Source organism: Colletotrichum spaethianum (genome assembly GCF_022836535.1).
Source record: "Colletotrichum spaethianum MAFF 239500 DNA, contig38, whole genome shotgun sequence".
NCBI classification, from domain to species: domain Eukaryota; kingdom Fungi; phylum Ascomycota; class Sordariomycetes; order Glomerellales; family Glomerellaceae; genus Colletotrichum; species Colletotrichum spaethianum.
In genome coordinates, this window is record NW_026054808.1 from 127,573 (window position 1) to 199,365 (window position 71,793).

The following is a 71,793-nucleotide window of genomic DNA, read 5'->3' on the forward strand; positions in this document are numbered from 1 at the left end:
AGTTTTTAGTTCTAGTATACCTTTATATGCTTAAGTAACTTATATATAAAGCATAATTTCCCTTTGAAAACCTAGGCTAAGTACCTGTTATATAAGGGGTATCTTATCTAAGAGTATTTAATATATCTATTAGATTCTTATTTAGATTATCTTGTTTAACTTATATAAAGAATAGACTTGTCTAATTTGTTTAATAAAAAGTGTAGTTAATGTTAGTGTTAAAGTGTATTTTTAATATATTATATATCTTATTTTATCTCCTTATTAATCTAATATAATAAAGATAAAACTCTTCTATATAATTAGCTAAGATATTAAGAAATACTATATAGTATTAGTCTTTAGTAATCTTAAGGTATTAATAAAAACTAATAAAGACCTTTGTTTTATTATATAAAATATTATAAAGCTTACCTATATAATTCCTATTCTTTTTTTATTCCTTTTAAAAGATTAAGATTATAGTTAGCTTATAAAATCTATTTTAGATTATTTGTTGTAGTAATAAGTTATAGATGTTATCTTTTTAATATAAAGGTATTATATAACCTTGGATTTATAAAAAACTCTTAACTTCTTATATAAATCTTATTTTAAGAGGCATATTTCTTAAAGCTAATTATAACTACTTTTATATAACTAATATTTAAGTTATTTATATATTATATAAGGGCTTAATTAGCTTTATTATTAGTTTAGTTATGTTTTAAGATAAAGTTAATTTAGGGTTTAAAATAGGTGTTTAAGTTATTATAATTATATAACTTAATGTAAGTGTTATATAAGTAGAAAGTTATTCTTCTTGCTTATTAAACTTCCTCTTAATCTGTTTAATAAATTTAACTAGCTATTAATTTATATTTCTTATTAATAGTAATTAAAATCCTTTTAGCTTAATAAGTTATATAAACTTTGCTTTAAATATATATAGACCTTTTTTTATTAGAAAATAGATTACTTATTAAAATCTTTATATAGTAATATTATTAAGTTTTCCTTTAATTATTTAAAATAAAGTATTTCTATATTAATATATATAATATATATAGTTATCTCTTTTTTAGATAGTGCTTATATAATATTAACTAGATTTCCTTAGCGTCTAGGATTTATAGTCTTCTTTTATATATATAATAAAACTTTACTCTTTATACTTATTTCTTTATATATTAATAAGTATTTATTAATATTATTATATTAGCTTTAATGATTATTTTCTAGATCCTCTTAGGAAGCTATATTATGTTTAGTAGTTGTTTTATATTATATAACGTTAAAATTAGTTTATTTAGTATTATAGTATATACTTTATTTTCTATATATAGTACAATAAAGATTCTTATCTAGTTTAGTTTAGTAGATAATAATAGGAATTTATTTTATATAATAATAAAATAAAAGTTATCTTTATCCTATTTACCTAGTTTAGCTTAATAAGTAATAATAGGTAAGATTAAGGCTTCTTAGTACAAGAGACTTTCTAGTATAACCCTTTAGGTATTTCTAACGATTTTTTACTTTATATAAAGTATAAGACTACTTAGTAGCTTAGCTATAAAGCCTAAGTCTTATCTCTTTATTTTTATTAATCTATAATTACATAAAGTAATTATATAAATTACTAAGTAACTATTAATTAGTATTAAATAGATTCTCTTTTTCTAAGAGAACCTGTTTATATAATTATACTTAGGTTAAAAGTTAAAGTAAACTAAAGATATATTTTTTATAATTAATTTTATAATTATAAGACTTGGTTTTTATATACAAGATATATAATCTTATATATCTTTAAGTTAGTTTAGTATAAATATACTTTTAATCCTCTTAATAAATAACTATAACCTAAATATCTAGTCTGTGCCCTCTACTATGATGTGTGTCCCTGAGTTGTGCGTGTTGTACAACCAGCTGGTACTGTTATTCTAACAGTAAATAAATTACTTTTCTATAATTTTATATAAGTCCTTTTTCTCTTTCTTTTTCTCTATTAATAACTATAAGATAGTAATTACTTAAAAGTAATCTAGTTCTAGTACTTAATACACTTTAGTTAAACCTAAAATTAAGTATATAAAAGGCTATATTACTCTATAATATATTATTCTTTTCCCTTTAACAATAACAACATAGCTTACCTACTAAACGTAATATTTAACTACCTTACTAAAAATTAACCTTATATAAAGAAGATAGTATTATACAATATATGATTAACTTAGATTTATAATTGTTTCCTTTATAATTAAGTGTTATTTAAGAAATAGCTAATTAACTCCTTTGTAAACATAACGCATAACGTATTAGGACGAACTAGGCCTTAAACTTTATACAATAACAACCTAAGCTCGAAACGCGTTTTGATTGCAGAATCAACTATTAGAGAGTACTTTATAAAGATCTAAACGCATATTACACGTGGTTTTCTTTTATATAAAACATAATTACAAAGTATAAGATATATAATAACAATATCTATAGCTTTAATAAGACTAGGTTTATAATAAGTAAAATCTTAGCTAAAATAGTTATTATAACCTCTAACTAATATAATAAGCTAAGAGTAGTATAACAAGTAAATTAGGAATAGGTTATAATAATCTAAGGTATTAAGTTATATAGCTATTCTATCCCATTATATATTATCTTTATAAGCAAAGTCTATCTTAACTCCTAGACGTATAATAGCCTTCTTTTACTTAACTAAGTAATTACACTTATAGAAAACAGTAAGATAATAAATGTAAAGGCTTAAAATAAGTAAAACACTTTGATTTAGTAATAATAATAAGGGGTTATTTATAATAGTCACAAGAAAAAGTAGAGAAGAATAAAGGTAAACAGAAAAGGTATATATATATATTAACCGTTAAGGTTTCGTTATACTTCGTTGTTATTAAAAACTGTTTAAGTAGAGGGAATATCTCTTAGTTATATAGAAAGTCTCTTAGATATATAAGTATCTAAGTATATATCTAAGCGTATATCTAAGCACTAAGAGGTACTTATATGTTTCTTATATATATATATATATACTTATATATACCTATAGATAAGCATTAGAAAGGAGTAAGGTTTTACGTTTTCATTTTTCCTTTTATTAGCCTACAAACACAATCACAGGCCTAATCAGACGTGACTAAGCAGGACCCTTCTAAGTATAAAAGAAAGCTCTAGTCAGATACTATCACAAAGATCAAGATCTCATCATCAAGCAAACAAACAAGCTTAATATACTTAGATAAACACAAACAAATTCATCACTTTAATATCTAAATAAGACATATAATAAGTAACTGTTACTTTGTTTCCTTAGGCCTAACTAGACCTCTAAGGTCTAAGAGGGTATCCTCCTCCTCCAGAGATCACAACACACATATACATACCACTTAGCAATAAAAGCAAATCTGAACAGACTACAAAACGTAAAGGATACATTTTTCTAGTTTACTTATAGCCTTAATTAGGCTAAAAAGGACCTAAAAAAAGTAGTATTTTATAGTCTAGGCATTAAAGTAGTCACTTAGGGTAATCAGTCACTCTAAGTACACTCATAATAATACTAGGACCTTAGTGTTTAGTATAGTTTATATATTAACTACCTACTTACTAGCTTTCTTTATTCTATATAGTTTTAATAGTACCTTAAGAGCAAATTAAACAACTAATCTTCTTATTATTTTTATTTTAATTATATAATAAATCTAATATTAGTACCTTAAAAATAGCTTTAACTAATAGAACATATTATTAAAAAAATATAAAAGAAACAATATCTTTAACCTAATTAGACTTAATCCTAGATATAGAAGTAAGCCTAACCTTAAGAAACTATAATAAACAAGACCTAAGAAAAGCAGAATTCTTTAAAAAAACAAAGAAATAAACAACTAGCCATAATAACACAATACAGCCAGACAAACCTTCCACATAAGCAATCCTTTTGTAGGTAAGCACTAAGTAAGCCTAATCAAAAAAAAAAGCCTATAAGACATAAAAGAAAGAAGAAAAATAATAAAATAAGAATAATACCTTCTGCTAAGATCAGTAAACTAAAAAGCTCTCTTAACATAGGTTACAGAATGATCACAACCATAAACCAAGCCCAGAACTTCTCAAGATCTTGTTATTATACAAGCCTCAGTCTAATCAGGTTTAATATTACACTATTAATAAAGACTAAATATCTTAGCATTAATAGATCAGCAGCAATAGAAATTCAACATTCCTTTAGGATTAACCTGGACTTAACAAGTACCCCCTTTAGAAACTTAATCAAGGATATAATAAACTAATACCTTATAAAAACATATAAAATACTACTCCTAAGTCTAATCAGGTTAATAGACTAGGCTAGGCAATAACTCTAAAGAGATTTTACGTATAGTACCCTAAAATTAATTCAAAGTAATCAATACCATTTACACTTCCTACAACTAGCCTACTAGGATATCAGTAATATGTTTAAGCTAACTTTATTAACAACTAACATAAGACAGCTCAGAGGTCTAACTAATCAGGCAACCTTATTCACTAATAAAGCTTTCTAGAGTTACTAAGGCTTTAACAACAATATAAACACTAAGTCTAAGACCAGTCCTAGGATTCCTAACTTCAGAACTACTAAGAGAAGCAAAAGCAAGAACCTAAGCTTAAGCTATTAGTAGTACAAAGGGAGTCCTAATCAGGCTAATAAGAACATAAGCCCTTCCCCTAATCTAACATTAGACTCCCTTACTACAACAAACTTCTAGGCCTAATAACTCTTAATAGTAAACCTATTAACAATAGTCAACATAAGCATAACTAAGGACCAAGGGTCTATTAAGCTTAATTAAAGTAAGATAGATTATCTGCGTTAATTAACTATTAAGATACTATTACTAAACACTAAAGAGGCCTTTACCTTTAATAACTATAATATCACTAATTTCCTTAATAAGTATAAAGCCTTAACTAGGCTTACTAGTTACTTTAACAAAGAGAAAACAAAAGCATTACTATAGTACTTACCTAATAAACACTAAATAACAGTGAAGATTAAGGCTAAAAAGAAGACTTTGTAAGAACTAAGTAAGTTTCTTCTTAATACTTACAAATAACTTAACAAAGAAGTTATCCTTTAACTAAACTACTATATTAAGGACCTTATAAAAAGAGACTTAATCAAGAACAATAACCTAATAGAAACTATAACTTTATTTTAAAAGGTTAAGAGTATAAAAGAAAAAGTAAAAGCTAAAAGGAAGCCTATAATAAGTACCTAAGAGCTAATTAAGCTTTTTACTATATAATTTTCTAAAAACACAATTATAGTAATATCCTTATAAATAAGACTTTCCCCTACTAATCTGTTTAAGAAAAGAAACTTCAACGCCTTTAAAAAAACAATACTTACATAAGTAGAACAGAAGTTAAGATATAAGGGTTATTACAGAGATTCTAATACTTCTGCCTTCTCCTTATTAGCTACAGTTCCCTATTCCTTAAAACAGCCTTCTAGCCCTAATCAGGTTAAAGGTACACTCCCTAAGAAGTCTGTTTTTAAAGACATTAAAGTTATAACTAATCTTACTATAAATAAACTTTCAAAAACAATAATAGCTTTTATACTTACTATAAAAGCTAGTCTTAAAGCCTAAACTATCTTTAACAGTTAACCTATAGTTACATATAGTTATAACGTCTCTATATCTAGTCCTCTATAGCTATATATACTACCAGCTTAACAACTATTCTCCTTTAGTAAGCCAGGTTTTGTTCCAGGCTATCCTGATCAGTGTTAGTATAATATATATAACCAAAAAAGGTATTAAATATACCTATAACTTAAAAAGGACAAAAAGGCTAACCTAATCATGTTAAACCATAACGTCTACAAGTATAAGGTACTTTAAGGATTAAACGTTAAGGTAAACAAAGTTCTTAATATTGTTATTTAAGAAGCCTACAAAAACTACCAGCCTGACCAGGTTATTATCTTTACCTATATAGTAAACAACACCTTGTTCTTAGAAGCTATAAAAGCAGTAAAACGTATAATTAACTAGGGTATTAAACGTCCCTTTTAACCTAAAATATAGTATTACCTACTACTATATACCTAAAACGCCTAGGTAAATCTTGTTAAATATGTCTTAGTATCCCCTAAGATATACGCTGAAGTCTTCCTAACTTAAAAAGCAAAAGTAAACGTAGTTACCAGGTCATTAGACATAATGCTATAACTTATTCTATGCTGCCCTAATTAAACAAAGCCTTATTTAGTATACTAAGGCTTTGTTTTAAAAAATATATATTAAAGAGAGAGCACTTCCAGTACTAGCTCCTAGGCTAAGGAAATAAATATTAATACCTATACTTAGACTTCTTTACTAACACAACCTACCAGTCCAGTATACCCTAATCAGGCCTATTAGACTCCTAAGAGCTCAAGGCCCCCTTTTATTTAAGCTGTACTAGCAGGTAAGTATACTAACTTTACATATAGTTTAGGATATACTTAAGAACCTACCAAAAAGGATTCTATCCTAGATTAACTAGAGATAATAGACCAAGCTATATCTACTTAAACTATTACTAAGAAATTTAAAGGGAATATTATTATCTTTTTTAAAGTTATACTTTAAGTCTAGCCTTAGCTTAACTAAGATATAATAATAATAATATACTAGATACTAAATAGTAATAGGTATTCAGATATTTACCTAAAGGCTTTCTTTAACCTAATTAGAAAAGTAAAACTATATAAAAGATCAAGAGCCTATAAAGCAATTAACAGATACAACAAAGATATCTTAAATCTTATAAACAGAACTACTAAGGTTAGACTTATTAAGACGCTTAACTTAACTACTATTAAGTCTATTATTCTACACTTTATAATACCTTACTTTATAATTAACGTTAAAGTTAGTAGTCTTTACCTTAATTAGAACGGTTTAATTAAAGGTATTATTAATAATAGTTCATAAATCAACATTATCTCAAGATTATATATAAATAAATATACTTTTAAGCTTATAACTATACCACTTAGGATAAATACTTTTAATTCTAATTTAAAGTATATATCCTTTAATAAAGCAGCTATTATACTTATTTAGGTTAAAGGCTATTATTTTCTAACTAGTATGTTTATTACTAACAATAAGAGAATAAATAAACCACTTCTTCTAGAATTACCTTTTAGGTTCTATATGTAAATAAACTATGTCTATAGCCCTAATATAATCACGCTAATACTAACAACAAGGCAAATTTAGCTTTATATCCCAGCTATATTCTTAAAGTTTAGTAATCCTAGGAAATTCCTAGACTATCTACTAGACTAAAACAACTATATAAGAGCTCTTAAAGACCATCTCCCTAATCAAACCAAGCTACATTAAGACCAGGAAAACTAGACTCTAGTAATAATACCAGAACTATTACTAAAAAGCTTAAAATTCCTAGATATAAGCTACAAGAGGATAACAAAGAAGTAATCTAGTTATCTGAAAAAGAATCAGATTATCTAGTGAAAATAGCACTAACTATACTCCTTACCTTAGCTATAAAAGACGTCTATAAGACTATAGTAAAGGTTAGAAGGCATAACAACAAGAGATATTCTTACTACGTTAGAAAGCCTAACCCGCCCTACATTAACACCAATTGTCTTAATCAGGCTTACTATCCTAAGGTTTATTTTAACTAGTTATTAGTAACTATTAAGAAGATTAAAGCAGAAAGAATCAGAAAGCAGATAGTTAAGCACTTTAATATAATCAACAAAAAAAAAAACACCTTTACCCCTAAAGTAACTACACAACCACAAAATAAATCTAACAAAACATTATCCTTAGCCTAATCAAGCTAAGCAGAATACAAAGGTATTCACTATATATAAGAGAAAAGATAAGAAGATATATCTAGTTAACAACTAACTATCTAACAGATTAACCCTTAACAGCAATCCCCTCTAGAAAGTTAAGAACCTAGTTAAAGCCAAAAAAACAATATAACCTAATAAGAAACTATTCTAAGGCCTAACCAGACCTAAGTATTCAAGTATTAAGCTATATTTATACCTTAAGCCAGATAGATTAGCAGCTATTATAGATATACTAAGTTATCTCCTACCCCACAAAAAGGACCTATTCCTCTAAGTCCTTCTAAACCACAAAAATACTCTCACTTAGAACTTCTCTAAAAACAGTACGCTTAACCCAAAAGTTACCCCCCTACAGGTAATCAAGACTATACCTTACAAAGCCTAATAAGAAAAAGGGATTCTAATACCTAAAGCACTTAAATTATAAGCTATAGACATTATCTAGGTACAAATTAATAAAAGTATTCTAAAAAAAGGTTATAAGGCTATATAAAACCCTTAGTTTTTTATAAAAAAGAAGAATAATTCTTTACGCCTAATTAATTTAACTACTTAGATAAATAAGGTTATAATTCGTAATACTTTTACTCCTCTAAGAGCAGAGAATTTCTTAAAAGACTTTAATATATACTAGATTCTCTTACTCTTAGACTTCTTCTCTAGATATAACTAAGTCCCTTTAGCTAAAGAAAGCAGGGATTTAATAACGTTTACTATACCCCTTAGACTTCTATATATATACACCTTACTACAAAATAACACTAATTCTATAGTATAGTTTATAAGAGTTATTACCTAAATACTCTATAACCTTATACTATATTATTACTAGGCTTTTCTTAATAATATCGTTATTAAAGGGCCTATAACTACATATAACAATAAGGAGCTCCCTGATTAAGCTAGTATTTAATACTATATCTATAAACATATTTACTACGTTAACATAGTACTCTTTAATATCAAGTTAGCAGGCTACACAATAGCTAACAAGAAATCACAATAGCTTTAGAGAATAGCTATTATTATTAGCTATATCTATGGTTCTAAAGGTCACTACCCTAATTAGGTAAACATCATCAAGATTAAGGAATAAAAAGAATACAAAGATATTAGTAAAGTCAAGTCCTTTATAGGGATAACTAGGTTCTACAGATTATAGGTTAACAGATACTTAAAGATCACTTTGCCTTTCTAGAAACTCCTTAAAAAGAACACTACGTTTACCTAGGGGCCTAATTAGGTTAACGCTATAAATACCTTTAAGTCTAAACTAACAACTTCTCTTATAATTATTTTATTATCTTATAGCTTAGAAGCTAGGTTAGTAGTTATTAGTATAGATATAAGCTTATAAGGTTAAGGTATAGTACTAAGTTAGATGATTAGTACTTAGAGAGTTGTAGTAAGATATAAAAGTAGTATCTAGAGAGGCACTAAGTTAAAATACAACTCTAGGAAACTAGAATTAAGAGTAGTTTTAATAATATTAAAGAAGCTCTAAAACTATGTTTACAGTATTAGATTTTTGTTAAAAACTAATACATAAGTCCTAGTTACTTAGCTTAACAGAAAGTCTTATAATCTTCTTAGCGCCTTAATCACTAAGTAAATTACTTAAATACATCTTTTTAACTTTAATATTAAGTATATACTAGGGACAAAGAATATAGTAGTAGATATACTATTATAAAAAGCACTAGGGTTATCTAATATTAAGAAATATAAGAGCTTTAATCAGGTTAAAGATTTTATTAACGCTAACCTCTACTTTGTTTAACTACACAAATCATTCAGAGGATCTAAATCTAGCATTTCAAAGACCTTTTACCTACATTAACTCCCTAAAGCATAGCTTTACCTTAATTAGTACTAAACTAACTAAACAAAACAAATCATCTTTTATCTAAAGACACTATTATACCTAGATAAAATATCACTATATACTTTCAGGAAGTTTAAAATAAAGGCCTGGTGTTATTTTGCTTAAGATAACTATTTATACTACTAATTAACAAAGAGATACCTAATCCCTAAACGCCTTATTAACAACCCAAAGATTCAAAAGAACCTAATCAGGAACATACACATTAAATTAAAACACTAAGGACATAATATAATATTCCATTAGCTTTCTATATTTTATATCTAAAAAGATATATACTAAAGGGTACAAGCTTAGCTTACGTTATACCTAGCCTGTCAAAAGGCTTAATTAACCTAGATAAACGACTAGTACATTAGTATAGTCCTAAGGGAATTACTATTTATAAAGATATCTATTAATATCTAGTAGATTAGTTCCTAGGTACTAATCAAGAGATATTATAATATAACAGGTTAGCTTAAAGCAAAGAAAATAAAGACTATTACCTCTAATTAGGTTATTAACTTTATCTAGGAAGACTTTTTCTACTGCCATAGTATCTATAAAGAAATAATTATTAATAGTAAACCAGAAAATAAAAAAACTATAAACTACCTAAATAAAAAGTATAGTATTAGAAAAAAAGTTATATTAGCATATAACTTAAAGGTAAACAAGGTTAATAAATAAGGCTATAAACCTATTACGCATACTATCTTAACCTAGTTAAACGAAAAAAAAAGAGATTAAGGGAAAATTATACCTACTACACTATTTACAGACTAAATAACAGTCTATATACTAATAAGCTACACACCTTTTTTTCTAACTATAAAATATAAAGTAATTATACCTATTAAAGAATTTACCTTAACTTAGAGAGTATTAGACTAAGAACAAGTTTATAACCCTAATTAAGAACTTACTACTAAAATATACTCTTTTAAATAACTCAAAATTAATAAAAAGACTATAACTAAGAATATAGCTTTTACAAGATAAAAATCTACAGATTACTATAACGCACACTATTAACATATAATACAGTTAAAGAAGCTTCAGCTTAGTAATTTAGTTCTTATTTTTAATAAAAAACATATAATTAATAAATCAAAAGCTAAGAAACTTACATACTATTAATAAGGCCCTTTATAAGTCTACTTTATATCTAAAAACTTAGTATTATACCGCTTAAAGACGCTTACAAGTAACCTTATCATAAGGGCTATATACGCTAAGAAATATCTCAAGAGGTATATTAAGAACAATACTAGTTTCTAGGAATCAAAGGATTCTGCATAAACTAAAGCTAAGCTTAAAAACGAAATAACCCTCTTCTTCCTAGCCTAGGACCACCAAGACAAACTTTAAGAAGCAGACATAGCTCCTAGCCTTAATTAAGACAAAAACATTATATAAACACAATTAAGGCTTTAATAGCTATACCTTAAAAAAGAAAACGATATACTTTATAAAGAACTATAGTATTAGAAGTTATTATCTAGACTTATAATTAATATCTAACCTAAAGACTCAGCAAAAGACACATAATATACTAACATAATATAACAAGCCTAATTAGGCCTACTATTATATTCTTTTATTTTCTTTTATTATTATTTATATTATATTATTATTTTTATAACATTTTATATATATTTCCTTTTATAAAAAGTTTATTAATTTAGAACCCTTATTATATTTATTAATAAACTTAGGGATAAGGTTATCTAAGAAAAGAAACGCCTAATTAGACCTAGAAATATCCTAAAATCACCCTAAATCCTAAGCCTAAACCACTAAGTTATTAGACAACCTTATATCCTTAGTCTAAATCCTTATTATTACTCTTTATCTTCTAGTTAATACTATCCTACACCTAGATAAAGCTATCTAAGATACTAAGCGACTTTCTCTTCTTCTTAAAAAGCCCCTTATACTAATCCTTAATAAGTTTTATAAGGTTAGACCAAAAGAACTACATGGAATTAATAGAAAAGATATTATTAGGAATACTTAAAGGGACACTACTACCACTAGCTCTTTGCTCTTTAGTGCCTTTTACTTAACTTATATATCTAAACTCCTAGTAAAAGTCTTTGTTTTAATAATAGTATTAGACTTAAGTCTTATAGTAAAGGTAATTAGAGTATATATTACCGAATTCATTAGGAAGAAAGACGTATTCCTAGAAAAGGACAAAACAGGTAACCTGATTAGGCCTAGCCTAGATAGCCTACCAACCCTTTTCATAGCATTTACAAAGGACAGCATTACAACTACCAAGGCTATAAACAGCTAAGGCAACATTAGCTTATATATAACTAGTAAGCTTCTAAGCCAAAGATCTAAAAGTACCCTAATAACTAGTATAGACAAAAACGTAACGCTTAAATAAGCTAGTCTTAGTATAATCTTAAAGGACTTAAAGGACATTGTTTCTTATAATAGCCTACTAGAAAGCCTAAGTAATTTTCTTATAAGTCTAACTATTCTGAATTTTATTAGTAAACTAGACTTTATAGTAAAGACTATTAATTAAAGACTTAAGTTTTTATTATATTAAAGAAGTTATAATTTGTTTAATTAGAGCTATAAACCTTTAACAAAGAGTAAAAGATAACTTATTATAATATTAATAGAAGTTATAGCTAAGTAATTGTTTTTAGTAAAAGGGTTATAAGTAAAGAACTATAAGTTCTAAGTAGCTTTAGGCTTATACTTAGGAGGTATAGTAATATTTAATTAGGGTTATAGTAAGAAAATTAAGTTAATTTATTAAGTAATTTTAGGTTATAGAAAAGATAAAGCTTAAGAAGTAATATAAAGTTATATAGAGAAAAAAAAGAAGTGATCTAAAGAAAGATTCTTAGCTTCTTTTTTTTATCCTATTAATTATAGCCTACTTCTTCTAATTTACTAATTAAAAGGAAAGAACTAAGAGAAAAGAAGTAATTTACTATTATAAACAAAAAGAAGTTATTCACTTTTATAAACATTAAGCAGATAAACAACTATCTTCTTTACCTTTTTATATTTACCTTTTTACTTTTTCTTTTTAGTAACTTTAAATTACTTCTTCTCTTATAACAAGGTTAAGATATATTAGAAATAAAGCTATAAAATAAGCCTAAGAAACCTACTAATAATAACTTTCACTTTTCCTTCTTCTACTACCACTATTAACTTTAGTTATATAATTTTAAGCTAACTAACAATTAACAACATATTATTCTCTTTTTCTTTTTACTTTCTTACCTTAATTAGACCTATCTACACACATCTACAACTTATTATATCTTTCTTTTAAGCTATTAACGTTATCTAGAACGCTCCTACTAGCTTAAATAAAACTAATAATATATAGGTTTTAAAGTACTACTAAACTCTCTTTAAGGAATACTATATTCAGAATCTTAGTAATAATCTCTCTAATTTAACTAAATAAACCATAAATACTATTAAAATACTACAGAAATCATAGTACATATATCCTAAAGACCTTAAGCTACTTAAAGGGTTTATAGACCTAGCTATTAAAAACCTTATTATTTTACTAAGACCTCTTAACTATCCTGGTCTATCTAATTAGAGCAATAGACTTACTCCTATATAGATTCTAAGTAATAACACGTCTACTATAAGTATAATATATAATTGCTAAGGCAAAGGCTTTTTACAAAATAGTTCTTAAGGAAAGTAAACAAACAATAAGTTAAAAACTTATCTCCTTAGTATCTATAATATAGTTAGACATTTAGTTAAGTAGTCTTAGATAGCCTTTAATAATGTCTAAAGTCTTACAGCATTTACTGCTTAAGATACCAAGGTTAATTACTTTGTTGCTAACAGCCCTCCTTAGAGCTATAATACCTCTACTATAATAGCCAGACCTAATCAGAAGGACCAGATTCAAAAGACAAACTACCTAGCGTTCATTACCCATCACATTAATCATTTTATTATCCTCTTTATTAACCAAGTTACTAGATAATCTTTCTAGTATAACAGTATATAAAGAGACAGAGATATAACCCTTTAGTATACTATTAATATAGACTATCTCTATAAGTTCTATTAAAGCATTAATACTACCCTTAACCTAATTAAGGTAATCTATATAAAAGTAGGTATTATGATTAGCCCTTAACAGCTTAACAAGTAGACTTATAGAATATATATAGCAAAATTCATTAAATACTATATCTAAGATAATATTACTAATATTACAAAGAGTCTAACTTAGACAAAGGTTTAGAACAATAGCAGAAGCAACATTATTAACCATATTAACTATTTCTAGCGTTAATAGGTTACTAAAGAGTTTAATAAACCAAGAAACTATAACAAAAAGGACCTTTATAATAAGCTAAGGCTTATACTAAACAGTTATAACAAGAGACTTTAACAAGAAGCATCTAGTAAGCCTGATCAGACTAAGGAGAACATACCAGAATTCTCTAACACCTTTCCTAGGACTTTTAAGCCTATTAAAAAGACGCCTTCTTCAGTACCTTAAGACAACAATCTCACTAGTCTCTTTGGTTTAATACGCCCCCCCTCAGATACTAGTACGCCACAAGACCAGCCAGGCTTCTCTACCACGCTAACCCTAGAAGGTAACATAGTAAGGCCATCTCCTAAGCCTAATTAGGCTCAGGATATAAATAATAAAAAGGAGGTTAATAATACTAAGTCTAAGGCTACTGCAAAGCCTACGCTTCTACGCTACCCCCTTAACCTTAAGTAATTATCTAATATAACTTCTACTATATATATAAAGGCTAAAGGACAACGAAATACTTATAAGAAAGCCTTATTTAATATATAAGAGTAGCGCTATAAGCTAAAAGAGTATAAGGTTAAGTCTATTACTAACTACACTAGAAATAAATATGTTAGTATATTTAAGAACCCTTATAAGACAATAGTAGTATAATAGTACTCTTAGTAGCTATTTTTATAACCTATAATTACACCTAGATAAAAGGGTTATAAGTAGTATAATTAGGGATAAGAGTAAGATGCTAAGTTTAAGGAGAAGCGTCTTAAGGCTAAGAGAAAAGCAGCTTATAATAAGGCAAGTAGCTTAAGATACTCTTTCTGCTACTACTAGGAGAATATTACAGGTCTAATTAAGGAGAATATAATAAGAAGGATTAGTTTTTACTTTTATATATCATTTACCTTTATACTTTTATACTTTTCTTTTTTTAATATATTATATAAAGAAAAAAACTAGGAGATAATTAGAAAAGGGCAGGGTTTTACGTTTTCATTTTTCCTTTTATTAGCCTGCAAACATAATCACAGGCCTAATTAGACGTGACTAAGCAGGACCCTTCCAAGTATAAAAGGGGGCTCTAGTTAGATACTATCACAGAGATCAGGATCTTATCATTAAGTAGACAGACAAGCTTAATATACTTAGACAAACATAGACAAATTCATCACTTTAATATCTAAACAAGACGTGTAATAAGTAACTATTACTTTGTTTCCTTAGGCCTAACTAGACCTCTAAGGTCTAGGAGGGTATTCTTCTCCTCTAGAGATCACAATATATATATACGTACTACTTAGCAACAAGGGCAAATCCAAACAGACTATAAGACATAAAGGATACATTTTTCTAGTTTACTTATAGCTTTAATTAGGCCAAGAAGGACCTAAAAAGAGTAGTATTTCACGGTCTAGGCGTTAAGGTAGTCACTTAGGGTAATCAGTCACTCCAGGTACACTTATAACAATACTAGGACCTTAGTGTTTAGTGTGGTTTGTGTGTTAACTGCCTACTTGCTAGCTTCCTTTATCCCACGCAGTTTCAGTATAAGCGCTAGTATATATAATATCTAGAAGTATTTACGTTTATATACAGTAGACTACATTAGTTTACAGTAGTTTATATTAGTATAGTTATATATAGTAATATATACTTTTATAAGTTATTTTTCAAGAAGAATCTAGAAAAAATAACTATATATTTATAGGACTTTTAGTTATACAGTTATAAGGAGATTTTTATATAAGAATTATAAGAATTTTACTTTTTAATTCTTAGTGATTTCTATACAAAGAATCGTATAAAGGGTACTTATTACCTCCTTATCCTTAACAGCTACAAAAGCTACTATTCTATTAATTTTAAGCTATACTATAAAGAGCAAAAGATTATTATGCTTTATATACCTACTTACTTATTATATAAGCTCTAGCCTCTTAATATTAAATGCTTTAGTCTCTTAAAACAGGTATACAGCAAAGAAATCAAAGGTCTTATATAAGCATATATTACGCATATTACTAAAGAGAACTTCCTCTTAGCTTTTTATAAAGTATATAATACTATAATAACTATATTAAACATTTAAGTAGGCTTTAAAGTAACTAGCCTTATACTATATAACCCTAATTATATAATTTTATAGCTAGATATTAAGCTTTATATACTAACACTACCTAGTTTATCTACTAGCTTATTATTAGCTTAGGTCCTAAAGACGCTAAATAACCTAATTAAAATTACTTTACAACCTAATTATATTAGTAATCACATTATATAACACCAAAATATCTCTCTAATAATAATTCTTTTAAGTATATAGTAGCTAAAAAAACTTTTAATAATAATAATATATAAACAGACCTTAATATAAAGTAACTTAGCTAAACTTTAAGAAACAAATAGCCGCCTTAGCTGTTGTTGCTATACAAGAGAGAAACAGCTACAACAAAAAAGATTACTTAAAATTAATAAGGCAAAAGATTTAAAGTCTTAAATAGATATAACAAAGCAGTTAAGGGTAAAAACAAGTCAGATTAGTAGTTATACAAGGAGGCCAGAAACACGTGCGCAGCAATATAGCGTCTATAAAGAGCCTGGTTATAATACTTACATATGTTGAAAAGTTAAATTTACCTCTAAAGGAGAGGATTCTGAATAGTTTAAATTAATTTAAGGCGTTGTAGTTAATATCTCTTATATGTTGTTATACAAGTCCTAGAAAAGTGATTTATTGTTATAACCTAACCAGTTAAGGTACTAGCCGGCGTAACTATATAGTACAGAACAGGAAATAATGATGCAAGCGTATTATTACCAAAGCTTTTGCTTTATAGTGTATTTAGTTACCTTAACCTACTTGTAACATTTATTTACCTGTGTAATTCACTTACTTATAGACTACGTTATTCTGTTATATATATAGAAGTTAATTAGCTATTTCTTATATATCTTCTTATTATAAAAGAAACCTTAAATTAATTAAGTTAATAACTTATTTAATAATTACCTTCTTTTTAGTTATATTTATCTTTATTAAATTTAGTTATTCTTTACTTTATATAATACGTTATATATATTAGTTGTAAAAGGTTAATTTAAGGACCTTAATGGTAAAGATAGCTCTTTATATAAGCATTTTTAGGTCTTTTCTAAGTACCTAGATAGCAAGAATAATACGACTTTTAATTAATATAGATTATATATTTATATATAAAGAAAACAAAGTATAAATATTAAAAAGGTAAAAAGAAAGTAGTTATAACGTATATATATAGTAAGTAGCCTATTATAGTAAGTAGCTTACCTCTACTTACCCTCTAGCTATTTATATAAGTCAATCAAGCAGTATTATATAAAATTAATTAAAACTACTTATTATCCTCTTTTTTAAAGGTCTCTTATACTACTTAACATATTTATATATTATGTTTAGTCTTTCTATAATTACTATATTACTAACTATGTAATTTACTTCCCTTTATATAAGCTACCTCTTAACGTATATTTTCGCCTCTAGTATTAATAACCCTCTTCTTTACCTATATTACCTCTACTTTAGCTATATTAATAGACCCTCTAAGACATAGTTAGGTTTTTTTAGCCCTTTAACGTTTACTTAGTATCTTATTTACTATTTAAAGCCTATAACACTTAGCTTTAATAAGAGCTAATTTATATAATAATTTACTAATACCTTTAGCTTATAAGTTAACTACTTTATATAAATAGGTTAATAAGCTATATTAATAACTAGTAATCTTTTTCTTAAGTAATATAAAGCTTTATATAGCGTTATATATTATAATTAGTGTCTTTAGGTCCTAGGAGCCTTAGCTACTTAGGCGTAAGTTAAATAGTGTTAACGTCTTTAGCTTAAAATCTAAGTAAGAAATAACTACTTCTAGGTTAAAAGGAATAAGGTTAGCTTATTTAAAGCTAGCTTATATATTTTCTTTACTTATTAACATAAAAAAGGTTACTTTAAAAGTAGAAAAAAAGTTATTCTTAGTAATATATATAATTTATATTTATATTATTTTTTTAATTTGTTTATTATATAATGCTTTTAATAAACTAAAATAGCTAATATTAAGAGGCTAAAGCTTATATAATAAATAAAGAGGTATATAAAGAGTAATAATACTATATTTCTTATAGTAATTATTAAAGTTAGTAAACTTATAGCTATTATAGCTATTAAGGATTAAAAGCTACTAAATACCTTTTATATAAGACTTTATATACTTTTTAAAATACTATAGCTAATCTAGGCTAATTTTGTTTATAGTTTATTTATTTTTACTAAAGTAGACATACAATTAAGGTAAGAATTAGCTATTAGTATACTATAAGAGGAGATAATGTTTGCTTTTAATAATAACGTTTAAAGGTAGTGCTTAGTTATTTATATATATGCCTTAAATAATAGAAACTTATTTGTAATTACTAGGCTACTTTATATAAGGCCTTTTATAGTAATTAGATGTTATAATAACCTTTATATATAACAGTATTCCTATTAAGAAGCCTATCTTATTAAAATTATAAATATTGTTATTATAGATTTTATACTTTATAATTATATTTTATATAAAAATAAACTAGGCTTATATAATTATAAGATCCTTAGCTAATACCTTCTAATAGTTAATTCTATATTAAAAACACGTCTTTAGTTATAGTTAGCGTTATACAAAGTTCTTTGCCTATTAGGGTTTAACACGTATTATATTACATTTATTAAAAAGGTAATTAGTTATATCTTATATATTATTAAGTTATAATAAAAATCCTTAATTAATTGAGTTAATAACTTATTTAAGAATCACTATTTCTTTTAGCTTAGTTATCTTTATTAATTTTATATAAGTCTTATAGTATAGTAATTATTTAGTGTATTAGTATTAAAGTGTTATTCTTAGGATATTATAAATAAAAGCTATTTTTTATATAGATAGTTTTAGGTCTTTTTTAATAGCTTTAATTATAAAGATAATATAACTTTTATTTAAAAAAGAACTTATTATTATATATAAAGAAATATTAATATAAAGTTAAAGTTTAAGGAGAAAAGAGAAAGTAGGCTACTTACTATAATAGGCTACTTACTATATATATATATTATATAGCTTACTATAATCTATAACTCGCTATATAAGTAAATAATAATATATTAAAGATACTTATATTAAAAAAGTTAACTTTAGTTAATATAAATCTTATAGTTATTTTAAACTTTAACTATTAGTTTATTTTTATTTTTAAGAGTTTTAAAAGTGTAACAGGCTAAGCCCTAAACGTAGCTAGGCTTTGCCTTAGCTAAACGTCTAGCGACCCCTTAGCAATCACCCTGGCATTCTGCTTAGCGTGACCGCCTAATAGCTTAACTATCTACGTAGCGCCCCACTTAATAGTTCTTGTCCTTTTCCTTTCTCTCCTTAGCTTTAAATAACACTTAATTAAGCTACCTACCTGTTAAACTAAACTCTAGGCCTAGCCCTTTACAAAAAGAAGAAGTTACTAATTATACTATTATTATTAACTTTATAGTAAATCCTCAGATTTGTTTTAAAGCTACTTAATAAATAAGGCTATAAAGTAGTAATTCTATTATATTATAAGCGTTTAAGAAAAGGCTAGTTACTTATAAAACAGCTTTTTACTTAGCGATTAAGAATATATTTAACTAAAGGTATTAGATTTAAGATTAAGTTAGGTTTAAATATATACTAATAATAGTATAAAAGTATTAAATAGATTCTCTTTTTCTAAGAGAACCTGTGTTTATAATTATACCTGTGTTAAAAGTTAAGGTAAACTAAAGATGTATTTTCTATGATTATCTTCTTAACTATAAGACTTAGCTTTTATATATAAGATATATAATCTTATATGTCTCTAAGTTAGTTTAGTATAAATATACTTATAATCCCTTAAATAGACAACTAAGGGCTTTGTTACCCCCTTGGCAGGGTAGCTACTGCTAGCATCACGTGATGCTAGCTATCACGTAGGTAGTGCGTGCCCAACTATAAGTAGCGGTGTGCACGTCAAGATAAACCTTAATACAATCATCCTTTATACATCTCTCTGACCGGTAACAGGCTTAATATCTAGTCTATACCTTCTACTATAATATATGTTCTTAATTCGTATATATTATATATATAGCTAGTGTTATTATTCTAAAACAAAGATAATTAACGTAGTCCATAAATAAGTAGGCTATATAAGTAAACAGGCTACTTTCTTATTATACCTTAAAGCTTAATATTTTCTCTTTTAATATCTTTATAAAAATAAAGTTAAAATAAATAAAACTTTATAGTACTATATAAAACTAGGTTATTAACTTATTAATAAATCTATTAAATTTTATTATAAGCTATACCTTAGAATATTTTAAAAGTAAGGCTTTAATAAGCTATTTCTTAATATTACTTCTCTTATAAATTTCTAAGAAGTTTTAAACTTTTATTTTATATTTAAATATCTTATTAAATAAAGTATTTAAAATCTTAGTTATTTTAGTTATATCTTTAGAAAGATATAAAAAGAAAAAATATTAGGCTTTAAGGTATAATAAGAAAGTAGCCTGTTTACTTATATAGCCTGCTTACTTATAGACTACGTTAATAATAATTAAATAACTATAATGTCTTATTATTTAAATTTTTTAAAGTAAAGATTACTAAATATAAGGGTAGTGGAAAAAGGCAGGGTTTTACGTTTTCTAATTTTCCTTTTATTAGCCTACAAACATAATCACAGGCCTAATTAGGCGTAACTAAGCAGGACTCTTCTAAGTACAAAAGGGGACTTTAGTTACATACTATTACAGAAGGAAAAAGAAAGAGAAAAAGAGAAGGTATAAAGTAGAAAGACAAGCTTAATATCTTTAAACAAACACTTAGATAAACATAAACGAATTTATTACTTTAATATTAAGATAAGATATGTAATAAGTAACTATTATTTTGTTTTTTTAGGCTTAACTAGACCTCTAAGGTCTAAGAGGGTATTCTTCTCCTTAAGAGATCACAACACATATATACATAACGTATCTATATAGCAAGTTACTACTTATAGTAAGTTACCACCTTTCTTTTACTCTTCTACCTTTTATATAAGTCAATTTAGCTATAATATATAAAATTAATTAAAACTACTTATTACCTTTTTTCTTATTACTATCTTAAACTACTTTATATATTTATATATTATATCTAGGCTTTCTGCAATTACTATATTATTATGCACATAGTTTAGTACCTTTTATATAACTCTTCTTCTAGGGTTATTCTCTCTTTTAGCATTAATACTATCTTTTTCTACTTATAGTACTTCTACTTTAGTAATATTAAGTAACCCTCTAAGACGTAGTTAGGTCTTTTTAGCTCTTTAGTGCTTATTTAGTATCTCTACTACTATATAATACTTTTTTTTCTTAGCTTTAATAAAAGTAAACTTATATATTAACTTACTAATACCTTTAACTTAAAAGTTAATAATCTTATATATAGCTATTAATAAGCTCCTTTAATACTAATAAATCTTTTTTTTAAGAGAACTAGTATTTTATATATTATTTAGTATTATAGTTAATATCTTAAGGTTTTAAGAGTCTTAGCTATTTAGCTATAAGCTAGATAGTGTTAGTGTTTTTAGCTTAAAGTCTAAGTAAGAAATAACTAGTTTAAAATTAAAAGGTATAAGGCTTATTTATTAAAAACTAGCTTATGTATTGTTTTTACTTATTAAGGCAAAAAATACTATTTTAAAAATAAGAAAAAAGTTATTTTTTATAATATATAAAATTTATATTTATATTATTTTTTTAATTTCTTTGTTATATAAGTACTTTAATAGGCTAAAGTACTTAATATTAAGAGGCTAAAGCTTATGTAATAAATAAGAAGATATATAGAAAGTAATAATGTTTTATTTTTTATAGTATTTATTAAAGTTAGTTAATTTGTAGCTATTATAGCTATTAAGAATTAAGAGCTAATAAGAACCTTTTATATAAGTCCTTATATATTAATTAAAGTGCTTTAATTAACTTAGGCTAATATTATTTATTATTTATTTATTTTTATTTAATAAATATATTACATAACTAGGAATTAGCTGTTAATATACTAAGAGAAGAAGTAATATTTACTTTTTATAATAATATATAAAGGTAGTACCTAGTTATCTATATATATACCTTAAATAATAGAAACTTATTTCTGATTATTAAGCTACTTTGTATAAGGTCTTTTTTTATAGTTAGAAGTTATAATAACTTTTATATATAATAGTATTCTTATTAAGAAGCTAGTTTTATTAAAATTATAGATATTATAATCTTATATCTTATACTTTATAATTATATTTTATATAAATATAAACTAGCTTTATATAATTATAGGACTTTTAGTTAAGGCCTTTAAATAGTTAATTTAATATTAAAATTGTATTTATAATTAGAGTTATTATTATATAAAGTTCTTTACTTATTAGGGTTTAATATATGTTATATTAGGTTTAAAAAGGAGTTAGTTAGCTATATCTTATATGTCTTCTTATTATAAAAGAAACCTTTAATTAATTAAGTTAATAACTTATTTAAGAATTACCTCTTCTTTTATTATAGTTATCTTTATTAAATTTAGTTATCTTTTAGCTTATATAACGCATTTAGCGTATTAGTTATATAGTATTATTTAAGGGACCTTAAAGATAAATGCTGCTTTTTTTATAGACATTTTTAGGTCTTATTTAATAGCTTAGATAATAAAAATAATATGACTTTTAATTAAAGAGGATTATATGTTTATATATAAAGGAAAGTTAGTGTAAAGGTTAAAGAGGTAGAAAGAAAGGAAAGGTAACGACTTACTATAAGTAGCAACTCGCTATACAGATACGTTACCACTTAGCAACAAGGGCAAATCCAAACAGACTGCAAGACGTGAAGGATACACTTTTTCTAGTTTGCTTATAGCCTTGATCAGGCCAAAGAGGACCTAGAAAAAGTAGTATCTTATGGCCTAGGCGTTAAGGTAGTCACCTAGGGTAATCGGTCACTCTAGGTGCACTTGTAACGATACTAGGACCTCGGTGCTTAGTGTGGTTTGTGTGTTAACTACCTACTTACTAGCTTCCTTTATCCCACGCAGTTTCAGTAGTACTTTTAAAGCTATTAGTAAAATTAAAGTAAGCTAATAAATAGATTTTTAAGCTAATTATATTAAATAAATGTTATACCTAGATAAGGGTTATAAGTGTTAAGGCCTAACGACTTTCTTAACCTTAAGTTATATGACCCTGTCTGTTTATAGGCCCTGTCTAGGCTTACAAGGTAGATATCGGTTGATGTATCATGTCCGTCATTATACTAGCTGACTGTTACCTCCCCTTATCCCTGGATTTTAAGGTTGTTCTACCTAGTTATACAGAGCTCCCTTCCCTACTACTATTACTACTACCTATATAATCCTTACCCTTCTCCTTCTCTTTTACCCTCTGATCTCCTTCTCCCTCCTTCTTCTCTCTTACTTACTTAGACTATAGGCACTACTCTTATAACTCTTTATTAAACTACTCTTTCTCAACTATAATGTGTTTATCCCTACGTCTCCTCTCTATTTATTCTCTATTATTACCCTAACTCCTTCTCTTAGTCTTACTTAGCGTCTCTCTAGGTACCTAAGGAACCAACGATCTTGGGCCTGGTAGGAAATGCCTTACAGGCAGGCCTTCTGTTGCTGTCTTGCTGGTCTGACCAGCAAAGGGGACCTGTGACTTAAGGAGGAATGGCTAGCAGGGCTTCTGCTATAGCCTGGTGAGTCGAAGCGGTAAAGAAGGCTTCTAGGCTAGGCCAAAGAGAGCCCCCCCTCCAAGTCAACGGCCCAGCAACTTGCTTGAACTGGCAAAGGAGAAGGAGACTCAGCACTAAGAAAAGCCCCCCAGGGCTTTTACTTTTACCCGTCTACCACTACTACCACTACTCTATACATAAGCGGGTAACTAGATGATAGCCCAGTAAGAGTTGATCTATCAGAGCTTAGGGTTAGAAGAAGCCCCCCGGGGCTTTTAGCCTTGCCTGTCTGGGTAGGTGATGGCCTAACAACTCGAATTGGCAGAGGAGACTTAGTGCTGGAAAAAGCGCCCGGGCCTTTTGGCTTTGCTTGCCTAGTAAGTTAATCCAGCGGAGCTTGGGGTTGAAAGAAGCCCCCTAGGGCTTTTGGTCTTGCTTGCCTGGGTGGCTAATGGCCTAACAACTCGAATTGGCAAAGGAGACTTAGTGCTGGAAAAAGCCCTCTAGGGCCTTTGGATTTGCTTGTCTGGGTAGATGATAGCTAAGTGACTTGAATTAGCAAGGGAGACTTAGTGCTGGAAAAAGCCCCCTAGGGCTTTTGGCTTTGTTTGCCTGGTAAGTTGATCTAGTAGAGCTCAGGGTTAGAAAAGCCCCCTAGGGCTTTTGCTTTTACCCCCTTTACTACTACTACTACTACTCTATATATAAGTAGGTTAATAGATAATAGCCTAGTAAGTTGATCTAGTGGAAGGTTAGCTTAGGGTTTAAAGAAAAGCCCCATAGGGCTTTTTAGCTTTACTGTTAGTTACACTCTATTTATTATACTGAGCTGATATCACTTCACTTTGGTTAAGGATGCAGTTTGGTTATATCACTGTCTAGTTAGGTAAGAAGCCCTTTGCTTAATACAGTCTTTATGCCTACTACTACTACTACTACCACTACTACTAAGGTGCTTTAAGAATGTTAGAAGTTAATAACAGAGCTACTACTACTAGCTGGCCCTACGGTGTGTGTGAAAGTGACCTGACCTGACCTGACCTGACCCTAACCCGACGGGGTCAGGGCCGTTTAGGCGCGCTACTGTTACTAAGTATTAACCTTAGCTACCTATTAGCAGAAAACACTACTATTAGATATCTAACTGTAACAAAGAGGTTAAGGCTATCTAAGGGCTTTACTTAGTAAGGTAATTTTTTATAAAATCAAAAGATTCTAAGGAGATATTAAAGAACTCTTTATAAGCAAAATATTTATTAATAAAACCAGTAGGTTTATATATATCCTTTAGTTTCTTCTAGGCCTTATATCTTATTACAAAGTCTTTTATAACCCTTAGAGATAAATCCTTATAAAACAGTTTTATATAAGCTATGATTTTATTATATATTACCTTTTAATTTACTATTATTAACAGATTTTCTAAGTAAAAGTTAATATCTTTACTTATAAGTAAAGCGTTAAATCTAGTTACCTAAACTAAATAGTTTAAACTACTAGAAAAGCGTAAAATATAGATTTTTTTACTATAAGCTAATTAAAGGTAAATATTAGTATTCTAATAGTATTATTAAATTTGTCTTGAAGAATAGGCCTTAAAAGTAATTAAGTTATTATAATGTTATTATTAATAATATAGCGTTATACAGTTATCTTAGGTTAAAGATATATATAGGCCTTTAACTAAAAAAGCTTTTAATAGATAACAGAGTAGTTAATCTAAAGGTTTAGCTACCCTTTAGATTAACTAATTAAATTAGTAACTTAATTAGAGCTCTTAAGTTTAATTCTAGCTTAAGGTATATAGTCTTTATTAAAAAAAGACTAGAAATAACCTTTAACTAGTAAGGTAAGATTAAACTATAGGTCTAAGGGTTATTATCTTTACCTAGAGCTATAGTAGCGTAAAATATAGCGATAAGTAAAAGGCTTGTTTAATAAGCTAGTTCCTCTATTCTCTTAAATATAAACTACTAAGTATAAAGTATAGTTACCTTAAAGCTATATTCCTTAAAGTTCCCTTAGCTAATATAGTTTATTTCTTAGTAAGGTTAAATTTTCACTATATAATAAAAGTATAAGTATAAGTCTTTTATAGGCTAAGCTTATAACTACTTAGAATATACTAGTAATGTTCTTAGATAGTTATAAGGAAGTAAAGAGACTTAGTAAAAGTAAAGGTAGAAAGAAAAGGTTATTATATTAATGAAATATAATTCTAGTTATTTCTTTTTAAAAAGTAGAAATATCTTAGGTTTATATCTTTTCCTTAATATCTTATTAGTAATATAATTTTCTAATAAAAATATCTTATTTAAAATCTAAGAGTTAGTATTCTAGAATCTAAGGTAAACTAGATCTAAGACTAGAATTCTAAGGTTAACCTGATTCTTAGCTAGTCTTTTCTAGACTACCTTTATTGTTATAAGTATATCTTATATATAAGTAAGTTATACACGGTTATAAAGCTCCTATTTTACTTAATCTAAATATAAATATAGTAAGTTTAAATAGTTATTAGATATAAAGATATAATTAGATAAGATAAGAGTTCTTGTAATAAATCTTATTCTTAGTAAGGTTAACTTATTAAATAAAAGTAATTAAAGTATTGTAGTTAAATATTTAATAGTAGTGTTTTTTATTAATAGGTAGCTAAGGTTAATATTTAGATCTTAGTTTTTTTTCTTAGATTATTTTTACTACTTATAATCCTAGGTAAAGGATTAGTTTTACTAGTTAATAATCTTTATTAAAGGATTATATTAGATTATTAGTTATCTAACTAATTTGTTATATAACCTTTTCTAGTTCTTTTATTCTAAGCCTAGTTTATACTATTAGCCTATATACTTAAATGTCTAGTTACCTTATTACCTACTCTAAGGGTTCACTTTAGGCTACACTAGTCACTAACCAGATTTAGGTTATAATATTATTATTATATAAAGTTTAAGGCCTAGTTTATTTTAATTTATAATATACTATGTTTATAAAGAAGTTGATTTACTATTTTTCAAACACTACCTAAGTACAAAAGGAATAATTATAAATATAAGTTAATTATATATTTTATAATACTATTCTTTTTATATAAAGTTTAAATTTTAGTTATATAGTTATTTCTTACTTTTATAGGCTAGTTAGCTTATTATTATTAAAGGGTTATATAAGGAATATTATAGATTAATATAGCTTTTTATTTACTTAATTTAAAGCTTAAAGTAAAGCGTATTAAGCGCTAAACCTAAATCAATTTTACTTAAATAGTATGTTATATTCATAGGTAGAAAAAAAGAAAAAGAAAGATAAATCATTTAAAATTCTAGAAAAGTAGCTTATTAGCTTATATAGCCTACTTACTTATAAGCTACGTTAGTTACTTAATATGTTAATTATAAATTCTTATCCTTAAGATGTTATAAATAAAAGTAACATTTTATGTAAATAATTTTAGGTCTTTTTTAATAACTCTAAGTATAAAGAAGAATATAGCTTTTGTTTAAATTAAAACTTATAGTTATATATAAAGTAAAGTTAATAAGAAAAAGGAAAGTGTAAAAGGAAAAAGAAGTAACGTACTCGCATAGCGAGTCGCGGATCATAGCGAGTCGCGCACAGGCTTATCGTACCTTAAAGGGCACTTTTTTAACTATTTTTAAAAAATCTAAATCCTATTCAAAATAGATATAACTTTATATAGAGGGTTTGATAAGGGTTAAAAACTAGTGAAAAATCTGCTAGAAATTATTATTATACTATAACTCTTAGTTCTACTTAACCTTCCTTATCAGAGCAAACGATAAGGTTTCTAAGGGTTATAGTATAATAATAATTTCTAGCAGATTTTTTACTAGTTTTTAACCCTTATCAAACCCTCTATACAAAGTTATATCTATTTTAAATAGGATTTAGATTTTTTAAAAATAGTTAAAAAAGTGCCCTTTAAGGTACGATAAGCCTATGCGCGACTCGCTATGATCCGCGACTCGCTATGCGAGTACGTTAGGCGACTTACTATAATAAACGACTTATTTTAGATATACGTTTTATAATAACCCTTTCTTTTTATCTAATTTCATATTTTATACTATACAAGCGCTTAAAATCTATCTCTTACTAAAACTTTAATAATAACACTTTAAAATTGCTAATATAAGATTCTCTATACGTTAAAGTAAATTTCTTTATATTAATTCTCACAATTTTACCCGTCTATAAGTGTTTTGTCCTCTTTATATTAACCCTCTATTTTTGATAAGTGTGGAACACCTTTGCGATAATCAACCACTTCCCATCCTGCTTTAACAGAGTGTGGTTATCGGTATAATCATTACCTGCCGCATCGTTCTCCATATCGACCTTGACGACAGCTGTGGTTGGGGTGATGGAGATGATATCGTTGCGCGCGATGATATTTGGGGCAGCACCGAACTGCTCCATGAAAGTCCAAAGGTTGCTGATGGGACCACCGAGCAGTTCACCTTCGGCGGAGAAGCCGTACATAGTTGCGTCTTTGTGGAAGGACTTTGCGACTTGCTTGGCATCACCGACTTTGAGACCAGCGACATAGTTCTCAACTACTTCAACGACCGCAAAGTAGTCGGAGGTTGGGACGGCCTTGACGTTCTTAGACATTGTGATTTGGATCGTGTTAGATGAGTACTGGCTTCGTTTCTGAGGATTCTGCTCAATCAAATTGTCAGCAGGGTCTCTGTAGTTGGATTTGCAAATTGCTAGGGCGAGCGTTGCTTACTTTGTTGATGTTGGAATGGCAAAAAGATTTCAAACTTGAGCTTCAAGATGACGATGATGATGATGATGAGGAGGATGTCCTCGGATCCTTCTGTTTTACGTCAATATATATGAATTCCATCTTAACATTCTTACCTGGAGAAACAATTACAAAGCCGAAACATTTTTATTGGAGTATCTGATAAAGTTCCAGTATAGTGGACGGTTCCAGGCTCTCGACGAGGATGGAGGGGCAGAGTACCCATAATTTCTACCCCAACTCGCTCAATTTCAGGCTCTCGATGAGGATCGAGGGGTAGAGTACCCATAATTCCTACCCCAACTCGCTCAATCTCAGGCTCTCGATGAGGATAGAGGGGTAGCCACAATTTCTACCCCAACTTGCTCCAAAGTTGAAGTCAATTGTTGAGGATAACACCAACCAGTAAATCCGGTAGGGTTGCTTACACAATCAGAGTTACGAATCGCTGTTGATCGTCGAAATAACAATAACGACGGCTATTTACTTCTGTTACTGTAATCTTACAGCCTAGTAGCTATGCTGCAAAAATCTTAATGGGCAAATGAAAGTGATAAGGAAATGAAGCCAGGGAGCCTGATTTGGTTATCAGTTTGACATTATTTAGACAAAGTTTGAAATGCTGGTTCGTTCTGTCATGCATCGTCGAAGCGTAATCCTGAGTAACTTAATTGTCATGGCCGGGAACCTCTGAGTAAGATTCCGAGAATCGATAAGATGACAACTGTAAAGAACGCGTTGTTTTGATTCATGCTATGGAATATTTTACAAAGTTACAACAAGACGGCCTTTAAAAACCCTTTCGATATACTTCGTAGGCAGCGTCTCGGCATCCTCTAACTTTACAATCGTGAGATGGCTCTTCACATTATATTTTGCCACAATCTTCATCATTGCTTCCACTGAGGAAGCACTCGCACACAAAGACCCCTTTATAACCAACTCATTGAACACGAGGTCGAAAGCGTTGAAGTGATACCCCTTCTCAGGAAGTCCCAGAGGTACGCAGGTGCCTCTTGGTTGCAGTAGTTTGAGACTCCACTCCGCCGCCGCAACATTGTCGTTGCAAACTACGACTGCGTTCAGTCCTATACCTTGTGTGAATCCTCTGATCTTGCTGAGCGCTTCTGGGTCGTTGTAATCGATAAGGAGGTCTGGCTCCAAGCCGGGTCCAGTATCGGCAGAAAGATCCAGGTTTATGGCATAGTTGTCCACGGCGACTGTGCGGTAGCCGAGCGCTTTTGCGAATTGAACTGCCAGTACACCAAGTCCTCCAATGCCAATGATCGCGATTGACTGCCCGATCTCCAATTTGCATTGCTCAATAGCGTTCCAAACAGTTGCCTAGATCGATCAAAATCATTGACACAAACACAGATCGATAATAGAACTCACCCCTGCGCACATCAGTGGCGCAGCTTGTTCGAAAGACAAGCCATCTGGTAATAACACCGTTGTTGTAGCATCAGCCAACAAGTACTCAGCAAAACCACCGTCATTGGTGATGCCAGCCATATTCTTATCTTCGCAGAACCTCGCATCCAGTGTCCCATAACGACCCTTGTGCCATCTACACATATTGCACTCTCCACAGGGATGTCTGAAATTCAACACTCCAACACGCTGTCCTTCCTTCCATTTCGCATCTACATTCTCACCAAGGGCAACAATAATACCGACTGGTTCGTGAGATGGCACCATGGGGCATTTGGACTCGTAAACTCCTTGGTATACTTGGTAATCGGTATGGCAGAAGCTGGACGCTTTAATTCGAACGAGGAGCTGACCACTTTTTGCTTTGGGTACAGGAATTCGGTTGAGTTTGTAATCTTTGTTGTACTGAAAACTTGTCAGTCTGATGATCTTTCGAGGGAATACTAGCTAGCCCATTTTCACAGAAGTTTACCTCTACGAGCTGCAGAGCTCTCATGGTGTCTGGGATCTCATTGCTTATGCTGCCCATTTTGATCGAAAAGCTGGTTAGAGAAGCTAATCGTCCGACGACTGATGCGTTTGTTGAGAAATACAACGTGCTCGATATCTGAGACGAAAGACGTTAAGTATGAAGACTGAAATAAGTAAAAGGTACTCGATCAAAAAAGTGGTGTTCTGTTTTTTCCAATTCAAACTCTCTACTACCCATATCTTGGTGGGGTTGAAATCATAAAGTCCCCATTGGGGTAAAAAAGATACGACTGATTGCAATGAAACCTTTAATCTCAATCCGGCTGGATTGTCCCCCTAGTCCTGATAAGAGACTCTGCTAGGAGACATGCGGAGAGATAAGTGGAGAACTCTAAAAGTATGGGCTATCTTTTGTTGGAGAATTAACTAATCATAATGCACGTGATGCCAGCTCTGATGTAGTTCAAGGAATCTGAGTGGCGAATGTCATCGAGTCCTCGACCTATTGCCTCAGGCTTCAAGAGTCACGTGACGCTTAGATGCTTATGTGCACGTCCCTCACGTCTTAAGTTTGTGCCCGCTCTTCTTGATCTTCACCTACTCCATATCTACTCCAAAAAGTCACAATCATGCCCAGAGGAAGACCCCGAAGAACAGTATCGCCATGTCGGTTTTGCAATACACAGTTCAAGCGGCTCGAGCACTTGAAGAGACATGAACGTACTCGTATGTGCTGCTGGACACACCTTGCTGCTCGAGATTGTCGTATCTTGCTTGCTCGTGAGACTGATCTGCTCTAGATACCAAAGAGAAGCCATTTTCTTGTGGCTGCGGTCAGAGCTTCTCCAGACAGTAAGTGAAAGGACCCGCATCAAGACACGCACTGCTTACATCTTCAGGGATCTTCTAGGTCGTCATAGGAGACTTGACCATCCCGGCGATTCAGAAAATAGCAAGAATGGGGCTAAATTTCCACCTTCAGGAATTGCCATGTCAGCCATGGAGTCGTCCCAGCTCGCTCCTATCATCCACTTATATTCTCCACCAGCCGAGCTCCATCATCCCAAAGACTCTGATTTCACCAACCTGGTATCCCCCGAGCACAGCATATCACCAAACTCCACCACTGGCGCTGAGAATATCGACAGTCATCCAATCCCGTCGACTGCGTCCCCCGGGTACCAGAACAACTCCACGGTGTTCCCGGACGCTCAAGACTTGCAATACGAACCCATCACTGGTCATCCCTTGACAGCATTGTCATCTGTTTCAAGCAACGAATACGATTTCCTGTGGGATTACAGTTGGAATACCCGCGAATTTCTACCCCTTTCTTTCTTTGATACGGATTACTCGCTATCCAACTTATGGCAACCGGGCAACTTTGGCATAGGTGGCAGTCAAACCATTGGAGCACCGCAGGTTCAGGATTCTAGCCCTCAAATGCACAAGGCCGGTCAAGAGTCGCATTCAAAACGACAAGACTTTCGCCCTCTTACCGCTCTTGAAGCAGCAATACACCAGCCCAATAAGGAGCGTCTGCCTATGGACGATGTAAGAGCCAGCAAGGGCCTGGAGCCCGAGCACACGCATATCCCCGCCGCCCCTTGGAAGATATCCCTCGAGGTATATACGAGTATAAAAAGTAGCGTGCTAGAGCATCAGGGAATTCTTCTCCAGAACTTCGAATTTCCTTCCAAGCCCAGCTTTTCGCGATATATCGAAGGTTTCTTCCGTGGCTTTCACAAACATATTCCCTTTCTCCACCCTCCAACAATAAAACTCGAATCACTCGCTCCGGAACTCCTACTAGCTTTGGCAGCATCAGGGGCATTTTATCGTTTTGAACAAGCCAAAGGTTACGAACTGTACCGGGCAGCCAAATCAATCATCACGGAGCACATGCTACATCAGACTCAACTTTCCACGTCACAATTGGCAGAGAGCTATGGAGGCTCTGATTCCGGTGCAGATTACACATCACACTCATATAGAGCTGCCTCGGGTATGCCAATCACTCCCACGACAACAGGAATCGATCGGTCCGAGCTTACAACCATGCAAACTCTTCTTGTACTCATGGCCATATCATCTTGGGGAGATGCTTCCATCGTCCGTGACTCACTGTCAATATCAGGTCAATTAGCAATGCTGGTACGCGAGGCCGGCATTTCAAGCTCCGACGAAATTATGGATGGAACAGAATGGACCGAGTGGATCTCCCAGGAAGTACGTCGGAGGACACTCTTTGCTGCATACGTCCTATGCAATCTTCACAGTATTGCCTTCGATGTGCCGCCTGCGATATTGAATCAAGAAGTAGGCCTGTGCTTGCCTCACTGTGGTTCCGAGTGGGCGGCCACCAGTGCTGAGGAGTTCATGGAATTAAGAAGAATGTATGGCCACAATGAGTCTGGCTTTCCAGACGTCCTGAGGAAGCTTTTGAATGGACAGGAGATCAATATGGACTGCCCATTCTCTGCCCTGGGGAATTATGTATTGATCAGTGCTCTGCTCCAGCGTGTATTCTTTGAACGGCATACGTCTGGGTGTCTTGGAGACAAGAGCTCCTCCTTACGACCAGGAGTGGTCAAGTCCTTTGAGACTGCCCTTCGAATGTGGCAAAAATCGTGGGAAGCTACTCAAGAATCATCCCTTGATCCAACTTCGTCCAAAGGTCCTTTGGGCTTCAATGCAGTGGCCATTCTGCGCCTTGCATATATCAGATTGAACGCAAACATGGGCTCTCATCGAAACCTGATATCTCGTGATCCTCATCGCATTGCACATGCATTGACAGGAGATGTCAGTTCCTTGTTCGTACGTTCTGCCAACCTGGATCGAGCCGTACTTCAATGTATCCACGCGCTGAGTGTTCCTGTTCACAGTGGAATTATGTATGTAGCGCGCACACAAGCGGTGGATTGGGATGTTCAATTGGCCTTATCAAATCTCGAGTGTGCGTCACTGCTTTGCCGATGGCTTTACACGATAGCAGAGGTCATCGAGAGTACAGGTCCTAATTCCTTGAGAGAAGATGAGAGAAAGCTTCTCGGAATGACCGTGAGCCTGATAAAAGAGACACCTTTGCGTAGGAATGTTGAGCGGGGCGACACTTCTGCTAATCGCCTTCGACATCTAGGCGCAACTGTTCTTCGAGTCTGGGCTCAAACTTTCCAGGGGCCACGAGTGTTCAACATAATTCAAGTCATTGGTGACAGCCTTTGCGCCGCGGCAGACATACTCGAGGCACGATTGTAGCACTCTTGGACGGAAAAGATCCAACATAATGAATAATGTTGTCACCTCTTGTGGTTTCTAGTCTATAGCAATACATACAGCTAAACTCGCGATGAATTTGGCAAATGAAGCTTAATCACTTGCTTTTAGTATCGTCCTTTAACTTATTGCTTAACTGAAACTTTACAATAAGTCACCGTACCCACTTTCCGACCACCCCCCACTTCCGACCACCTAAAAATCCCTCATCGTCAACCTCATCCTCCAACTTCCAACTATCACAACTTTTTCCATACTAATCCAAATGGTCTTATCTTTCTAGACTACCTTATTTATAGCCTAATAGTCCAATGTACCGAACATGAGCTTAATCAGGCGCTAAAGGCTATAGCCAATGGCGTTAGTTAGCGCTAAGCAGCTTATACCTATAGTATCCTAAAGACTACCTTACAAAACCGTATAACTAGTACCCAGTTAAGGGCATTAGCTTTTTCTGACTTCTAGAGGCTCTCTGTTAGTCAGGAAGCTAAGCTGGCTAGCTAGGTGCAGATCCAGGCTAACCTTAGGCTTACGCTAACGCATCAGCAGGTTAGAGAATTTGCTTAGTATATCCTGATTATAATAGGTAATACTTAGCCTCTAAGAAAGAGATAAGTAAATACCTTTATATAAAGAAACTTATTTATTAAGGTCTAGAGAAGTTAATTTATTAATTCTAGATGTGTTAATAAGGTATTTATTAAGGTTATTAAGGACTAACGTACATACATAGCAAGTGGCCCATCATAGCAAGTAGCCCACCTCTACCTACCTGTTACGGTCAGATATCCGACAGTGGTGTTTTCTGCTAATAGGCAGCTGAGGTCGATACTCGGTAACAGTAAGGTAAGTCTTGTTGGTAATCTTGCTGGTCTGTTGGTGTCTGGTGATCAGTCAGGCACGTCTAGGCGTAGATAGCTTTATAGCTTCACAACAGAAGGATAATCTAAGAGTCACTTATGAGAGAGTGAATCACGAAGTTGATTGCTGAAGAGCTATGGAGAGTCTTTGAGCCCCAGGCTCAAGTCCTGTCTATATACTGATGTCTCCCTATCGTGATGCTGTTGATGGTGATCAACTAGAGTGGGTCCGGGGTGAGCTGCTCACTTGGTGATCGCTCCCAGTGATCACCTTATCTCTTGATCACTTTCTTATCATCACGTGATCTGTCCATAGTTCTTCCGTTCCGACCCTTGCCCGTAAGCGCCGTGATCATGCATACATGAGCCCGAATGTCCCCTGGTCCCTCGTGGGTTCGTTCCAGGTGGTTACGTTAACCAACGCTTTCCTGGGTCGTAACATCAGGTCTCCCCTCCAAAGGTCTAGCCCCTTAGACCTATATAGGTAAGTGGGTTCCCGCCGCGGGCTGTCCCTGGGTTTATCTCATTCTCATCTTTCTTCCACCATGTCGTTGGTGACTAATGCGGCAGAGTCAGACACTCTTAAATCTGGCAAGGCTTCTTCCACCAAGCGCCGTCTCGCGGATTCCTTGAGGATTCGTGAACACGGAATTGAAATCGAAATGCCGTGTAGTTGGTGTCGTTCCAAGGGGATCCGTTGCAAGATGCTTGCGGGTTTCCAGAAGTGTCAAGAGTGTACTCGCCGGGGTCGCTCTTGTGATGGGGATGATAATGCGGTTTGCGAATGTGAGTGTTTTTCGTGGTTCCGAGGTGTGTGGCTTTCTAATGATCGTAGTGGATCGTTTGCTGAATGAAGCCGATCGTCTGGATAAGGCTGAAGAGCAGGAGGAAGAGTTGCTTCGTCAGAAGGCGGAGTTACTGCGAAAGCAAGCAGAACTGTTCCGTCTTGCGCAGGCGGAGATGGATGCGTCTCTTGCCCGGCTCGATCGTTTACGTAAAGAGAAACGGATGATTTTCAAGAGGGGTCGTGAGGCCGCTGCTGAGTGGCCTGCGGATTCGCCCGTCGATCCGGTGGTTGAGGCGGTTCACGAGGTACAGGCTAGTGGTGGTTTTGGTGCAATTGACCTGTCCTTCCTTGAGTCTTTTGATCCTAGCGATCCGTCCTGGCAGTCCTTCGGTGAGCTGCCTGTTGAGGGTTTCGTGGCTGAGGGTTCTGGGACTCGCGATAGTCCTGAAGGAGTTGCTGGGAGTGTTGGAGGTTCTTGACTGGCTCCCATGAATTGTCCTCGTGTCCGTATCCTTTCCATTTAATAAGATATTGTGTTTCTCCGTTTTCCTCTCGCTCGTCAATGATTCGTTCGACTTCGTACTCCGGTTCGTTTGGTTCCACGATGATGCAGTCGTTGGTGTTTGATCCTCGCGGTGCTGGTTCAAGCAGTGCGATATGAAAAACTGGATGTATCTTCATTGTGTCTGGTAAGTCGAGTTTGAAGTTGACGTCTGAGATTTTCTGAATGATTTTGAAAGGTCCAAGTTTTTTGTAGTCCAATTTGTCACTTGGTCTTTTCGTTTTGATGTTGCGTCGCAGAAGATACGCGCTATCTTCCTCTTCAAAGGTTGGTCCCTCAACCCTTGATGTGTTGGCGTATTTCTTCATTCGTGCCCTGACAAATTCGAGATCTTTGGTGGCATTCTCTTGGATTTCTCGTAATTTGTTGTAATCTGCCACAGCCTTTAGTGCTCGTGGTCCCTGTCGAGGTTCTCCATATGCCGTAGGCTCGAATCCGTAATTCAGGTAGAATGGGGAGTTCAGTGTGCTTTCTCCTATAGCACTGTTATAGGCGAATTGGGCCATTGGAAGCAATGGTACCCAATTGTCTTGGTCGTAGTTGACATAACATCGTAGATACTGTTCCAGTATCTGGTTGATTCGTTCGGTTTGTCCATCGGTTTGTGGGTGAAAAGCGGTCGATAGCTTGTGATCAGCTCCTAGTTGCGAAATCAGGGATTTCCAAAACTTGGATGTGAACAGTTTGTCTCTATCGGATACGATTTCCTTGGGCAATCCGTGGTTGCTGACGATGTATTTCAAAAACGCGTACGCTAGGTCTTCTGCCGTGCTTGACTCTAAGTACGGGATGAAGTATGCGTATTTCGTGAGTCGGTCGACAATGACCAATATGCTGTCATAGTAGGTTTTCGTGAGTGGTTCTTTTGACTTGGGGAGTTTGACGATAAAGTCCAAAGAGATTGAGTGCCACGCTTCTGGTGGCGCTGGTAGTGGTTGCAATTGTCCGTATGGTTTGTGTGGACTATTTTTGCTTTTCTTGCACATGTCGCAATCCTTGATTGCTGAAGCCACTTCTGCTCGAGTGACTCGTGCGTCGTAATGTTGTCGAATTCGTTTAAATGTTTTGGTAACTCCTTGGTGTCCGTGGGCCCTAGCACTATGAATCTCCATGATCTGTTCAGGTGTCATCCTGCCAGTCGTGCTGGTATTGACACGGGTACCGATCATAATGAGTTTCTGTGCTGGGACAAGGTCACCGTTCTTGTCCTCCTTGAGGATGACTTGGGTTTCTTCTGGTACCGGGGTTTCGTGGTCCGGTCTTCGGCTTAGGGCATCAGCTCTTCCGTTCTCAGATCCTTTGACGTAGATGATTCTGAAGTTGAATTCTGACAGGAATTCAGACCATCTGATCTGTCGTTTGTTGAGGACTTTAGAGGTGGTGAAGTGAGTGAGGTTCTTATGGTCGGTGTAGACCTTGACTTCATGTTTGGTCCCGGATAACTGAGGTTTCCATTCTTGGAAAGCTTCGATAATTGCCATGAGTTCCTTGTCGTGGATTTGGTAATTGAGCTCGGCTCCGCTAAGTTTTCGAGAGAAGAAAGCGCAAGGGTGTAGCTTTCCTTCATCGTCGCGTTGGCCGAGTTGTCCACCGATGGCGTAGTCTGAAGCGTCGGTTTCCAGTTCGAAGGGTTTTCTTGGGTCTGGGATTATCAGAACTGGTTCGGAACAAACTTGTTGCTTGACTTCTTCGAAGGCTTTTTCTTGTTCTTCGGTCCATTCGAAGGGTACGTCCTTTCTGGTGAGCTTGATGAGGGGGTTGATTTTGGCGGAATATCCTTTGAGGAATCGTCGGTAAAAGTTGACGAATCCCAAAAAGGATTGGATGTCCTTGACATTTTGAGGTCGGGGCCAGTCCTTGACGGCCGCGATTTTTCCATTTTCCATCCGGATCTTTCCTGGTGTGATGGTGAATCCTAAGAAGTCGACTCGTTGACTGTGGAATACGCTCTTTTCGGGTTCGACTAGTAGTTTGGCTTCTTGTAGTCGTTGGAGTACGGTGTGAACGTGCTTCTCGTGTTCCTCGGGGGTACGAGAGTAGATGAGTATATCGTCTAGGTAGACGACAACGAACACATCTATAAATTCTCTCAGGACGTGGTTGATCATTGTCTGGAAGGTGGCGGGTGCATTGGTGAGTCCGAAAGGCATGACTAGATACTCGAAGTTGCCTTTCCTGGTGCGGAAGCAAGTCTTCCACTCCTCGCCTTCCTTCATCCTGATCAGGTTGTAGGCTCCTTTGAGGTTGATGGCTGTGAACCATTTGGCGTGGTACAGCTGGTCTCGTAATTCTGAGATAAGAGGTAGCGGGTAGCAGTTCTTGATTGTAATATCGTTGAGTTGTCGGTAATCCACGCAGAGTCGTAGTTTGCCATTTTTCTTTGGTACAAACAATATTGGGTATCCTGCAGGGGATGTCGATGGTCGGATGTAACCTTTGCGTAGGTTTTCTTCGAGGTATTTGTCAAGTGCCTCGCGTTCCGTTTCATTCAGTCCGTAGATTTTGTGAAACTTCGGGTGTGCTCCTTCTTTGAGCGGGATCTCGTGATCGTACGAGCTATGTTCAGGCAAGCCGGTTTCCAATTCTTCAGCAAAGAGTTTGGTGTACTTGCGGTATTGTTCTGGGATCGGAGAGAGGCGTTCTTCCTCTCGTTGATCGTTGATGAATTGTTCGAATTGTTCGTCCTTCGTGGGCTCGATTCTTTTGACGTATGCGACGTATCTGTGTCGCTTTGATTCACTCGGGGGTTGCGGCTTGCAACGCTGCCTCGCAGTCGAATCTCTCCATTGGAGTTGGCCTGTTCTCCAATCTATGCTCGGGTTGTGTTGTCGTAACCATGGGATTCCAAGGATGACATCCATGTCTCCTATTTGTGCTATGTCGAAGATCAGATGTTCTTGACGGTCATGGGTAACCATAGAGAGTTGCGCGGTTTCTCTGTCAATGGTGCCTCCACCGTACTCAACTGTTTCTCCTTCCACGTTTTGCAGGGTGTATGGTTCCTCCTTGAATCTCCATGTGATTCCTCGTTGATTCACCAGTCGTGGTGACATCAGGTTTGCTTGTGCTCCACTGTCAATTACGACCTGAGTGGGCTGTCCTTCGATGTAGACGCTCAGAACCAGGTGTGAGGCGTCTGTCGTCGTGGCGAGGTATAGGGACTTCCTCAGTGTCGCCTTCTGCTGTCCCTGTGCAGTTGGCGTCCCTAGTTTTTTGAGTAGTGTCGGTGGGCTTGCTTCCCCTTCATGTCCACCGGTTTTATCTCGGGGGGGGTTTGTTCCCTAATCTGGGTTCTCCAGGTTTTGGCTTTGCCTACGTAATGCATCATACATTCGTCGTGCATGCATTTGGACCAGTGTTTGATCAGTCCGTTGTAGCACAGAACCGGGTGTTCCGGACTGGGTTGCATGTGTAACCAGCTCGCTTTGAATTCCTTGACTATCCATGTGCCGAGTTGGTGGTGGAGGTAGATCATGGGAATCGGCTGCTGCTTCCTTCGTCGAGGGAAGAAGTCGTTAAGTTCCTTGTCCTGGAGGTGGAACTGGCATTCGTCGTAGATGCAATCGGCCCAGAATACTTCGGTGTGGCGTGCGTGTTTTTGGTCGAGGTACTCGTGGTCTCCGAATATAGGTTCCTCTAGGACGGATACTACTGGTTTCCCGTCGATTCCGGTATCGTCTGTTCCATAGAACCAGACTTCTTGATCGTCCTCATTCTTTTCGTACTGTGGTCGGTACTCAGGGTAGTCCTTTTTGGTGGGCCAAGCCCTTTTGACCATCGGGTCGTCGCTGAAGTCGACATTCGCTTGCGCAGCTATTGGTTCGTCCGGGTCGTAATGAGTTGGGCTTTGGTTGGCCTCGTAGAGCTGTGCTTCCCTTTCACGGAAGACTTCTCGTCCAGGGTCCGATTCGTCAGAGGATTCTTCTTCTTCTGAGAATGGTGTGAATGTAATCGTCCTGGTTTTCTTCTCAATATCCTTGTAGGATGTCGATTGCGTAGAGGTTTGGCTTGATCTTCTGAGATCCATGAGTTGCTTGGCAGCCTTTCTTTCGAGCTTGCTCGAGGGTTCGAACTCATCAAGCGATTCCTCATGTTCTTCTTCAGAGCTTGTTTTCTCGCCAAGTACTTCAATCGACTCCTGGGGTGTGGGTTCCCTGAACCCGAGTTTTGGAGGAGAAAATCTGGGTCGTCGTGGTTGCTTCCGTCCCACGGCTACTATCTTAGTGGGCTTCCCAGGTTTGATGCTCCTTTCCTCCTTGAGAGCGTTCTCGAAGTCCTCCTCGAGTGCCCATTGTTTCTGGAAGTTCCCTTGGGCTTGTATGCGTAGTTGGAGTCGTTCCTCGATGACTTTCAGGGTGTCGGGCATACAGGGGTTGTCTTCCTTGCTTTGTGCAGCTTCCTTGGCTCGGATGAGCTTGGTGATTAGCTGTTGGTTTCGTTGCTCCAGTTGCTGAACCGTGGTTTGTTCTGGGTGGCCTCCTTTCTGGGTTCGTCGGGAGATTGCCACAGTTCTGGGTTTGGGCTGTTGTGGGTACCATCCGGCTTGCTCTTTCAGTTCTTGATGAACTAAACAGTTGTCGTCGAAGCAGGTGGTCCAGTTCCTTTGTTCGTGGGGAACTTCCCTTCTTGCTACGTTGGCTTTCCTAGTGCCTTCAGGTACGGGTCGGTTCTGGAGTCGCTTAGGTTGTTTGCAGTCTCTAGCTATGTGGCCGGGCTTCTCGCAGTTGTAGCATTTGAAGTCCTTCGGATCCCGGTGGTTCTGGTGAGGCTTCCTGGTTGCAGCACCAACGTCCATGGGTCCGCTGTGTTGCCCATAGGAGGTGCTCGGCTTACTGTGTTGTTGGTTGTTCTGCCAGTACGAGTTGGGTTGCGAGTTCCTAGGTCCCTGCGGCACATACTTTTTGCTGGTATTCGGCTGAGGGCGGCGTGCTTCTCCTTTTTCCTTTCGCCGTTCGTACAGCCTGGTATCGATTCTGACTGCGATTTCCACGTATTGTAGGAAGTCGTTGGGTCGGTCGAGCTTGGATAGCTCGTCTTTTACTTCTTCCTTAAGTCCTTGGTAGAACATGAAGATCTTGGTGTCGTCGGTGTAATCAAGTCGTGCGCAGATTCTTCGGAACTCTGCAGCGTAGTTGGTGGCTGACTTGGTTTGTTTGAGATTTGCCAAGTCTCGCTCGGCTTGTCGTTTCTCGTCTGGGTCCTGGAATAAGGATTTCAAGGCGTACTCGAATCCTGCGAAGCTCCCAAAGATTTGCTGGGTCTCTAGGTTGCAGTGCTCCAGCGTCTCACTGTCCAGGTAGTCTTCTAGGTAGGGTTCGAACCAAGAGAGGACTCGTCCTCTGAAGAAGGTGCCTGCATGGATGATTCTCTCCGTTTCCGTACGGAAGTTGCCAGAGTGAAACGTCTGGTAGGTCCTGACCTGTATCAAGAATCCTTTAAGCGTTCCAGGGGTCCCGTCGTAGGTGGTGGGGGAGTTGAGCTTGAGTTTTTCCCGCCCATCCACTGGGGTCGAGATGATGTTGGCAGCAGCTCGGAGAGTGCGAACTTCTTCCCTGAGATTGTTGGTTTGCTGGACCTCAGCCCGAAGTTGGTCAAGGAGTGCCGCGTTGTTGTTGAACATCTGTTGCATGTCCGCGATGTCCTTGTGGGCCTTCTTGAGTTGCTTGGCCATTTCAGCATTGTCGTCCTCGTCGCTAGAGGATTCGGCGCCCTTCATTTCCTGGTCCAAGCTCATGGGTTTAGGGGGTGCGACCGCCTTTCCCTTGGATCCGCTAGATGAAGTCGGGGTGGCTTTGGAGGACATCGTTACTGTTTGGTGAGTATCAAGGTCAACTTACTAAACAGGAGCAATCAAAGTGTTACGGTCAGATATCCGACAGTGGTGTTTTCTGCTAATAGGCAGCTGAGGTCGATACTCGGTAACAGTAAGGTAAGTCTTGTTGGTAATCTTGCTGGTCTGTTGGTGTCTGGTGATCAGTCAGGCACGTCTAGGCGTAGATAGCTTTATAGCTTCACAACAGAAGGATAATCTAAGAGTCACTTATGAGAGAGTGAATCACGAAGTTGATTGCTGAAGAGCTATGGAGAGTCTTTGAGCCCCAGGCTCAAGTCCTGTCTATATACTGATGTCTCCCTATCGTGATGCTGTTGATGGTGATCAACTAGAGTGGGTCCGGGGTGAGCTGCTCACTTGGTGATCGCTCCCAGTGATCACCTTATCTCTTGATCACTTTCTTATCATCACGTGATCTGTCCATAGTTCTTCCGTTCCGACCCTTGCCCGTAAGCGCCGTGATCATGCATACATGAGCCCGAATGTCCCCTGGTCCCTCGTGGGTTCGTTCCAGGTGGTTACGTTAACCAACGCTTTCCTGGGTCGTAACATCAGGTCTCCCCTCCAAAGGTCTAGCCCCTTAGACCTATATAGGTAAGTGGGTTCCCGCCGCGGGCTGTCCCTGGGTTTATCTCATTCTCATCTTTCTTCCACCATGTCGTTGGTGACTAATGCGGCAGAGTCAGACACTCTTAAATCTGGCAAGGCTTCTTCCACCAAGCGCCGTCTCGCGGATTCCTTGAGGATTCGTGAACACGGAATTGAAATCGAAATGCCGTGTAGTTGGTGTCGTTCCAAGGGGATCCGTTGCAAGATGCTTGCGGGTTTCCAGAAGTGTCAAGAGTGTACTCGCCGGGGTCGCTCTTGTGATGGGGATGATAATGCGGTTTGCGAATGTGAGTGTTTTTCGTGGTTCCGAGGTGTGTGGCTTTCTAATGATCGTAGTGGATCGTTTGCTGAATGAAGCCGATCGTCTGGATAAGGCTGAAGAGCAGGAGGAAGAGTTGCTTCGTCAGAAGGCGGAGTTACTGCGAAAGCAAGCAGAACTGTTCCGTCTTGCGCAGGCGGAGATGGATGCGTCTCTTGCCCGGCTCGATCGTTTACGTAAAGAGAAACGGATGATTTTCAAGAGGGGTCGTGAGGCCGCTGCTGAGTGGCCTGCGGATTCGCCCGTCGATCCGGTGGTTGAGGCGGTTCACGAGGTACAGGCTAGTGGTGGTTTTGGTGCAATTGACCTGTCCTTCCTTGAGTCTTTTGATCCTAGCGATCCGTCCTGGCAGTCCTTCGGTGAGCTGCCTGTTGAGGGTTTCGTGGCTGAGGGTTCTGGGACTCGCGATAGTCCTGAAGGAGTTGCTGGGAGTGTTGGAGGTTCTTGACTGGCTCCCATGAATTGTCCTCGTGTCCGTATCCTTTCCATTTAATAAGATATTGTGTTTCTCCGTTTTCCTCTCGCTCGTCAATGATTCGTTCGACTTCGTACTCCGGTTCGTTTGGTTCCACGATGATGCAGTCGTTGGTGTTTGATCCTCGCGGTGCTGGTTCAAGCAGTGCGATATGAAAAACTGGATGTATCTTCATTGTGTCTGGTAAGTCGAGTTTGAAGTTGACGTCTGAGATTTTCTGAATGATTTTGAAAGGTCCAAGTTTTTTGTAGTCCAATTTGTCACTTGGTCTTTTCGTTTTGATGTTGCGTCGCAGAAGATACGCGCTATCTTCCTCTTCAAAGGTTGGTCCCTCAACCCTTGATGTGTTGGCGTATTTCTTCATTCGTGCCCTGACAAATTCGAGATCTTTGGTGGCATTCTCTTGGATTTCTCGTAATTTGTTGTAATCTGCCACAGCCTTTAGTGCTCGTGGTCCCTGTCGAGGTTCTCCATATGCCGTAGGCTCGAATCCGTAATTCAGGTAGAATGGGGAGTTCAGTGTGCTTTCTCCTATAGCACTGTTATAGGCGAATTGGGCCATTGGAAGCAATGGTACCCAATTGTCTTGGTCGTAGTTGACATAACATCGTAGATACTGTTCCAGTATCTGGTTGATTCGTTCGGTTTGTCCATCGGTTTGTGGGTGAAAAGCGGTCGATAGCTTGTGATCAGCTCCTAGTTGCGAAATCAGGGATTTCCAAAACTTGGATGTGAACAGTTTGTCTCTATCGGATACGATTTCCTTGGGCAATCCGTGGTTGCTGACGATGTATTTCAAAAACGCGTACGCTAGGTCTTCTGCCGTGCTTGACTCTAAGTACGGGATGAAGTATGCGTATTTCGTGAGTCGGTCGACAATGACCAATATGCTGTCATAGTAGGTTTTCGTGAGTGGTTCTTTTGACTTGGGGAGTTTGACGATAAAGTCCAAAGAGATTGAGTGCCACGCTTCTGGTGGCGCTGGTAGTGGTTGCAATTGTCCGTATGGTTTGTGTGGACTATTTTTGCTTTTCTTGCACATGTCGCAATCCTTGATTGCTGAAGCCACTTCTGCTCGAGTGACTCGTGCGTCGTAATGTTGTCGAATTCGTTTAAATGTTTTGGTAACTCCTTGGTGTCCGTGGGCCCTAGCACTATGAATCTCCATGATCTGTTCAGGTGTCATCCTGCCAGTCGTGCTGGTATTGACACGGGTACCGATCATAATGAGTTTCTGTGCTGGGACAAGGTCACCGTTCTTGTCCTCCTTGAGGATGACTTGGGTTTCTTCTGGTACCGGGGTTTCGTGGTCCGGTCTTCGGCTTAGGGCATCAGCTCTTCCGTTCTCAGATCCTTTGACGTAGATGATTCTGAAGTTGAATTCTGACAGGAATTCAGACCATCTGATCTGTCGTTTGTTGAGGACTTTAGAGGTGGTGAAGTGAGTGAGGTTCTTATGGTCGGTGTAGACCTTGACTTCATGTTTGGTCCCGGATAACTGAGGTTTCCATTCTTGGAAAGCTTCGATAATTGCCATGAGTTCCTTGTCGTGGATTTGGTAATTGAGCTCGGCTCCGCTAAGTTTTCGAGAGAAGAAAGCGCAAGGGTGTAGCTTTCCTTCATCGTCGCGTTGGCCGAGTTGTCCACCGATGGCGTAGTCTGAAGCGTCGGTTTCCAGTTCGAAGGGTTTTCTTGGGTCTGGGATTATCAGAACTGGTTCGGAACAAACTTGTTGCTTGACTTCTTCGAAGGCTTTTTCTTGTTCTTCGGTCCATTCGAAGGGTACGTCCTTTCTGGTGAGCTTGATGAGGGGGTTGATTTTGGCGGAATATCCTTTGAGGAATCGTCGGTAAAAGTTGACGAATCCCAAAAAGGATTGGATGTCCTTGACATTTTGAGGTCGGGGCCAGTCCTTGACGGCCGCGATTTTTCCATTTTCCATCCGGATCTTTCCTGGTGTGATGGTGAATCCTAAGAAGTCGACTCGTTGACTGTGGAATACGCTCTTTTCGGGTTCGACTAGTAGTTTGGCTTCTTGTAGTCGTTGGAGTACGGTGTGAACGTGCTTCTCGTGTTCCTCGGGGGTACGAGAGTAGATGAGTATATCGTCTAGGTAGACGACAACGAACACATCTATAAATTCTCTCAGGACGTGGTTGATCATTGTCTGGAAGGTGGCGGGTGCATTGGTGAGTCCGAAAGGCATGACTAGATACTCGAAGTTGCCTTTCCTGGTGCGGAAGCAAGTCTTCCACTCCTCGCCTTCCTTCATCCTGATCAGGTTGTAGGCTCCTTTGAGGTTGATGGCTGTGAACCATTTGGCGTGGTACAGCTGGTCTCGTAATTCTGAGATAAGAGGTAGCGGGTAGCAGTTCTTGATTGTAATATCGTTGAGTTGTCGGTAATCCACGCAGAGTCGTAGTTTGCCATTTTTCTTTGGTACAAACAATATTGGGTATCCTGCAGGGGATGTCGATGGTCGGATGTAACCTTTGCGTAGGTTTTCTTCGAGGTATTTGTCAAGTGCCTCGCGTTCCGTTTCATTCAGTCCGTAGATTTTGTGAAACTTCGGGTGTGCTCCTTCTTTGAGCGGGATCTCGTGATCGTACGAGCTATGTTCAGGCAAGCCGGTTTCCAATTCTTCAGCAAAGAGTTTGGTGTACTTGCGGTATTGTTCTGGGATCGGAGAGAGGCGTTCTTCCTCTCGTTGATCGTTGATGAATTGTTCGAATTGTTCGTCCTTCGTGGGCTCGATTCTTTTGACGTATGCGACGTATCTGTGTCGCTTTGATTCACTCGGGGGTTGCGGCTTGCAACGCTGCCTCGCAGTCGAATCTCTCCATTGGAGTTGGCCTGTTCTCCAATCTATGCTCGGGTTGTGTTGTCGTAACCATGGGATTCCAAGGATGACATCCATGTCTCCTATTTGTGCTATGTCGAAGATCAGATGTTCTTGACGGTCATGGGTAACCATAGAGAGTTGCGCGGTTTCTCTGTCAATGGTGCCTCCACCGTACTCAACTGTTTCTCCTTCCACGTTTTGCAGGGTGTATGGTTCCTCCTTGAATCTCCATGTGATTCCTCGTTGATTCACCAGTCGTGGTGACATCAGGTTTGCTTGTGCTCCACTGTCAATTACGACCTGAGTGGGCTGTCCTTCGATGTAGACGCTCAGAACCAGGTGTGAGGCGTCTGTCGTCGTGGCGAGGTATAGGGACTTCCTCAGTGTCGCCTTCTGCTGTCCCTGTGCAGTTGGCGTCCCTAGTTTTTTGAGTAGTGTCGGTGGGCTTGCTTCCCCTTCATGTCCACCGGTTTTATCTCGGGGGGGGTTTGTTCCCTAATCTGGGTTCTCCAGGTTTTGGCTTTGCCTACGTAATGCATCATACATTCGTCGTGCATGCATTTGGACCAGTGTTTGATCAGTCCGTTGTAGCACAGAACCGGGTGTTCCGGACTGGGTTGCATGTGTAACCAGCTCGCTTTGAATTCCTTGACTATCCATGTGCCGAGTTGGTGGTGGAGGTAGATCATGGGAATCGGCTGCTGCTTCCTTCGTCGAGGGAAGAAGTCGTTAAGTTCCTTGTCCTGGAGGTGGAACTGGCATTCGTCGTAGATGCAATCGGCCCAGAATACTTCGGTGTGGCGTGCGTGTTTTTGGTCGAGGTACTCGTGGTCTCCGAATATAGGTTCCTCTAGGACGGATACTACTGGTTTCCCGTCGATTCCGGTATCGTCTGTTCCATAGAACCAGACTTCTTGATCGTCCTCATTCTTTTCGTACTGTGGTCGGTACTCAGGGTAGTCCTTTTTGGTGGGCCAAGCCCTTTTGACCATCGGGTCGTCGCTGAAGTCGACATTCGCTTGCGCAGCTATTGGTTCGTCCGGGTCGTAATGAGTTGGGCTTTGGTTGGCCTCGTAGAGCTGTGCTTCCCTTTCACGGAAGACTTCTCGTCCAGGGTCCGATTCGTCAGAGGATTCTTCTTCTTCTGAGAATGGTGTGAATGTAATCGTCCTGGTTTTCTTCTCAATATCCTTGTAGGATGTCGATTGCGTAGAGGTTTGGCTTGATCTTCTGAGATCCATGAGTTGCTTGGCAGCCTTTCTTTCGAGCTTGCTCGAGGGTTCGAACTCATCAAGCGATTCCTCATGTTCTTCTTCAGAGCTTGTTTTCTCGCCAAGTACTTCAATCGACTCCTGGGGTGTGGGTTCCCTGAACCCGAGTTTTGGAGGAGAAAATCTGGGTCGTCGTGGTTGCTTCCGTCCCACGGCTACTATCTTAGTGGGCTTCCCAGGTTTGATGCTCCTTTCCTCCTTGAGAGCGTTCTCGAAGTCCTCCTCGAGTGCCCATTGTTTCTGGAAGTTCCCTTGGGCTTGTATGCGTAGTTGGAGTCGTTCCTCGATGACTTTCAGGGTGTCGGGCATACAGGGGTTGTCTTCCTTGCTTTGTGCAGCTTCCTTGGCTCGGATGAGCTTGGTGATTAGCTGTTGGTTTCGTTGCTCCAGTTGCTGAACCGTGGTTTGTTCTGGGTGGCCTCCTTTCTGGGTTCGTCGGGAGATTGCCACAGTTCTGGGTTTGGGCTGTTGTGGGTACCATCCGGCTTGCTCTTTCAGTTCTTGATGAACTAAACAGTTGTCGTCGAAGCAGGTGGTCCAGTTCCTTTGTTCGTGGGGAACTTCCCTTCTTGCTACGTTGGCTTTCCTAGTGCCTTCAGGTACGGGTCGGTTCTGGAGTCGCTTAGGTTGTTTGCAGTCTCTAGCTATGTGGCCGGGCTTCTCGCAGTTGTAGCATTTGAAGTCCTTCGGATCCCGGTGGTTCTGGTGAGGCTTCCTGGTTGCAGCACCAACGTCCATGGGTCCGCTGTGTTGCCCATAGGAGGTGCTCGGCTTACTGTGTTGTTGGTTGTTCTGCCAGTACGAGTTGGGTTGCGAGTTCCTAGGTCCCTGCGGCACATACTTTTTGCTGGTATTCGGCTGAGGGCGGCGTGCTTCTCCTTTTTCCTTTCGCCGTTCGTACAGCCTGGTATCGATTCTGACTGCGATTTCCACGTATTGTAGGAAGTCGTTGGGTCGGTCGAGCTTGGATAGCTCGTCTTTTACTTCTTCCTTAAGTCCTTGGTAGAACATGAAGATCTTGGTGTCGTCGGTGTAATCAAGTCGTGCGCAGATTCTTCGGAACTCTGCAGCGTAGTTGGTGGCTGACTTGGTTTGTTTGAGATTTGCCAAGTCTCGCTCGGCTTGTCGTTTCTCGTCTGGGTCCTGGAATAAGGATTTCAAGGCGTACTCGAATCCTGCGAAGCTCCCAAAGATTTGCTGGGTCTCTAGGTTGCAGTGCTCCAGCGTCTCACTGTCCAGGTAGTCTTCTAGGTAGGGTTCGAACCAAGAGAGGACTCGTCCTCTGAAGAAGGTGCCTGCATGGATGATTCTCTCCGTTTCCGTACGGAAGTTGCCAGAGTGAAACGTCTGGTAGGTCCTGACCTGTATCAAGAATCCTTTAAGCGTTCCAGGGGTCCCGTCGTAGGTGGTGGGGGAGTTGAGCTTGAGTTTTTCCCGCCCATCCACTGGGGTCGAGATGATGTTGGCAGCAGCTCGGAGAGTGCGAACTTCTTCCCTGAGATTGTTGGTTTGCTGGACCTCAGCCCGAAGTTGGTCAAGGAGTGCCGCGTTGTTGTTGAACATCTGTTGCATGTCCGCGATGTCCTTGTGGGCCTTCTTGAGTTGCTTGGCCATTTCAGCATTGTCGTCCTCGTCGCTAGAGGATTCGGCGCCCTTCATTTCCTGGTCCAAGCTCATGGGTTTAGGGGGTGCGACCGCCTTTCCCTTGGATCCGCTAGATGAAGTCGGGGTGGCTTTGGAGGACATCGTTACTGTTTTGGTGAGTATCAAGGTCAACTTACTAAACAGGAGCAATCAAAGTGTTACGGTCAGATATCCGACAGTGGTGTTTTCTGCTAATAGGCAGCTGAGGTCGATACTCGGTAACAGTAAGGTAAGTCTTGTTGGTAATCTTGCTGGTCTGTTGGTGTCTGGTGATCAGTCAGGCACGTCTAGGCGTAGATAGCTTTATAGCTTCACAACAGAAGGATAATCTAAGAGTCACTTATGAGAGAGTGAATCACGAAGTTGATTGCTGAAGAGCTATGGAGAGTCTTTGAGCCCCAGGCTCAAGTCCTGTCTATATACTGATGTCTCCCTATCGTGATGCTGTTGATGGTGATCAACTAGAGTGGGTCCGGGGTGAGCTGCTCACTTGGTGATCGCTCCCAGTGATCACCTTATCTCTTGATCACTTTCTTATCATCACGTGATCTGTCCATAGTTCTTCCGTTCCGACCCTTGCCCGTAAGCGCCGTGATCATGCATACATGAGCCCGAATGTCCCCTGGTCCCTCGTGGGTTCGTTCCAGGTGGTTACGTTAACCAACGCTTTCCTGGGTCGTAACATCAGGTCTCCCCTCCAAAGGTCTAGCCCCTTAGACCTATATAGGTAAGTGGGTTCCCGCCGCGGGCTGTCCCTGGGTTTATCTCATTCTCATCTTTCTTCCACCATGTCGTTGGTGACTAATGCGGCAGAGTCAGACACTCTTAAATCTGGCAAGGCTTCTTCCACCAAGCGCCGTCTCGCGGATTCCTTGAGGATTCGTGAACACGGAATTGAAATCGAAATGCCGTGTAGTTGGTGTCGTTCCAAGGGGATCCGTTGCAAGATGCTTGCGGGTTTCCAGAAGTGTCAAGAGTGTACTCGCCGGGGTCGCTCTTGTGATGGGGATGATAATGCGGTTTGCGAATGTGAGTGTTTTTCGTGGTTCCGAGGTGTGTGGCTTTCTAATGATCGTAGTGGATCGTTTGCTGAATGAAGCCGATCGTCTGGATAAGGCTGAAGAGCAGGAGGAAGAGTTGCTTCGTCAGAAGGCGGAGTTACTGCGAAAGCAAGCAGAACTGTTCCGTCTTGCGCAGGCGGAGATGGATGCGTCTCTTGCCCGGCTCGATCGTTTACGTAAAGAGAAACGGATGATTTTCAAGAGGGGTCGTGAGGCCGCTGCTGAGTGGCCTGCGGATTCGCCCGTCGATCCGGTGGTTGAGGCGGTTCACGAGGTACAGGCTAGTGGTGGTTTTGGTGCAATTGACCTGTCCTTCCTTGAGTCTTTTGATCCTAGCGATCCGTCCTGGCAGTCCTTCGGTGAGCTGCCTGTTGAGGGTTTCGTGGCTGAGGGTTCTGGGACTCGCGATAGTCCTGAAGGAGTTGCTGGGAGTGTTGGAGGTTCTTGACTGGCTCCCATGAATTGTCCTCGTGTCCGTATCCTTTCCATTTAATAAGATATTGTGTTTCTCCGTTTTCCTCTCGCTCGTCAATGATTCGTTCGACTTCGTACTCCGGTTCGTTTGGTTCCACGATGATGCAGTCGTTGGTGTTTGATCCTCGCGGTGCTGGTTCAAGCAGTGCGATATGAAAAACTGGATGTATCTTCATTGTGTCTGGTAAGTCGAGTTTGAAGTTGACGTCTGAGATTTTCTGAATGATTTTGAAAGGTCCAAGTTTTTTGTAGTCCAATTTGTCACTTGGTCTTTTCGTTTTGATGTTGCGTCGCAGAAGATACGCGCTATCTTCCTCTTCAAAGGTTGGTCCCTCAACCCTTGATGTGTTGGCGTATTTCTTCATTCGTGCCCTGACAAATTCGAGATCTTTGGTGGCATTCTCTTGGATTTCTCGTAATTTGTTGTAATCTGCCACAGCCTTTAGTGCTCGTGGTCCCTGTCGAGGTTCTCCATATGCCGTAGGCTCGAATCCGTAATTCAGGTAGAATGGGGAGTTCAGTGTGCTTTCTCCTATAGCACTGTTATAGGCGAATTGGGCCATTGGAAGCAATGGTACCCAATTGTCTTGGTCGTAGTTGACATAACATCGTAGATACTGTTCCAGTATCTGGTTGATTCGTTCGGTTTGTCCATCGGTTTGTGGGTGAAAAGCGGTCGATAGCTTGTGATCAGCTCCTAGTTGCGAAATCAGGGATTTCCAAAACTTGGATGTGAACAGTTTGTCTCTATCGGATACGATTTCCTTGGGCAATCCGTGGTTGCTGACGATGTATTTCAAAAACGCGTACGCTAGGTCTTCTGCCGTGCTTGACTCTAAGTACGGGATGAAGTATGCGTATTTCGTGAGTCGGTCGACAATGACCAATATGCTGTCATAGTAGGTTTTCGTGAGTGGTTCTTTTGACTTGGGGAGTTTGACGATAAAGTCCAAAGAGATTGAGTGCCACGCTTCTGGTGGCGCTGGTAGTGGTTGCAATTGTCCGTATGGTTTGTGTGGACTATTTTTGCTTTTCTTGCACATGTCGCAATCCTTGATTGCTGAAGCCACTTCTGCTCGAGTGACTCGTGCGTCGTAATGTTGTCGAATTCGTTTAAATGTTTTGGTAACTCCTTGGTGTCCGTGGGCCCTAGCACTATGAATCTCCATGATCTGTTCAGGTGTCATCCTGCCAGTCGTGCTGGTATTGACACGGGTACCGATCATAATGAGTTTCTGTGCTGGGACAAGGTCACCGTTCTTGTCCTCCTTGAGGATGACTTGGGTTTCTTCTGGTACCGGGGTTTCGTGGTCCGGTCTTCGGCTTAGGGCATCAGCTCTTCCGTTCTCAGATCCTTTGACGTAGATGATTCTGAAGTTGAATTCTGACAGGAATTCAGACCATCTGATCTGTCGTTTGTTGAGGACTTTAGAGGTGGTGAAGTGAGTGAGGTTCTTATGGTCGGTGTAGACCTTGACTTCATGTTTGGTCCCGGATAACTGAGGTTTCCATTCTTGGAAAGCTTCGATAATTGCCATGAGTTCCTTGTCGTGGATTTGGTAATTGAGCTCGGCTCCGCTAAGTTTTCGAGAGAAGAAAGCGCAAGGGTGTAGCTTTCCTTCATCGTCGCGTTGGCCGAGTTGTCCACCGATGGCGTAGTCTGAAGCGTCGGTTTCCAGTTCGAAGGGTTTTCTTGGGTCTGGGATTATCAGAACTGGTTCGGAACAAACTTGTTGCTTGACTTCTTCGAAGGCTTTTTCTTGTTCTTCGGTCCATTCGAAGGGTACGTCCTTTCTGGTGAGCTTGATGAGGGGGTTGATTTTGGCGGAATATCCTTTGAGGAATCGTCGGTAAAAGTTGACGAATCCCAAAAAGGATTGGATGTCCTTGACATTTTGAGGTCGGGGCCAGTCCTTGACGGCCGCGATTTTTCCATTTTCCATCCGGATCTTTCCTGGTGTGATGGTGAATCCTAAGAAGTCGACTCGTTGACTGTGGAATACGCTCTTTTCGGGTTCGACTAGTAGTTTGGCTTCTTGTAGTCGTTGGAGTACGGTGTGAACGTGCTTCTCGTGTTCCTCGGGGGTACGAGAGTAGATGAGTATATCGTCTAGGTAGACGACAACGAACACATCTATAAATTCTCTCAGGACGTGGTTGATCATTGTCTGGAAGGTGGCGGGTGCATTGGTGAGTCCGAAAGGCATGACTAGATACTCGAAGTTGCCTTTCCTGGTGCGGAAGCAAGTCTTCCACTCCTCGCCTTCCTTCATCCTGATCAGGTTGTAGGCTCCTTTGAGGTTGATGGCTGTGAACCATTTGGCGTGGTACAGCTGGTCTCGTAATTCTGAGATAAGAGGTAGCGGGTAGCAGTTCTTGATTGTAATATCGTTGAGTTGTCGGTAATCCACGCAGAGTCGTAGTTTGCCATTTTTCTTTGGTACAAACAATATTGGGTATCCTGCAGGGGATGTCGATGGTCGGATGTAACCTTTGCGTAGGTTTTCTTCGAGGTATTTGTCAAGTGCCTCGCGTTCCGTTTCATTCAGTCCGTAGATTTTGTGAAACTTCGGGTGTGCTCCTTCTTTGAGCGGGATCTCGTGATCGTACGAGCTATGTTCAGGCAAGCCGGTTTCCAATTCTTCAGCAAAGAGTTTGGTGTACTTGCGGTATTGTTCTGGGATCGGAGAGAGGCGTTCTTCCTCTCGTTGATCGTTGATGAATTGTTCGAATTGTTCGTCCTTCGTGGGCTCGATTCTTTTGACGTATGCGACGTATCTGTGTCGCTTTGATTCACTCGGGGGTTGCGGCTTGCAACGCTGCCTCGCAGTCGAATCTCTCCATTGGAGTTGGCCTGTTCTCCAATCTATGCTCGGGTTGTGTTGTCGTAACCATGGGATTCCAAGGATGACATCCATGTCTCCTATTTGTGCTATGTCGAAGATCAGATGTTCTTGACGGTCATGGGTAACCATAGAGAGTTGCGCGGTTTCTCTGTCAATGGTGCCTCCACCGTACTCAACTGTTTCTCCTTCCACGTTTTGCAGGGTGTATGGTTCCTCCTTGAATCTCCATGTGATTCCTCGTTGATTCACCAGTCGTGGTGACATCAGGTTTGCTTGTGCTCCACTGTCAATTACGACCTGAGTGGGCTGTCCTTCGATGTAGACGCTCAGAACCAGGTGTGAGGCGTCTGTCGTCGTGGCGAGGTATAGGGACTTCCTCAGTGTCGCCTTCTGCTGTCCCTGTGCAGTTGGCGTCCCTAGTTTTTTGAGTAGTGTCGGTGGGCTTGCTTCCCCTTCATGTCCACCGGTTTTATCTCGGGGGGGGTTTGTTCCCTAATCTGGGTTCTCCAGGTTTTGGCTTTGCCTACGTAATGCATCATACATTCGTCGTGCATGCATTTGGACCAGTGTTTGATCAGTCCGTTGTAGCACAGAACCGGGTGTTCCGGACTGGGTTGCATGTGTAACCAGCTCGCTTTGAATTCCTTGACTATCCATGTGCCGAGTTGGTGGTGGAGGTAGATCATGGGAATCGGCTGCTGCTTCCTTCGTCGAGGGAAGAAGTCGTTAAGTTCCTTGTCCTGGAGGTGGAACTGGCATTCGTCGTAGATGCAATCGGCCCAGAATACTTCGGTGTGGCGTGCGTGTTTTTGGTCGAGGTACTCGTGGTCTCCGAATATAGGTTCCTCTAGGACGGATACTACTGGTTTCCCGTCGATTCCGGTATCGTCTGTTCCATAGAACCAGACTTCTTGATCGTCCTCATTCTTTTCGTACTGTGGTCGGTACTCAGGGTAGTCCTTTTTGGTGGGCCAAGCCCTTTTGACCATCGGGTCGTCGCTGAAGTCGACATTCGCTTGCGCAGCTATTGGTTCGTCCGGGTCGTAATGAGTTGGGCTTTGGTTGGCCTCGTAGAGCTGTGCTTCCCTTTCACGGAAGACTTCTCGTCCAGGGTCCGATTCGTCAGAGGATTCTTCTTCTTCTGAGAATGGTGTGAATGTAATCGTCCTGGTTTTCTTCTCAATATCCTTGTAGGATGTCGATTGCGTAGAGGTTTGGCTTGATCTTCTGAGATCCATGAGTTGCTTGGCAGCCTTTCTTTCGAGCTTGCTCGAGGGTTCGAACTCATCAAGCGATTCCTCATGTTCTTCTTCAGAGCTTGTTTTCTCGCCAAGTACTTCAATCGACTCCTGGGGTGTGGGTTCCCTGAACCCGAGTTTTGGAGGAGAAAATCTGGGTCGTCGTGGTTGCTTCCGTCCCACGGCTACTATCTTAGTGGGCTTCCCAGGTTTGATGCTCCTTTCCTCCTTGAGAGCGTTCTCGAAGTCCTCCTCGAGTGCCCATTGTTTCTGGAAGTTCCCTTGGGCTTGTATGCGTAGTTGGAGTCGTTCCTCGATGACTTTCAGGGTGTCGGGCATACAGGGGTTGTCTTCCTTGCTTTGTGCAGCTTCCTTGGCTCGGATGAGCTTGGTGATTAGCTGTTGGTTTCGTTGCTCCAGTTGCTGAACCGTGGTTTGTTCTGGGTGGCCTCCTTTCTGGGTTCGTCGGGAGATTGCCACAGTTCTGGGTTTGGGCTGTTGTGGGTACCATCCGGCTTGCTCTTTCAGTTCTTGATGAACTAAACAGTTGTCGTCGAAGCAGGTGGTCCAGTTCCTTTGTTCGTGGGGAACTTCCCTTCTTGCTACGTTGGCTTTCCTAGTGCCTTCAGGTACGGGTCGGTTCTGGAGTCGCTTAGGTTGTTTGCAGTCTCTAGCTATGTGGCCGGGCTTCTCGCAGTTGTAGCATTTGAAGTCCTTCGGATCCCGGTGGTTCTGGTGAGGCTTCCTGGTTGCAGCACCAACGTCCATGGGTCCGCTGTGTTGCCCATAGGAGGTGCTCGGCTTACTGTGTTGTTGGTTGTTCTGCCAGTACGAGTTGGGTTGCGAGTTCCTAGGTCCCTGCGGCACATACTTTTTGCTGGTATTCGGCTGAGGGCGGCGTGCTTCTCCTTTTTCCTTTCGCCGTTCGTACAGCCTGGTATCGATTCTGACTGCGATTTCCACGTATTGTAGGAAGTCGTTGGGTCGGTCGAGCTTGGATAGCTCGTCTTTTACTTCTTCCTTAAGTCCTTGGTAGAACATGAAGATCTTGGTGTCGTCGGTGTAATCAAGTCGTGCGCAGATTCTTCGGAACTCTGCAGCGTAGTTGGTGGCTGACTTGGTTTGTTTGAGATTTGCCAAGTCTCGCTCGGCTTGTCGTTTCTCGTCTGGGTCCTGGAATAAGGATTTCAAGGCGTACTCGAATCCTGCGAAGCTCCCAAAGATTTGCTGGGTCTCTAGGTTGCAGTGCTCCAGCGTCTCACTGTCCAGGTAGTCTTCTAGGTAGGGTTCGAACCAAGAGAGGACTCGTCCTCTGAAGAAGGTGCCTGCATGGATGATTCTCTCCGTTTCCGTACGGAAGTTGCCAGAGTGAAACGTCTGGTAGGTCCTGACCTGTATCAAGAATCCTTTAAGCGTTCCAGGGGTCCCGTCGTAGGTGGTGGGGAGTTGAGCTTGAGTTTTTCCCGCCCATCCACTGGGGTCGAGATGATGTTGGCAGCAGCTCGGAGAGTGCGAACTTCTTCCCTGAGATTGTTGGTTTGCTGGACCTCAGCCCGAAGTTGGTCAAGGAGTGCCGCGTTGTTGTTGAACATCTGTTGCATGTCCGCGATGTCCTTGTGGGCCTTCTTGAGTTGCTTGGCCATTTCAGCATTGTCGTCCTCGTCGCTAGAGGATTCGGCGCCCTTCATTTCCTGGTCCAAGCTCATGGGTTTAGGGGGTGCGACCGCCTTTCCCTTGGATCCGCTAGATGAAGTCGGGGTGGCTTTGGAGGACATCGTTACTGTTTGGTGAGTATCAAGGTCAACTTACTAAACAGGAGCAATCAAAGTGTTACGGTCAGATATCCGACAGTGGTGTTTTCTGCTAATAGGCAGCTGAGGTCGATACTCGGTAACAGTAAGGTAAGTCTTGTTGGTAATCTTGCTGGTCTGTTGGTGTCTGGTGATCAGTCAGGCACGTCTAGGCGTAGATAGCTTTATAGCTTCACAACAGAAGGATAATCTAAGAGTCACTTATGAGAGAGTGAATCACGAAGTTGATTGCTGAAGAGCTATGGAGAGTCTTTGAGCCCCAGGCTCAAGTCCTGTCTATATACTGATGTCTCCCTATCGTGATGCTGTTGATGGTGATCAACTAGAGTGGGTCCGGGGTGAGCTGCTCACTTGGTGATCGCTCCCAGTGATCACCTTATCTCTTGATCACTTTCTTATCATCACGTGATCTGTCCATAGTTCTTCCGTTCCGACCCTTGCCCGTAAGCGCCGTGATCATGCATACATGAGCCCGAATGTCCCTGGTCCCTCGTGGGTTCGTTCCAGGTGGTTACGTTAACCAACGCTTTCCTGGGTCGTAACATCAGGTCTCCCTCCAAAGGTCTAGCCCCTTAGACCTATATAGGTAAGTGGGTTCCCGCCGCGGGCTGTCCCTGGGTTTATCTCATTCTCATCTTTCTTCCACCATGTCGTTGGTGACTAATGCGGCAGAGTCAGACACTCTTAAATCTGGCAAGGCTTCTTCCACCAAGCGCCGTCTCGCGGATTCCTTGAGGATTCGTGAACACGGAATTGAAATCGAAATGCCGTGTAGTTGGTGTCGTTCCAAGGGGATCCGTTGCAAGATGCTTGCGGGTTTCCAGAAGTGTCAAGAGTGTACTCGCCGGGGTCGCTCTTGTGATGGGGATGATAATGCGGTTTGCGAATGTGAGTGTTTTTCGTGGTTCCGAGGTGTGTGGCTTTCTAATGATCGTAGTGGATCGTTTGCTGAATGAAGCCGATCGTCTGGATAAGGCTGAAGAGCAGGAGGAAGAGTTGCTTCGTCAGAAGGCGGAGTTACTGCGAAAGCAAGCAGAACTGTTCCGTCTTGCGCAGGCGGAGATGGATGCGTCTCTTGCCCGGCTCGATCGTTTACGTAAAGAGAAACGGATGATTTTCAAGAGGGGTCGTGAGGCCGCTGCTGAGTGGCCTGCGGATTCGCCCGTCGATCCGGTGGTTGAGGCGGTTCACGAGGTACAGGCTAGTGGTGGTTTTGGTGCAATTGACCTGTCCTTCCTTGAGTCTTTTGATCCTAGCGATCCGTCCTGGCAGTCCTTCGGTGAGCTGCCTGTTGAGGGTTTCGTGGCTGAGGGTTCTGGGACTCGCGATAGTCCTGAAGGAGTTGCTGGGAGTGTTGGAGGTTCTTGACTGGCTCCCATGAATTGTCCTCGTGTCCGTATCCTTTCCATTTAATAAGATATTGTGTTTCTCCGTTTTCCTCTCGCTCGTCAATGATTCGTTCGACTTCGTACTCCGGTTCGTTTGGTTCCACGATGATGCAGTCGTTGGTGTTTGATCCTCGCGGTGCTGGTTCAAGCAGTGCGATATGAAAAACTGGATGTATCTTCATTGTGTCTGGTAAGTCGAGTTTGAAGTTGACGTCTGAGATTTTCTGAATGATTTTGAAAGGTCCAAGTTTTTTGTAGTCCAATTTGTCACTTGGTCTTTTCGTTTTGATGTTGCGTCGCAGAAGATACGCGCTATCTTCCTCTTCAAAGGTTGGTCCCTCAACCCTTGATGTGTTGGCGTATTTCTTCATTCGTGCCCTGACAAATTCGAGATCTTTGGTGGCATTCTCTTGGATTTCTCGTAATTTGTTGTAATCTGCCACAGCCTTTAGTGCTCGTGGTCCCTGTCGAGGTTCTCCATATGCCGTAGGCTCGAATCCGTAATTCAGGTAGAATGGGGAGTTCAGTGTGCTTTCTCCTATAGCACTGTTATAGGCGAATTGGGCCATTGGAAGCAATGGTACCCAATTGTCTTGGTCGTAGTTGACATAACATCGTAGATACTGTTCCAGTATCTGGTTGATTCGTTCGGTTTGTCCATCGGTTTGTGGGTGAAAAGCGGTCGATAGCTTGTGATCAGCTCCTAGTTGCGAAATCAGGGATTTCCAAAACTTGGATGTGAACAGTTTGTCTCTATCGGATACGATTTCCTTGGGCAATCCGTGGTTGCTGACGATGTATTTCAAAAACGCGTACGCTAGGTCTTCTGCCGTGCTTGACTCTAAGTACGGGATGAAGTATGCGTATTTCGTGAGTCGGTCGACAATGACCAATATGCTGTCATAGTAGGTTTTCGTGAGTGGTTCTTTTGACTTGGGGAGTTTGACGATAAAGTCCAAAGAGATTGAGTGCCACGCTTCTGGTGGCGCTGGTAGTGGTTGCAATTGTCCGTATGGTTTGTGTGGACTATTTTTGCTTTTCTTGCACATGTCGCAATCCTTGATTGCTGAAGCCACTTCTGCTCGAGTGACTCGTGCGTCGTAATGTTGTCGAATTCGTTTAAATGTTTTGGTAACTCCTTGGTGTCCGTGGGCCCTAGCACTATGAATCTCCATGATCTGTTCAGGTGTCATCCTGCCAGTCGTGCTGGTATTGACACGGGTACCGATCATAATGAGTTTCTGTGCTGGGACAAGGTCACCGTTCTTGTCCTCCTTGAGGATGACTTGGGTTTCTTCTGGTACCGGGGTTTCGTGGTCCGGTCTTCGGCTTAGGGCATCAGCTCTTCCGTTCTCAGATCCTTTGACGTAGATGATTCTGAAGTTGAATTCTGACAGGAATTCAGACCATCTGATCTGTCGTTTGTTGAGGACTTTAGAGGTGGTGAAGTGAGTGAGGTTCTTATGGTCGGTGTAGACCTTGACTTCATGTTTGGTCCCGGATAACTGAGGTTTCCATTCTTGGAAAGCTTCGATAATTGCCATGAGTTCCTTGTCGTGGATTTGGTAATTGAGCTCGGCTCCGCTAAGTTTTCGAGAGAAGAAAGCGCAAGGGTGTAGCTTTCCTTCATCGTCGCGTTGGCCGAGTTGTCCACCGATGGCGTAGTCTGAAGCGTCGGTTTCCAGTTCGAAGGGTTTTCTTGGGTCTGGGATTATCAGAACTGGTTCGGAACAAACTTGTTGCTTGACTTCTTCGAAGGCTTTTTCTTGTTCTTCGGTCCATTCGAAGGGTACGTCCTTTCTGGTGAGCTTGATGAGGGGGTTGATTTTGGCGGAATATCCTTTGAGGAATCGTCGGTAAAAGTTGACGAATCCCAAAAAGGATTGGATGTCCTTGACATTTTGAGGTCGGGGCCAGTCCTTGACGGCCGCGATTTTTCCATTTTCCATCCGGATCTTTCCTGGTGTGATGGTGAATCCTAAGAAGTCGACTCGTTGACTGTGGAATACGCTCTTTTCGGGTTCGACTAGTAGTTTGGCTTCTTGTAGTCGTTGGAGTACGGTGTGAACGTGCTTCTCGTGTTCCTCGGGGGTACGAGAGTAGATGAGTATATCGTCTAGGTAGACGACAACGAACACATCTATAAATTCTCTCAGGACGTGGTTGATCATTGTCTGGAAGGTGGCGGGTGCATTGGTGAGTCCGAAAGGCATGACTAGATACTCGAAGTTGCCTTTCCTGGTGCGGAAGCAAGTCTTCCACTCCTCGCCTTCCTTCATCCTGATCAGGTTGTAGGCTCCTTTGAGGTTGATGGCTGTGAACCATTTGGCGTGGTACAGCTGGTCTCGTAATTCTGAGATAAGAGGTAGCGGGTAGCAGTTCTTGATTGTAATATCGTTGAGTTGTCGGTAATCCACGCAGAGTCGTAGTTTGCCATTTTTCTTTGGTACAAACAATATTGGGTATCCTGCAGGGATGTCGATGGTCGGATGTAACCTTTGCGTAGGTTTTCTTCGAGGTATTTGTCAAGTGCCTCGCGTTCCGTTTCATTCAGTCCGTAGATTTTGTGAAACTTCGGGTGTGCTCCTTCTTTGAGCGGGATCTCGTGATCGTACGAGCTATGTTCAGGCAAGCCGGTTTCCAATTCTTCAGCAAAGAGTTTGGTGTACTTGCGGTATTGTTCTGGGATCGGAGAGAGGCGTTCTTCCTCTCGTTGATCGTTGATGAATTGTTCGAATTGTTCGTCCTTCGTGGGCTCGATTCTTTTGACGTATGCGACGTATCTGTGTCGCTTTGATTCACTCGGGGGTTGCGGCTTGCAACGCTGCCTCGCAGTCGAATCTCTCCATTGGAGTTGGCCTGTTCTCCAATCTATGCTCGGGTTGTGTTGTCGTAACCATGGGATTCCAAGGATGACATCCATGTCTCCTATTTGTGCTATGTCGAAGATCAGATGTTCTTGACGGTCATGGGTAACCATAGAGAGTTGCGCGGTTTCTCTGTCAATGGTGCCTCCACCGTACTCAACTGTTTCTCCTTCCACGTTTTGCAGGGTGTATGGTTCCTCCTTGAATCTCCATGTGATTCCTCGTTGATTCACCAGTCGTGGTGACATCAGGTTTGCTTGTGCTCCACTGTCAATTACGACCTGAGTGGGCTGTCCTTCGATGTAGACGCTCAGAACCAGGTGTGAGGCGTCTGTCGTCGTGGCGAGGTATAGGGACTTCCTCAGTGTCGCCTTCTGCTGTCCCTGTGCAGTTGGCGTCCCTAGTTTTTTGAGTAGTGTCGGTGGGCTTGCTTCCCCTTCATGTCCACCGGTTTTATCTCGGGGGGGTTTGTTCCCTAATCTGGGTTCTCCAGGTTTTGGCTTTGCCTACGTAATGCATCATACATTCGTCGTGCATGCATTTGGACCAGTGTTTGATCAGTCCGTTGTAGCACAGAACCGGGTGTTCCGGACTGGGTTGCATGTGTAACCAGCTCGCTTTGAATTCCTTGACTATCCATGTGCCGAGTTGGTGGTGGAGGTAGATCATGGGAATCGGCTGCTGCTTCCTTCGTCGAGGGAAGAAGTCGTTAAGTTCCTTGTCCTGGAGGTGGAACTGGCATTCGTCGTAGATGCAATCGGCCCAGAATACTTCGGTGTGGCGTGCGTGTTTTTGGTCGAGGTACTCGTGGTCTCCGAATATAGGTTCCTCTAGGACGGATACTACTGGTTTCCCGTCGATTCCGGTATCGTCTGTTCCATAGAACCAGACTTCTTGATCGTCCTCATTCTTTTCGTACTGTGGTCGGTACTCAGGGTAGTCCTTTTTGGTGGGCCAAGCCCTTTTGACCATCGGGTCGTCGCTGAAGTCGACATTCGCTTGCGCAGCTATTGGTTCGTCCGGGTCGTAATGAGTTGGGCTTTGGTTGGCCTCGTAGAGCTGTGCTTCCCTTTCACGGAAGACTTCTCGTCCAGGGTCCGATTCGTCAGAGGATTCTTCTTCTTCTGAGAATGGTGTGAATGTAATCGTCCTGGTTTTCTTCTCAATATCCTTGTAGGATGTCGATTGCGTAGAGGTTTGGCTTGATCTTCTGAGATCCATGAGTTGCTTGGCAGCCTTTCTTTCGAGCTTGCTCGAGGGTTCGAACTCATCAAGCGATTCCTCATGTTCTTCTTCAGAGCTTGTTTTCTCGCCAAGTACTTCAATCGACTCCTGGGGTGTGGGTTCCCTGAACCCGAGTTTTGGAGGAGAAAATCTGGGTCGTCGTGGTTGCTTCCGTCCCACGGCTACTATCTTAGTGGGCTTCCCAGGTTTGATGCTCCTTTCCTCCTTGAGAGCGTTCTCGAAGTCCTCCTCGAGTGCCCATTGTTTCTGGAAGTTCCCTTGGGCTTGTATGCGTAGTTGGAGTCGTTCCTCGATGACTTTCAGGGTGTCGGGCATACAGGGGTTGTCTTCCTTGCTTTGTGCAGCTTCCTTGGCTCGGATGAGCTTGGTGATTAGCTGTTGGTTTCGTTGCTCCAGTTGCTGAACCGTGGTTTGTTCTGGGTGGCCTCCTTTCTGGGTTCGTCGGGAGATTGCCACAGTTCTGGGTTTGGGCTGTTGTGGGTACCATCCGGCTTGCTCTTTCAGTTCTTGATGAACTAAACAGTTGTCGTCGAAGCAGGTGGTCCAGTTCCTTTGTTCGTGGGGAACTTCCCTTCTTGCTACGTTGGCTTTCCTAGTGCCTTCAGGTACGGGTCGGTTCTGGAGTCGCTTAGGTTGTTTGCAGTCTCTAGCTATGTGGCCGGGCTTCTCGCAGTTGTAGCATTTGAAGTCCTTCGGATCCCGGTGGTTCTGGTGAGGCTTCCTGGTTGCAGCACCAACGTCCATGGGTCCGCTGTGTTGCCCATAGGAGGTGCTCGGCTTACTGTGTTGTTGGTTGTTCTGCCAGTACGAGTTGGGTTGCGAGTTCCTAGGTCCCTGCGGCACATACTTTTTGCTGGTATTCGGCTGAGGGCGGCGTGCTTCTCCTTTTTCCTTTCGCCGTTCGTACAGCCTGGTATCGATTCTGACTGCGATTTCCACGTATTGTAGGAAGTCGTTGGGTCGGTCGAGCTTGGATAGCTCGTCTTTTACTTCTTCCTTAAGTCCTTGGTAGAACATGAAGATCTTGGTGTCGTCGGTGTAATCAAGTCGTGCGCAGATTCTTCGGAACTCTGCAGCGTAGTTGGTGGCTGACTTGGTTTGTTTGAGATTTGCCAAGTCTCGCTCGGCTTGTCGTTTCTCGTCTGGGTCCTGGAATAAGGATTTCAAGGCGTACTCGAATCCTGCGAAGCTCCCAAAGATTTGCTGGGTCTCTAGGTTGCAGTGCTCCAGCGTCTCACTGTCCAGGTAGTCTTCTAGGTAGGGTTCGAACCAAGAGAGGACTCGTCCTCTGAAGAAGGTGCCTGCATGGATGATTCTCTCCGTTTCCGTACGGAAGTTGCCAGAGTGAAACGTCTGGTAGGTCCTGACCTGTATCAAGAATCCTTTAAGCGTTCCAGGGGTCCCGTCGTAGGTGGTGGGGAGTTGAGCTTGAGTTTTTCCCGCCCATCCACTGGGGTCGAGATGATGTTGGCAGCAGCTCGGAGAGTGCGAACTTCTTCCCTGAGATTGTTGGTTTGCTGGACCTCAGCCCGAAGTTGGTCAAGGAGTGCCGCGTTGTTGTTGAACATCTGTTGCATGTCCGCGATGTCCTTGTGGGCCTTCTTGAGTTGCTTGGCCATTTCAGCATTGTCGTCCTCGTCGCTAGAGGATTCGGCGCCCTTCATTTCCTGGTCCAAGCTCATGGGTTTAGGGGGTGCGACCGCCTTTCCCTTGGATCCGCTAGATGAAGTCGGGGTGGCTTTGGAGGACATCGTTACTGTTTGGTGAGTATCAAGGTCAACTTACTAAACAGGAGCAATCAAAGTGTTACGGTCAGATATCCGACAGTGGTGTTTTCTGCTAATAGGCAGCTGAGGTCGATACTCGGTAACAGTAAGGTAAGTCTTGTTGGTAATCTTGCTGGTCTGTTGGTGTCTGGTGATCAGTCAGGCACGTCTAGGCGTAGATAGCTTTATAGCTTCACAACAGAAGGATAATCTAAGAGTCACTTATGAGAGAGTGAATCACGAAGTTGATTGCTGAAGAGCTATGGAGAGTCTTTGAGCCCCAGGCTCAAGTCCTGTCTATATACTGATGTCTCCCTATCGTGATGCTGTTGATGGTGATCAACTAGAGTGGGTCCGGGGTGAGCTGCTCACTTGGTGATCGCTCCCAGTGATCACCTTATCTCTTGATCACTTTCTTATCATCACGTGATCTGTCCATAGTTCTTCCGTTCCGACCCTTGCCCGTAAGCGCCGTGATCATGCATACATGAGCCCGAATGTCCCCTGGTCCCTCGTGGGTTCGTTCCAGGTGGTTACGTTAACCAACGCTTTCCTGGGTCGTAACACTACCCTCCAGCCATTTATATAAGTCAATCAAGCAGCATTATACAAAATCAATTAAAACTACTCATTATCCTCTTCTTTAGAGGTCTCTTATACTACTTAACATGTTTATACGTTATATCTAGTCTTTCTGCAATTACTATATCGCTAACTACGCAATTTACTTTTCTCTATATAAGCCTCCTCTTAACGTATATTTTTGCCTTTAGCATTAATAACCCCCTTCTTTACCTAGATTACCTTTACTTTAGCTATATTAAAAGACCCTTTAAGACATAATTAGGTTTTTTTAGCTTTTTAACGTTTACTTAGTATCTTATTTGCTATATAAAGCTTATAGTACTTAGCTTTAATAAAAGCTAGTTTATATATTAACTTACTAATACCTTTAGCTTATAAGTTAATTACTTTATATAAATAAGTTAATAAGCTATATTAATAACTAGTAATCCTTTTTTTAAGTAATATAAAGCTTTATATAGCGTTATATGCTATAGTTAATGTCTTTAGGTCCTAGGAGCCTTAGCTACTTAGGTGTAAGTTAAATAGTGTTAGCGTTTTTAGCTTAAAATCTAAGTAAAAAATAATTACTTTTAGGTTAAAAGGGATAAAGTTAGCTTATTTAAAACTAGCTTATATATTTTTTTTATTTATTAAAATAAAAAAAATTACTTTAAAAGTAAAAAAAAAGTTATTTTTAGTAATATATATAATCTATATTTATATTATTTTTTTAATATTTTTATTATATAATACTTTTAATAAACTAAAATAGCTAATATTAAGAGGTTAAAGCTTATATAATAAATAGAAAGGTATATAAAAAGTAATAATATTATGTTTTTTATAGTAATTATTAAACTTAGTAGACTTATAGTTATTATAGCTATTAAGAATTAAAAGCTACTTAATACTTTTTATATAAGACTTTATATACTTTTTAAAATATTATAGCTAATTTAAGCTAATCTTATTTATAGTTTATTTATTTTTATTAAAGTAAATATACTATTAAGGTAAAAATTAGCTATTAGTATACTATAAGAAGAAGTAATATTTACTTTTAATAATAATATATAGAGGTAACGCCTAGTTATTTATATATATACCTTAAATAATAGAAACCTATTTATAATTACTAGGCTACTTTATATAAGGCCTTTTATAGTAATTAGAGGTTATAATAACCTTTATATACAATAGTATTCCTATTAAGAAGCTTATCTTATTAAAATTATAGATATTATTATTATAAACTTTATATTTTATGATTATATTTTATATAAAAGTAAACTAGGCTTATATAATTACAAGATCCTTAGCTAATGCCCTCTAATAGTTAATTTTATATTAAAAACGTGTCTTTAGTTATAGTTAGTGTTATATAAAGTTCTTTACTTATTAAGGTCTAACACACGTTATATTACATTTATTAAAAAGGTAATTAGCTATATCTTATATATTATTAAGTTATAGTAGAAATCCTTAATCGATTAGGTTAATAACTCGTTTAAGAATCACTATTTTTTCTAGCTTAGTTATTTTTATTGATTTTATATAAGTCTTATAGTATAATAATTATCTAGTGCATTAATATTAAAGTGTTATTCTTAGGATATTATAGATAAAGGCTACTTTTTATATAGATAGTTTTAGGTCTTTTTTAATAGCTTTAATTATAAAGATAATATGATTTTTGTTTAAAGAAGAACTTGTTATTATATATAGAGTAAAATTAATATAAAGTTAAAGTTTAAGGAGAAAGGAGAAAGTAGGCTACTTGCTATGATAAGCTACTTGCTATGTATGTACGTTAGTTTAAATATCTTATAATTCTAGTAATATTAGCTATTTAATTAGTTAATAAATATAATATAAATAAGACTAGTATCCTTAAGGGCTAAATAATAAATAGGCTAATACTAAGTAAAGTAAAGACTAAGTCTTTATATAAAAAGTAGCTTAGATTATAAGCCTAGGTATTTATTATTAAGTGTTATTTAGCTAAGGGCTAAGTATTATATCCTCTTATTATATATAAGGGTAAAATAGTCTAGTAGTAGTAGTTTCTTTTAGACCTTACCTTTTATAATAAATAAGAATGTATAGTAATAAATAATAGATAAATATCTAATAAGACTATTATTAAGTAGCTACTAAAGGTCTTTTTACTATAAACTACCTCTTAGCCTAATTAAGCTAGACTACTAATCTTAGATAAGTATAAGAGCTATATAATAATAGAATTTATATAGTAATACTATATTAATAACGTTTATTTATTACTTTTACTACTATATACCTCTTATATCTTTTAGTTATTAGATCTATTAAATTTTAGCTTAGTTAAGTTAGCTTATTATAAAAAGCTTTAGCTTAACCTTAATAAGTAAAATAATTTAACTATAGTTAATAAAAAATACTTTATATTTTATTATTAATAAATACACTTATTTAGGCTAATAAAAAGTAATATTATAAGTAGCTAAATAAGTATAAGACTATAGCTTATTAATATAACTAGACCTTTTATAAGCTTTTTACTATTACTTAAGGTAATAACACTAATAATACTACTTAATAAGACTACTTAAGGTATTTAAGGTATTTAAGGTGTCTAGAATACTTAAGGTATAAAGGGATAAAAATCTATTATATTTATTATTATATAGTCTATACTTAAAAAGACAAAGGATCTTAATAGTTAACTAGACTTATTTAATAAGTTAAATTAAAGTATAACTATATAACACTAATTATTTAAAAAAGTTAAAAAAACTTTTAAGAATAGTTTTTTTAGCTAACTACTACTTAATACTAAATATAGCTTCTCTAAGCTTAAGTTAATAACACAGTAATAAAGAAAAAGAAAGCTATTTAAATTGACCCTAATACTAAGTTCATTAATATTAGCGATATATAAAAAGCCTAGATTAAGGCTGGCAAAGCTGAAGCTGACGCAGATGAATCTAGCGCATCTGATTGCCCTAGTAAAGCAGAAAGCTGTATCATAGTTGCATCTAGCCCTTATCGATAGTCAATTAAAATAGGTGGTTGTGTTGCGATAGCCTCGTTTTTGGGTGGTCGGAAGTGGGGGTGGTCGGAAAGTGGGTACGGTGACTTATAACAATGGCCTTGATACATAATCATGAACGCACGTTTGACGCTTGGTGATCTCCCTCCTAGCTCTTCGCTGGTAAGCCCGTGGCAGCCGGAGCCGCATGCAAGTCTCCTCTGTTGATGGAAGCAGGAACCTCAATGCCATCGATCTGCACGTCAGGACCGACGAAGGTCTTCCTCTTTCCACCCCACCACAGGATGGCAATGAAGACCAGAGCTCCTACGAAGACGACCGAGACATAGTTCATGGAATCCACCTTGACCGGGAGGAAGATTGGAAAACAGAACAGGACGGAAAACAAAGAGACGTAAAGCAGAGAAAAGCCGTTAATTAGAGGTCCGAATATGTTTCCTAGATCGAAGTAGCGCGGGGATAACACATGTCGCCCACGGAAAAGAACAATGGCCTGCGGGATGGTGCAAGTAATGTTGCTTGACATGATTGCCAGTGCGACAATACTGTTGAATGCTGTTGTCGAGGCGATGTATAAGAGGCCAAAGATGGTAATAAAGATGCCTGCGAGGACAGTCGCGTTGACGGGAGCGTCCAATGTTGGATGAACTTTAGCAAAGAAGGTCGAGTAGGGGAGACCGTTATCTCGAGAAAAGGCCCACAGCAGTCGGCCGGAAGTGACGAAACAGCTGACCAAGGCACCATAGTAGATGAAAATGATCCAGACGGTAAAGAAGGTCGCCGCGGAGCGAGAGTTGATCGCCTGGAGAAATACATCGAAGATTGGAAGGGCCGAACTGGAGATGGCGTCGAGATCGTTGGTGCTGAAGATGAAAGCAACCGTCCAGGGAACAGCGGTGCCGCACCCAATCAGCATGATCAAGATGAGGATTCTCGGAACGTTGCGTCCAGGGTTGGGGAGTTCTTCAGCCATGTGTGTGGCTCCGTCGAGACCCAGAAAGCCGTACATTGCTTGACCTGTTGCGAGGAGGAAAGCCAGCCCATCTGGCCACCCGGTGCTGTTACTCCACTGCGAAAACACCTTGGCTGGTTGTTTGATATCGCTGGCTGCAAGAACCGTGATAAATGCAGCAACCATACCAACGAGGGACACCATCAAGAAGGTCTTTTCCGCGGTGGGGATCCACTTGGGAAGCAACACGATGAAAACACAAGTTGCAATAGTGATCAACGCATAGATCATATAGACCTGCCATTGCTTTCCGACGTAATCCGGGTGATAGATTGAAGCCATGGTCACAGCGCTCTGAGCGCAGAAGACGACGGTGCTTGCGGTTGTAAAGAGCCATCCTTTCCATTGAATCAGCAATTTTCTGGGAAGCAAGCTATAAAGTAACTGTACCAAAAACACTGAGCCATCCTGTCACAAACGCGATCGGGGCACGATACTTAAGCGGGGCGACCATGAAAGCAAAACTGGAGTTAAATCATCAATCAGCCTTGCCATGTTTCTTTCGGGGCGAGAAGACTCACTGATACTGTCCTCCAGATGAGGGAAACGCAGACGCCAATTCAGCCAGTCCAGTCGCAATGACGGTACAAGCGACGCAGGCAAGGAGCAAGCAGCAGATGACGCCCACCCACCACCACCAAGCAATGGAGTGACGAACGTTGCCGAGTAGCCAATCCACGTATTGGTGATGGAGAATGCCAATGCCAGCGTTGCAAACATGGAGAATCGACGAGGCAATTGGCCTACATGACCCTGAGCACGCAGTTGCAGCTCATCAAGGGTGAGGTCCCTCTCTATCCCTTTCACACCAGCTTCCATAGTTGGAATTAGAACCTTCTCCGAAGACATTAAGCAAGTCAAGATTCAGGACTGACTGGATAAAGAGAAGAGGTTTTTTACGACGAGACAACAGGACCTTGAGTCTGGGCAGTGTTCTATTTACTTTCCATCTCCTCCTTGCCTTAATCATGGGTCAGTCTTGTGAATCCGGGACCGATGATAGTAGTTTAAGGTTCGGCTCCTGGTGCAGGGAGTCCTGGGTCCTGGGGTAATAAGTGATAGTGCTAGCCAAAGATAACGAGATAAGAGAGAGAGATGGATGGCGGAGATTGGGGTAGAAATGGATTTGGCGGAATGTGTGGGGCGATAAGCTCATGAAAATCTCCTTATGATGACAGTAAGAGCACTCGCCACAATGATTAGGTGATACCTGATTTTTAGTGGAGATGCACCAGGCTTCTTATTCGTTGCTTGATCTCCAGCTGGCTGGGGTCGTTCCCGGTGATATTCCCGATATCTTGATAGGAACTGAACAAGAGATACCGCGAAAACGGGATATCCGACCATCACCCATCTTCAGTTTCTTCAACTATGAGTTGCCATCTATGTATATAAAGAAGTCTTCGCGTTGATGCTTTACATCCTCGTCCTCTCAGCCATCGTGAGTGTCTCGATCCGCTCTTCACAACTTGTCTCGTCCTTGGGAACTTTTCCCCCGTGCTCAAACATCAAAACAAGTTCAGATTCTTTGCCCAGCATGCGTTTCCTTGAAGCACTCAATGTCTTTACGGCAGTGGGAGCTGTAGATGCTCATCTAAGACGTGCAGCAACCACCACCTCTTCCTCATCTGCAACTGCTTCAGCAACACCATATTTCGACCCTGCTACCATCGGCACCTTCAATCTCACGGCCGCAGTATCATCCTCCTCACCAGAGAACAGAGCCTTCCTCAATCGCATGGAAGAGGAATTACTACCAAATCGCACCAAGCAGGCGCGTCACGGCTCTTATCTGCGCGAGTTCAGTCAGGGCGAGCCTTTCGATGCTCGGGGAATCGTCAATGGTAGCAGCGAGAATATCGAGTCCTTCATGTACAAGTTCGGCATTGCAGGTCTCGTCGTGGTCCAGGATGGTGCCATTCGAACTGAGAAGTACCAATATGGCAATCTACCTGCCTCGAGAAACGTCATCCAATCCTGCACCAAGTCCTTCCTCTCTACAGCTATCGGGATTGCCATCCAGGAGGGGAAGTTAAACATCACGGACCGAGTCAAGAAATGGGTCCCGAATTGACGGACACGCCTTGGGCAGACATTAAAGTCTGGGATCTCATCAACATGGATGCTGGTGTACAAGCGTCCGCAAACAGCACCGATTATTTTACCACGTATATGTCCACTGACCCGAATGCTGTCAACGAACTATTTACGACGTACGAAAAGTTTGCCGAGCCGGGCGAGGAATTCCTGTACCAGGACCAGAACTTCTATGTTGCTAGCGTCGTCCTTACTAAGGCGATCAATGAACCCGTCCAAAATTACATCAACAGAAACATTTGGCAACCTGCTGGGATGAAGTACGATGGATACTTCAGAGCCACGGGCGCAGGTCAAGTTGATGGACATGGTGGCCTCGCCATTGCCTTGACTGATATGGCTCGGTTCTCTGTCTTTGTGAACGACAACCTTCACGGCCGAGGCGGCCCAAGGTTCCTAGCGGCTGGTTCGAGAGCATCTCGAAGGCGGAGACGGCCACTGGCATTCGAGCACCAGGAAACATCAGCGTTGTGCCAAACTTCGGTTATCAAAACGGATGGTGGACTCTACCAAGAAGCACGGGAAATGGCACGTACCTACTCGGCGATGATGGTGCATTCTCTGCTTTGGGCACGTATGACGCAGCTATCTACGTGGTCCCAGGCCTTAATACCTCCATTGCCTACCAGGCGAACTACCCAGTAAACTATCCCGACCTTTTCCTATATGGCCAAGAGATGGCCACTGCAATCGCTCTGCAGCTGAAGGCAGAGAAGAGCGGTAGGAGAAGATGTTCCACATGACCATGTTTCTTCCAGAGAGAAAAGACAGGGTGGGGGGAGGGGGTGTAAGATGGGGTCGTGAACCTGACGGTGCATCTGATCTTTTTGAATACATTTTAAGTGTAAATATTGCATGGGGGCAAGTCAGTCTTCAGATCCGAAAAAACACAACCTCCGATAGGTCATTGTACCTATAATTCCATCTATAGACACACTGGACAGAAAATGATACTAGACTCTCTCAAGAGTGACTCTGATTCTCACATGGTAAGCGACCCAGAGTAGGAATTGACACTCGTGATCAATAATGTGGTTCCCGAAGGACATAGTAAACCTGCCTATGGGTGTCTCAAGGTCTTCATATGTGGGTCACTAGAAAAGCGCCAAGATAAAGCTTTAAAGGCATGGAGGTGAGGTTTGGTTTCTGAACAGAAGAAGAACAGGTATCTTGGGAGGTCAGACTATTATTTATTTAGAGTGTATCTCGGAACTCTAACTAGGACATAGGATAAGCTCGCTTTTGATTGATTGTACGATGATAGGCTTTATTAAAGGATAGGAAGTCTGCAGTTAGAACAGTAAACATGGGGTTTGAGAAGTAATCTTCTTGTAAGGGTCTCCAAGTTTGTTAACTGGTAGTAGAAGTAGTTTGGCTTCTTGTTCGGGCTTCTC

At 39.2% G+C, this 71,793-nt stretch overlaps 7 protein-coding genes across 7 annotated transcripts; 1 reads left to right on the forward strand and 6 right to left on the reverse strand.

The window, feature by feature from the left end:
• Positions 1–28,084: 28,084 nt before the first annotated feature.
• Positions 28,085–28,474, reverse strand: ColSpa_10701 (uncharacterized protein; the record flags this gene model as incomplete). Its single annotated transcript, XM_049276913.1, has 1 exon — positions 28,085–28,474. The coding sequence occupies one exon, from the start codon at positions 28,472–28,474 to the stop codon at positions 28,085–28,087; it is 390 nt and encodes a 129-aa protein (XP_049132870.1).
• A 10,734-nt stretch (positions 28,475–39,208) lies between these two features.
• Positions 39,209–40,369, reverse strand: ColSpa_10702 (uncharacterized protein; the record flags this gene model as incomplete). The annotated part of the gene is made up of 1 exon (XM_049276914.1): positions 39,209–40,369. One exon carries the CDS (start codon positions 40,367–40,369, stop codon positions 39,209–39,211), a length of 1,161 nt encoding a protein of 386 aa, XP_049132871.1.
• A 6,131-nt stretch (positions 40,370–46,500) lies between these two features.
• ColSpa_10703 (uncharacterized protein) lies at positions 46,501–47,661 on the reverse strand (the record flags this gene model as incomplete). The annotated part of the gene is made up of 1 exon (XM_049276915.1): positions 46,501–47,661. The coding sequence occupies one exon, from the start codon at positions 47,659–47,661 to the stop codon at positions 46,501–46,503; it is 1,161 nt and encodes a 386-aa protein (XP_049132872.1).
• Positions 47,662–53,793: 6,132 nt separating this feature from the next.
• Positions 53,794–54,954, reverse strand: ColSpa_10704 (uncharacterized protein; the record flags this gene model as incomplete). Its single annotated transcript, XM_049276916.1, has 1 exon — positions 53,794–54,954. One exon carries the CDS (start codon positions 54,952–54,954, stop codon positions 53,794–53,796), a length of 1,161 nt encoding a protein of 386 aa, XP_049132873.1.
• Positions 54,955–61,134: 6,180 nt separating this feature from the next.
• Positions 61,135–62,241, reverse strand: ColSpa_10705 (uncharacterized protein; the record flags this gene model as incomplete). The annotated part of the gene is made up of 1 exon (XM_049276917.1): positions 61,135–62,241. The coding sequence occupies one exon, from the start codon at positions 62,239–62,241 to the stop codon at positions 61,135–61,137; it is 1,107 nt and encodes a 368-aa protein (XP_049132874.1).
• Positions 62,242–67,438: 5,197 nt separating this feature from the next.
• On the reverse strand, positions 67,439–68,584 carry ColSpa_10706 (choline transport protein; the record flags this gene model as incomplete). The annotated part of the gene is made up of 1 exon (XM_049276918.1): positions 67,439–68,584. One exon carries the CDS (start codon positions 68,582–68,584, stop codon positions 67,439–67,441), a length of 1,146 nt encoding a protein of 381 aa, XP_049132875.1.
• A 1,255-nt stretch (positions 68,585–69,839) lies between these two features.
• Positions 69,840–70,376, forward strand: ColSpa_10707 (uncharacterized protein; the record flags this gene model as incomplete). The annotated part of the gene is made up of 1 exon (XM_049276919.1): positions 69,840–70,376. One exon carries the CDS (start codon positions 69,840–69,842, stop codon positions 70,374–70,376), a length of 537 nt encoding a protein of 178 aa, XP_049132876.1.
• Between the last annotated feature and the right edge of the window lie 1,417 nt (positions 70,377–71,793).